This window comes from Jaculus jaculus, chromosome 4 (genome assembly GCF_020740685.1).
Source record: "Jaculus jaculus isolate mJacJac1 chromosome 4, mJacJac1.mat.Y.cur, whole genome shotgun sequence".
Lineage (NCBI taxonomy): Eukaryota > Metazoa > Chordata > Mammalia > Rodentia > Dipodidae > Jaculus > Jaculus jaculus.
The window spans coordinates 162,794,690-162,866,778 of record NC_059105.1 but is presented as its reverse complement, the minus strand read 5'-3'; the positions used below and the strand labels follow the sequence as shown (position 1 = coordinate 162,866,778).

The window sequence follows — 72,089 nt, the reverse complement described above, 5'->3', positions numbered from 1 at the left end:
TCATAGTTAACCCCAGGGTCTAACCTCGGTTACATCGAATTTTGGTTTTTTTTATTTATTTATAGATTGGCATACAAACTATTGGATTTCATCACGGGCTCTTCATACACATGTCATTATGCTTTCTTCTTACGTATCCCCCGCCCTGCTACCCTCTCTCATGCCTTCCTCCAACTGGTTTCCTTTCTTTCCCCGGGTAGCCCCGTCTTCTGATTTCCTATTACACGTATTACATGACTTTCTCTATTTCCTACCTCCCTTAAGATCTCTGCTTCCCCTCTCATGATCCCCTTTCTAGCTTCATGACCTACAAGCAGACATGTAAGTGCACACATGTATGCACATGTGAAATCTATTTACTTATTGACAATTCATACGTGTGTACAACATGTTTTAATCACATTCCTTTTTTTTTTTTTGTTCATTTTTTATTTATTTATTTGAGAGCGACAGACACAGAGAGAAAGACAGGTAGAGAGAGAGAGAGACAGAATGGGCGCGCCAGGACTTCCAGCCTCTGCAAACGAACTCCAGACGCGTGCGCCCCCTTGTGCATCTGGCTAATGTGGGACCTGGGGAACCGAGCCTCGAACCGGGGTCCTTAGGCTTCATAGGCAAGCGCTTAACCGCTGAGCCATCTCTCCAGCCCCTTAATCACATTCTTATCCTTCCACATTCTTTCATTCCCCTCCCATTGAACATGTCTTCTTCCCAACCATTCCCCCCCTCACTTTCATGGTGTGTGTGTGTGTGTGTGTGTGTGTGTGTGCATTTTATTAGGGTTGCTTATATGAGCATGGATGTAGGTGTTATTGGAGTTTGAGCGACTTACCAGTTGTTGCACCACGGAGAAGAATGAGTCCCCTCCTGTGTCAACCATGCACTGCCAGTAAAAGAAAATGGGGTCTTGGGCTGGAGAGATGGCTTAGCGGTTAAGCGCTTGCCTGTGAAGCCTAACGACCCCGGTTCGAGGCTCGGTTCCCCAGGTCCCACGTTAGCCAGATGCACAAGGGGGCGCACGCGTCTGGAGTTCGTTTGCAGAGGCTGGAAGCCCTGGCGCGCCCATTCTCTCTCTCTCCCTCTCTCTGTCCTTCTCTCTGTGTCTGTCGCTCTCAAATAAATAAATAAAAATTTAAAAAAAAAGAAAAACAAGAAAATGGGGTCTCGTGAGCAGAGCTCTCTCCCACTCATGACGAGAACATTACGGGTGTGATCTTGCGCAGGTGACTACAGCGTGTTCGTGAGCGGCAGCCGTGAAGAGAGCGCTTCACAGTCCTCCTCCCCATCCTGCAGCTCGTCCATGTTTTTCTGACCCAACCACCACCACACTGTTCCCCGAGCTTTGGAGTAGGCAGTATCGATGTTCTGGTTTGGACTTAGCCCTGAAGAGTCACCTTTTCTTGGCACTTTGATGAGTTATGAGTTTCCGTATTAAAACGTCCCACTAACAAAAAGAAGCTCCTCTAACGGCATGGCTGGAAGCCAGGAGAGAGTCAGTCCCCAGACAGTCAGCGTGTCTAGTGCCAGAAGGCGCTACATGGGCAACGGGGGGAAATGACCAATACCTGTCCAAGCAACTCATGGTCTAACCTACTTAGCAACAAATAACCTGGTGTGATGCCCACACAAGTGCAATAGTGGCACACAGCCATGGTGGGAAACCAACTGCTCTTGATTTGGCTAACTGATCCCCTCAGTGGCACGGGACCCATAGCTGGAGCTGAGAAACAAGTCAGAATCATACCCAAACATAAGTCCTCTCTCCAATATCAAGCTACCATCAATCATAAGAGGGCCTACAACTATTAAATTCTCTATAAAAAAAAAAGTAAGGGTTATTTCATTTGTCTTAGAGCTAACTTACTCTCCGTTGGAGAATCTGCTTCTCTTTTTCAGATAGATGCAGATCCTAAGGAGAGAGCCACCCCATCATACCTCAAAAGGGCTCCGGCTGAAACTAAGAACAATTGGTGAAACAAGCAAGGGTGCTGTTTTCCTGATGAACCAGATACCAGCACAAGGGTGAAGGAGACCAACACAGAGAAAAATCAACTCCTACCAAATCAGAGATCCAGAGCCCCAGAAGCCCCCAGCACCTCATCAGTGAAGCAGACCAAAAATGAACCCAACATGGCTCAGGGAAATTTTGTGGAAGAGGGGGCGGAAAGAATGTCAGAGCCACATGTTGGGTCATGATATGCAGAGACATTTATCGTACCAATAACTGTGGGCTAACTCCACAATGCATGACCCATATACCTCAACAAGGAGGGGCCAATGGGGAGGGGGTAGGTCATGGATGAGTCTAATAATGGTACAAACTGCCTGTATTTGCTGAATAGAAAACGAATAAAAAGAGAGAGAGAGAGAGAGGAAAGAAGCTCCTCTGACCAAGGCCTAAAGCAGCACCCATTGATGGGGATAAACGAACATTTAGAGGTTATTCTGACAATTAAAAAATAAGCTGTATTTTTAGTTCACTTAAAAAATAACTTCTGAAGCCAAGCGTGGGTGGCACACGCCTTTAATCCCAGCACTGGGGAGGCAGAGGTAGGAGGATGACTGTGAGTTTGAGACCACCCTGAGACTCCATAGTGAATTCCAGGTCACCCTGGGCTAGAGCGAGACCCTACCTCAAAAAATCAAATAATAATAATAATAATAATAATAATAATAATAATAATAATAATTTCTGAATCCTTGAGTGGTGAGACACACCTCTAACCCCAGCACTAGGGAGGCAAAGGTAGAAGGATTTCCATGAGTTCAAGACCAGCCTGGACATAGTAAATTCCAGGTCAGCCTGAGCTAGAACAAGACCTTACCTCCAAAAAAAAAAAAAAAATTAAAATTAAAAAAAAAAGGTTTATATGTGACGTTTCATGGAGAACCAAAATCCATCAGTATGACAAGAAACTATGGCCAACTGCCAAGCTAAGACAAGCCACCTCTGCCACATCCTGCAGGGCTCAGGAGACATCAGAAAGTGGCAATTTAAACATGAGCGCTGCTCTCACTGCTAGCCTGACAGCCTGCTCCAGGGAGATGGTGATTGACACTGAGGACACTCAGAACTCATCAAAGCAGAAGTTCCAAGGTTGCAGAGAGCTCAACACAAGATTACAATGTACCTGCCAAGGCTCAGGGACCATTGCAGAAGAGAGAGAAGAAAGACAAAGAACCACAGCATGGGAAGGAGTACGATGAGTCATTGTCTTTCCCCCACCCCCGCAGCCCACACAGAGACTAACTGATACATTCATAACCCCGTGATGAATGCCAGTAACCCCGCTGAGGAGAGCCTTCAGTGGAATTGGGGCATGGAAGAGGAAGATATGAGAGGATAACACACAATTTGTCTGTACAGCAAAGTTCCTAATTAATAAAGAAAATAAAAAGAAAGAAAGAAAGAAGCAATTTAGTTATTGGGCTGGAGACATGGCTTAGTGGTTAAAGAATTTAATTATGATTTTTCTCGATAAAAATTATTTCAAAAATAAAAGGAAAATAACTATGGAAAGCAATATGGAGGCTCCTAAAAAAGGTTGACTATAGAGTTACCAACAGATCCAATTATTCCCTTACTGGGCATTTACCCTAAAAGCTACATGCCTCAGCTCAGAAATAATTGCTCAGCCATGTTTATAGCTGCTCAATTCATAATAGCTAAGAGCTGGAGTCAACCCAGATGTCCACCATTAGAAGAATGGATAACCAAAATGTGGTATATCTACACGACAGAATTCTACATGGCAGGAAGGAAAAGTAACACAATGAAATTTGAAGAAAAACAGTCAAACTTGGAACAGATCATTCTCAGTGAACTCACCCCATCACAGAAAGACAATCTTCACATGGTCTCACTCACCTGTGGCTCCTAACCTGGATCTTCCCGAGACGCTGACAGACCTAATAGGCATTGCGAGGACCTGACAATGGGTCAGGGGGAGGCCAGGAGGGTAAGGGTGGGGAGGGGACACAAAACTGGAATCATAAAATCCTATATCCTGAAAGACAGACTAAAAGGTTGAACCTTCATCAGGTCCTTAGAGGCAACACCTGAATCAAAGGGCCCTGGAGAGGGTAAGGTGAAGACTAACCTTAATCTTCTCCTGTTTCTTTCTCTCTCTCTCCCTCTGTCTCTCTTTCTCTTTGATATTGCCTATCTTTCTCTTCCTTATTTTCCCTTAGCACTGGCCTCTAACTCCCAGTACCAGCATAGTTAACATCCACAGTGAGCTGTTGACCAGAGATACCTACAAGTTTTACCAAAAGAAAACAGACTTCTGTCAGAGCATTTGATGACCCACCAAAGATTAGTGGTAAGACCCTACTGCCAAAGACACCATATGCTGTCAGTATGGAACATGGAGTGACCTGGCTGGAATCTGGAAGAGAGTCAGTCCCCAGACAGTTAGCTTGTCTAGTGCCAGAAGGTGCTACATGAGCTACTGGGGGGAAATGGCCAACATCTGTCCAAGTAACTCACGGTCTAAGCTACTCAGCAGCAAACAACCTGGCATGATGCTCACCCAAGTGCAATAGTGGCACACAGCCATGGTAGGTAACCAACTGCTCTTGAATTGGCTAATGGATCTTCTCAGTGGAATGGAACCCATAGCTGGGACTGGGAAACAAGTCAGAATCATGTCCAAAAAAATGAGTTTGCTCTCCACTATCAAGCTTCCACCAATTGTGGGCTACAAGATTAAATTCTCTCTACACTAATAATGGTTATCCCTTTTATCTGGTGCTGACTTCACTCTCCATTGGAGAATCTGCTTCTCTTTTTCAGATGGATGCAGAACCTGAGGAAAGATTCAGCCCATCGCATCTCACCAGGGCTCCAGCTGAAACCAAGAGAAATTGGGGAAATGAGCAAGAGGGCTGCTTTCTTGGTGAACCTGGTATCAGCACTCCCATTCTCTCTCTCTCTCTCTCTCTCTCTCTCTCTCTCTCTCTCTCTCTCTCTCTGCCTCTTTCCCTCTCTCAAATAAAGAAAGAAAGAAAAATAAAATATTTTTTAAAAATGAAGAGTCTCTGGGGTTTTGGTCTGAACAGCTGGAAAGATGTTGATGCCAATGGTACAGTTTACAGAGATGGAGGAACCTTAGCACTCATGTCCTGTGGTGCCTATTTACCACGTGTTGTTAAAGGACACAGTCACTTTAGCTTCCAAAGATTAAAAATGTTAAGTTATCATTTAGATGAAGGAAGAGGAAAATGAAAAGTATGGAACTTGAGGCCGGAGAGATGATAGATTAGCAGTTAAGGCCCTTGCATGCAAAGCCTAAGGACCCATGTTCAGCTCCTCAAATCCCATGTAAGCTAGACACACAAGGTGATGCATGCACAAGGTGATGCACGCACACAAGGTGGCACACACATCTGGAGTTTGATCACGGTGGCTGGAGGCCCTAGCGTACCAATTCTCTCTCCCTCCCTCCCTCTCTCCCTCTCTCCCTCTCTCCCTCTCTCCCTCTCTCTCTCTCTCTCTCTCTCTCTCTCTCATAATAAAAAAAAAGGCCAGTTGGTTGGGTTTGCCTCAAAAAAAAAAAATGTACCTTCATACTCTAATGCATTTAAATTTATAACGAAAATCTAAAAGTCACAGCTGGACTGTAAGTTTCTTTTATTTATTTAGGTTTTTTTTTTTTTTTTTTTTTTTTTGGTTTTTCAAGGTATGGTCTCACTCTGGTCCAGGCTGACCTGGAATTAACTCTGTAGTCTCAGGGTGGCCTTGAACTCACGGTGATCCTCCTACCTCTGCCTCCCGAGTGCTGGGATTAAAGGTGTGTACCACCATGCCCAGCTAAATGTTCAAATGGACTGTAAGTTTCTAATTCCAGTTTTATTTATTTATTGTTTTAAACTGTCAATAATCTGGGGTTGGAGGGTGGCTGAGCAGTTAAAAGTACTTGCTTACAAAGTCAGCCAGCCCAAATTCAATTTCCCAGCCACCCACATAAAGCTGGTTGGGTGTTCATTGGCAGCAGCAAAAGACCATCATGCACCTACACACACACACACACACACACACACACACACACACAGGCATACCAATAAATAATTTCTTAAATCCCACTAATAATAAGTTAAATTAACAAAAATATACGGGGTACAATGTGATGTTTCCATACACACAAACCGTTTGTAAGGATGAAATCAGGTTAACTCCCATGTTATTTCCATCTTAATCTCACATTTAGTCACAGCAGTGCCTTGTTACTGCTCTGTTGGCCATAATTTCCCCATCCATCTGGTTCTTAACAGTTTACATCTGCTATCAGGATTCATGGCTGTTACTTTCCCTGGGTTTTTGAATGTTCAAAGACGTCTGTTGCCCTTATACTAGAAGGTTGATTTGGCTTGGAATACGTTTTCTGAATCTACACTTCAGTACTTGAGGAATTCAAGCACTGTTCTGCTGATCTCTAGTATAATATTCTCCATTTTTCTGCAAGTCTCATAATTTCATTTTTCTTCATGACCGAGTAAAATTCGGCTGTGTGCATGGGCCCTATTTTCATTGTCCGCTGCATGGCGGGAGCAGAATGCCTGAGGCACACTGTCACATCCGCAGAGCAGAAGCAGGGAGCGCAAACAGCATGCTGGGCTAGTCTGTGATACCTCAAGGCCCACCCCAGTGACACGCTTTCTCCAGCAAGGCTCCACAACCTTCCCAAGAGCACTTCGCTGAGGCCCAAACGGGGAGTTTGCTGTGGTCACCACGGTCTCTGTGTCTTGGGGTCCATTGCTGTGGTCCTGTTGTCTTACCGCCGCATTCCACATTCATCCCCCTGGGGTTCCAAAGGTTCCCTTGTTCTATGGGGCAATTGCAGCGGCTGGGCTGGGGTAAAATGTGCATTGCAGTGAGCATTCCCCCTGGTTTTAGGTCCTCACCCTTTCTCTGGAACTCTGGTGGAAATTCTTTGGATTGTTTTCTGGAGGGCTGCATTCAGATCTTCATGATCTCTGAAGACTACTATTTTTAAAATATATTTTTATTTTTATTTATTTATTTGACAGAGAAAGAGGGAGAGAGAGAGAATGGGCGCACCAGGGCCTCCAGCGCCCCCCCTTTTTTATTATTTTATTATTTTATTTTTAAAAATAAATACATTTTTAACAATGTTTTTAAAAAAAAAAGTAGGGCTGGAGGGATGGCTTAGCATTTAAGGCACTTGCCTGAGAAGCCTAAGGACCCCGGTTCAATTCTCCAGGTCCCACGTAAGCCAGATGCACATGGTGGCACATGCATCTGGAATTCCTTTGCAGTAGATGGAGGCTCTGTCGTGCCCATTCTCTATCTATCTATCTCTTTACCCCCCTCTCTCTAATAAATACAAATAAAATAAAATAAATATTTATTTTGATATTCTATCATAACTCAGCAGAGGTTCTACTTTGCCAAGAGGTGCACTAGAAAAGCCCAGTGCCATCCAGCTGATGACCAGCAGAACGCTGTCCCATCTTTTATTCATCTGCGTCACATGCCATCCATGATGAATTGTTTCCAAATACAGATGACCAAACAGCCCCTTATTCCCCAAGGTAGGCTTAGAACTGTGGGTTCAGGCATTCCAGGATCTGCACCCCTTGTAACTCCCAGGTAAATCACATGGGGAACAAAACTTCAGCAATGGCAAACTGGCCACCCTTGAAGAGCTGTCACAAGCTCTACTAGGCCTGTGCTCAGCCTCCCCCTGCTGACTGCCAGACAGCCCCCCGAGAAGTCTCCACAGCAAGGGTCGTGTCAGGAGGCCCTCTGAGGACTTCTCCACGTCTGGTCAGTTCCTAGAATCTCAAGGTCACATCACCTGCTTCAGAATGGCACGGGGGAAGAAATTGTGGAGACTGGAAATCTCCCAGGTTCAGATTTCTGTCACCCTCATCCTGGGGTTCGATGGGCACCCCATTCCTCTTCTGGGGAAGAGCTTCATCTCTTGCGGGGTTCACAGGATGAAGTGTCTCTCTGTGGCTCTGCTAGTACTCTTTGTTTCCCTATTTCCAGACTTTCTTTCCTTCCTTCCTTCCTTCTTTCTTTCTTTCTTTCTTTCTTTCTTTCTTTCTTTCTTTCTTTCTTTCTTTCTTTCTTTCTTTTTTCCGAGGAAGGGTCTCGCTCTAGCCCAGGTTGACCTGGAATTCACTATGTAGTTGCAGATTGTCCTTCAACTCACAGCGATCCTCCTACCTCTGCCTCCCAAGTGCTGGGATTAAAGGCTTCAGTTCAGTTTTCAAACTGCAAGAACGACCTACAAATTCATGTTTTATCATTCATCTGATGACAGCATACTCAGAGCGGAAGCCAAGTAAATCTCATCTCTGGGCATCGAACCGTCTACCTTTCCTGCTCCTCTGTGAGTGAGCATCCCTTTTATAATCCCTGTTGCAGCACACCGAACTTCTGTCAGTCATCCAGACTCCTCCTGGCCTGTTCGACCTCCAAGCATTCTAACTATGCTTCTATGCCCAGAATATTCTTCTCCTGACAATGAATACCCCCTTCACATTTTAAGTATCTTTTTATTTCAATTTTTATTTATTTGCAAATAGAGAGGAGACAGACAGAGAGAGAGAGAATGGGTGTACCAGGGCCAGTAGCCACTGCAAACGAACTCGAGATGCATGCACCCCCTTGTGCATCTGGCTTATGTGGGTACTGGGGAATCGAACCTGGGTCCTCTGGCTTGGCAGGCAAGTGCCTTAACTGTTAAGCCATCTCTCCAGCTCCCCCCTTCACATTTTAGCTATTAATAACTCTTTAGCTCTGCATAATAACAAGATACCATTATTGTTTAGCAAAGCATAGTGCTAAGATATTCATATGCGTTAACGCTCATTCTCACAACTCATCCATGAGGCAAATACTGTTATTGTCTGCATGTTAAATATGAGGAGACTGAAACTTAAAGGGCTAAGAAACTCGCCAAGGCAACAGAGTAGTAGAAATAGAAGCTGCAGCTAGACTCCAGTTCTCCACAGACCCTCACTAAGCATTCCGTTAATTTATGCTACTTCTCCTCATGGCTTCAGCTTTGGATCAAGGGCTTTTACTTACATATGCACGAATCACTAATAGCTGTTTGTACCTGTTCCATCATATCCCTGCTTCCCCCTCCCGCCCCCCCCCCGTGGCAGGGATTGAACCCAGAATCTCATGCTTATTAGGCAAGCGCTGTATCACTGAGCTACGTTCCTAACCCTCCCATCATCTCTTAACACAGTATGATATAATTGCCTATTTTCTTATCAAATACCATTCTAGAATATGAACTTTTTGAGGTTAAGAACTATGTCTATCCTGTTTCCTCTTGAATGCACATTACCTGACACAAGGCAAGTGTTCATTTTTTAATTTAAATTAACTTTTAGTTGAACTGTGTGTTAGAATTAGTATTATGAGAACAGAGATAATTAGGTAAAACATCACCTTTTGTACACTAGACCCTCCTTCTTCCCCTGCAGATCAAAGTACAGAGTTATATTATTAGAAATATAAGCATTAGGGGCTGGAGAGATGTCTTATCAGCTGAGACATCTTCCTGCACAGCCTAAAGACCCAGGTCCGATTCCCCAGAACCCACATAAGCCAGAGGCACAAGGTGACACATGCATCTGGAATCCATTTTCAGTGACTGGAAGTCTTGGTTCACCCATTCTCTCTCTCTCTCTCTCTCTCTCTCTCTCTCTTCCTCTCTTCTGTATCTGGATCTCTCTCTCTCAAATAAATAAAACAAAATAAGTAGTAATATTAACTAAATCAACTCCGTTCAAGGAACATTATATCCTCTTTCCAGTGAGGATTGACAGTTGTTTGCTCCTCCTATTCCCTTTTACTTCTGAAACCTACATATTTCCATTAACACTTCATTTTAACTGATATATAAAAATTGCAAGCATATGAACCAGGCATGGTGGCACACTCCTTTAATCCCAGCAGCCTGGAGGCAGGAGGTAAGAGGATTGCTGTGAGTTGGAGGCCAGCCTAGGACTACATGTACAGAGGATGCCAGGTCAGCCTAGGCTAGAGCGAGACCCCACCTTGGAAAAAAACAACAATAAAAAAATACACACACACACACATATAATACATATATATGTGGTACCTTGTAATGTTTAACATAGTATATATTACATAATGTTTAAGTAAATTATGCAAATGTATCTGATTTATCATTTCTTGGTGGTAAAAACAAAATCCTTTTCTCTCGCTTTTTGAAATACACCATGTATTAATGTTGTCTACAGTTCCCTAGTGTGCAAAAGCACATCACAACTGCCTGCTTCTAACGACATCATCCATGTTGTTGCAAATGACTTTCTTTTTATGGCTAAATAATATCCCACTGTTCCTAGGCTTTACCTTTTCTTTACCAGTTAGTGGGCACTCAGGCGGTTTCCATTTCTTTAGTGCTGTGATTACTGCTGCATTAACCACGGAAGTGTAGATGTGTTTTCAACGTACTGATTTCCTCTCCTATGGATGTGGGTTGCAGTGTAAAAGGGAAATGTTCTTCATAAGCTCCTTATTTGAACAATTGGTCCCAAATTGGTGGTGCTATGTAAGAAGGTTGTGGAGCCTTCAGGAGGCAAGCCTTGCTGGAAGAAGTGGGTCACTGGGCAGTCTTTGAGGTGTCATAGTCTGAGCATGCTTCCTGTTCATCCTTGGCCTCCTGCCTGCGGGTGCAGTGTGACCAGCCAGCCTCCAGCTTCTGCAGCTATGTGATACAAGGTGTCCCCCTCAAAACTGTAAGCCAGAATAGGCCCCTTCCTTCCCTAAGCTGCTTCTCACGTGGTACTTGGTCACAGCAATGAGTAAAAGAACTGATACAGACATATGCTCCGTAGTAGTATTGTGGGCCCATGTGGTGGCTCCATTTTTAGTCTTTGGTGAATCCTCGTATGATTTTCATAATGGCCACACTAACCTACATTTGTATCAACAGTATATAAGTGTTCTCTTTTCTCCAGAGGTCACTACGACTTTTTTTTTTCCTTTGTGATTGGCCATCCTCACTCTAAATAGGTGATATGTTCTTTATTAATATTTTTGTTTATTTGCGAGCAAGAGACAAAGACAGAGAGAGATTGAGAGAGGCAAAGTGTGTATGGGCCTCCTGTCACCGCAAATGAACTTGACACGTGTGTGGCTTCATGCATCTGGCTTTATGTGGCTGCTGGGGGACGGAACATGCATCTCTCCAGCCTGAGATGATATAATTTGTGCAGCTTTAATTTGCATTTCTCTAATTACTGGTCATATTTTGGGTCAGGACTTCTCAACAGAATGAGACTCAGAGACATTTGGACAGAGGAGAGGAAGATTGATGCACACAAATGGGCTGACGTCTGCAGTGGCGTCAGCCCCCAGCTTAGGCAAGAGGGGATTTTTACAGCTTTCTTCTTACAAGCAGGCAAGGTGACAGAAGGGCACACTGGCATGGGCAGGCAGCTACATAGTTTAAATTTCTTGCCCAAAACTATCAGTAACTCACAGCGTGGGCAGGAAACTTACCTTCATTCCCTGGTTGTTCCTTGTGGGCAAGATGTTCCTTGTGGGCAAGAAACTTATCTCTCTGTGCTCTGGCCTCCCCCTGTGAAGGCTTGTGGGCAAGCAGGAGTTTATCTCTCTATTCTCTGTGGGCAACTTCTGGCCTGTTGGTTGGGGGGTGCTCTGTAACCCAGGACAAATTTCTTTCAATATTACTATTTTCTGCTAGAATATTAAAACTCTTGGGCTGGAGAGATGGCTTAGCGGTTAAGCGCTTGCCTGTGAAGCCTAAGGACCCCGGTTCGAGGCTCGGTTCCCCAGGTCCCACATTAGCCAGATGCACAAGGGGGCGCAAGCGTCTGGAGTTCGTTTGCAGAGGCTGGAAGCCCTGGCGTGCCCATTCTCTCTCTCTCCCTCTATCTGTCTTTCTCTCTGTGTCTGTCGCTCTCAAATAAATAAATTTTTTTAAAAAAATTTTTTAACTCTTTTTTTTTTTTTAATTAAACCCTTAAGCTATTTTTCTGTCTTCTTTAAAGAAGTGTCTGTTTACATGTACCATCCATTTTTAAAACCAGGCTGGGTTGTTGGCTATTGTGATTTGAATGTAACATGTTCCCAGGTAGACTCAAGGATCTGAACACTCGGACCCCAGCTGGTGGTACTTTTTGGAAAGATTGCGGAACCTTTAGGAAGTAGAGCTTTACTGGAGGAAGTGGGTCTTGGATCCACTTCCTGTTGGCTCTCTGCTTCCTGATTGTAGATGCAATGGGACCAGCTGATCTCCTGCACCTGCGGCCAAGCCTTCCCGGCCATGATCCCTGAACTGTATAAATCAAAATAAACTCTTTCGTTCCTTAATTTGTTTTTTTTTGCTGTTGTTGTTTTTTTTTTTTGGTTTGGTCACAGCATTAAGAAAGTAATAACACAACTATTGGGTTTAATTCTTTTTTTTTTTTTTTATAAATTTTTATTTATTTATTTATTTATTTGAGAGCGTCAGACACAGAGAGAAAGACAGGTAGAGGGAGAGAGAGAGAATGGGCGCGCCAGGGCTTCCAGCCTCTGCAAACGAACTCCAGACGCGTGCGCCCCCTTGTGCAACTGGCTAACGTGGGACCTGGGGAACCGAGCCTCGAACCAGGGTCCTTAGGCTTCACAGGCAAGCACTTAACCGCTAAGCCGTCTCTCCAGCCCTGGGTTTAATTCTTATATGTACTGGATATAAAATTTCCAAATATTTTCTCCATTCTCTATGTTGTAACTTCACTGCGTTGATTGTTTTCCTGGCTTTTACTTTGATACAATCACATTTGTCTAGTTGTACTTTTGCTTTCTATGCTTTTGGAGGGGTGTTGTCAAAAAATAAAAATAAATTAGACCTTGCACACCCCTATGCCCTAAGGCATTTCCCTAGGTTTTCTTCTAACAGTTTCAGAGTTGCAGGTCCTGCTTTTAAACCTTAATCCACTTTGGGTTGAGCTAGTGAGAGACATGGGCCTACTTTCACTTTCTTGCTCACAAGTATCCAGTTTTCCTAGAAGCAGCTCGTGACCACGCCGTCCTTCACCCACTGCTGTTCTCAGCACCTTTGTCGAGATCACTGGACAAGGTAAACGTCAGCTCTAAGAGGCTGAGGCAAGAGGACTGCAGTTAAGTTAGTTCACGACCAGCCTGGGAACTGGGTGAGAACCTAACTCAAAAAAAAAAAAAAAAAAAAGTAATCACTTGGCTATAGAAGCATTGTTTATTTCTTGGCTCTCTAGTCTGTCCCATTGGCCCGTGTGTCTGTTTTGGTGCTGAGACAATGTCTTTTTATTACTAAAATTTCATTATGCCATATTAAGAACTCAAGTAGAGCCAGGCGTGGTGGCGCATGTCTTTAATCCCAGCACTCAGGAGGCAGAGGTAGGAGGATCGCCATGAGTTCAAGGCCACCCTGAGACTGCACAGTGAATTCCAGGTCAGCCTGGGATAGAATGAGACCCTACCTTGAAAAACCAAAACAGGAAAAAAAAAAACACAACAACAAAATAGTCAAGTGATATAATTTTTGATACTTTTGCTCAAGATTGCTTTGGCTATTGTCGGGGGAGAGTGGCTGCTTCCATACAAATTTTAAGATTGTTTCTACTGATTATGTGAAGCATGTCGTTAGTATTTTGGTAAGAATTGCATTGAATATGTACATTGCTTTGTGCAGTTCAGACACTTTACCAGTATGATTCCCTCATAAATGCTGACGGTCTTTCCATTTTATGCATGTGTCACCTTCACTGCCCTTCATGAGTCTGGTAGAGCATGCACTGTAGAGAGCTTTCACTTATTTGATTGAATGTATTTTTTGTAGCCATTGGAGATGGGATAACGTTCTTGGTTCTTGGTTCAGATTATTAGCTGTTGGTACTATAGTGATTTGATTCAGGGGTCCCCCCCAAACTTATATGATTTGAATGCTAGGTCCCCAGCTGGTGGCAATTTGGGAATTGGATCCTCCTTGAGGAAGTGTATTGATGGGGGCGGGCTTATAGGTGTTATAGCCAGCTCCCCCTTGCCAGTTTCGGGCACACTCTCTTGTTGCTCTACTCCACCTGATGTTGGCCAGGAGGTGATGTCCACCCTCTGCTCATGCCATCATTTTCCCCTGCCATCGTGGAGCTTCCCCTTGGGTCTGCAAGCCAAAATGACCCCTTTTTTCTACCCCCCGCAAGCGGCTCTTGATCTGGTGTTTCCTGCTGCCAATACAAACCTGACTGCAACAGGCATATGACAATGTTACTGAATGCTGTGTCAATAGTAATGTCAATGGAACATGATTTGTTTTTCTCAAGATTAAGAAACAGAAGAGTTTTTTCATATTAAGCGAATGTGAGTGGAACTGAGTATCACCAATAGTTATTAGCTCACCTAGGCCACCAGAGATAATAACTATACGCAGTGCTAACAAAGACTGAGGTCAAAGCGCCCCCCAGATCTGGAATAGCCATCCCCCCAGAGCAAAAGCCCTACCGGCGACATATCCTCTTCTTACCCAAAAGTAGTTAGGAAGGGCTTCTTTATGTTGTGATGACACAATATATGAATTTCATATATCGCTATAGAGATACCCGCTTGGCCATGATTGTTGCTGCTCTATTTACAATAGCCAGGGATATGGAAGTGGGATAGCTGGCCATGAAGTGATGAGTCAATAATGTAAGACAGATACACCATGGAATTCTACTCAGCAATAAAGGAACGTGAAATCTTCGGGAAAGTGAATAGAGTTGGAACAAAGAATGCTAAGTGAGGTCACACGGGCTGAGAAAGCGAAATGCCACACGTTCTCTTTCACGTGTGGTTCCTACTGTGGAGCAGCTTGATTGGTCTGAAAGTTGTAATGTCAGTAGTGCTGGCAAGGAATTGGAATGAGGCTGGGAGATAATGGAGACATGGAGGGATGGGAGGAGAAGGCACTTGATAGGCAAGTAAGGGGACAGAAAACAAAGGGTGGAAAGGAAGACAGGATGGGGAGATGACACGCAATTAGTAACAGTCCTGTCCCCACCCTGTCCCACTTCTCTGAGGGCTCTCCTCAGTAGGGTTATCGGTGTTTGCTGTTGGGTAAACAAAGTCTCAGTCAGTCTTTGGGGGTGGCGTGGAGACTATGCTTCAAGATATTTCTATCACCCTGCAGCTTTTACAATCTTCCAGGACCCTCTTCTGCAACGGTGGTTCCCTGAGCTTTGGTGGGTCTGTTGGCAGTCTGGTTTAGTGTTGAGTTCTCTCTAGTCTCCAGGTTTCTGATTCATTGTATCCTGATCAGTCACAGTGTGTGTTGTCTTTCCCTGGAGCTGGTTGTCAGGCTAACAGTGGGAGCAAGGCTTCTGTTGCCAGTTCCTCTGCAATTTCTCTCGGATCCCAGCAGATGTAGACATAGAGGTGGCATGTCTTGTGGTAAGCAGTTGGCTGTCTTTTCTCATTGTGTTGATGGATCTTGAGTCTCCGGAATCTTTTCTGCTATCTGTAAAATAAAAAGAGTCTCTCCAACAAAGAGTGAGAGCAGCTTGAATTAAAGGGGATATGCTGGGCTGGAGAGATGGCTTAGCGGTTAAGCACTTGACTGTGAAGCCTAAGGACCCCGGTTCAAGGCTCGGTTCCCCAGGTCCCACGTTAGCCAGATGCACAAGGGGGCGCACGTGTCTGGAGTTCGTTTGCAGAGGCTGGAAGCCCTGGCGCGCCCATTCTCTCTCTCTCCCTCTATCTGTCTTTCTCTCTGTGTCTGTCGCTCTCAAATAAATAAATAAATAATTTTTAAAAAAAGGGGATATGCATAGTTATTTGAGAGTTTTTGGTGTGTATGCCCACTCTTGTTTTTTGTTTGTTTGTTTGTTTAAATTTTTCTGTTTTATTTATTTACTTGAGAGCAACAGACAGAGAATGAGGTAGATAGAGAGAGAATGGGAGTACCAGGGCCTCTAGCCATTGATGCCCACTCTTATTCACAGAGTAGTGGAGGCTTCTCTCTGGAGTCTATGGATTTTCTGGCCACGGGATTCTGACTTTGTTTCCACTACGATATATCAGTTCTCCTCCACTGAGCAGGCCTCACATCCAGTCAGAGAATAGCTGCCACAAAGGCTGTAGGCCACTATTGCACAAGTGTGTACTTTTTGCCAGGATGGTTATTTCAGAGCTTGCAGGGTACCCCGTTTACTCACGTTACTGGTAAGCATTATCCCTCCACAATTCTCAGAGCGTTTTCCAACACCATGAGAGCAAGCCGGGAGGGAAGTGGCTTTCCTCTCCGTTGCAGCATGGCATCTGGATGACCCACAACTGCAGTCTGGGATGTCTTTGGCAATAGGGTCTTACCTTTTGGCTCTGGCAGGTAATCAAGTGTGATGGCGAGAGAGCCTGCATTATGGTGGGTTCCGCATGGTCTCCCTGGCCAACAGCTTGCTGTGGGGCCTCACTCAATTCTGGGCCTGGGTTTGCTCAGTCTGAGCTGATGGTTTTAGGCTTGAGTTGGTTTTCTACTTTATACAGGGTGCCTCTTTCTGGACTTTCCCTCCTCCCCTTTATTGGTGGTTGTATCTTGTACGATGGTTTCTAGAAGGAGGGTCTCTATGGAACCGACACATGTTGTAAGTTATGTGTGATTCCCTTTCCCACCTACCCATACAAGACCCTCCCACCCCTCTCTTACGCCCCCTCACCTAGTCTAAGGAATATTCTAGCCTTTCCTCCTTCCATGTTTCTTCTTTCTCCTGGTCTCATTCTAGCCTCGTGTCTATATTCCTGACGCTTGCGACCATTGACATTATCTCCAGGTAATGAGACCTACTGGAGCTTGTCTTTCTGTGCCTCACTGACTTGACCTTGCTTAGAATGATTGTTTTCCTTTCCTGCAAATTTCGTTATTTCATCTTGTTTTTCTTACTGCTGTTCAGAATTCCACTGTGTACATGTGCCACATCTTCATTATCCATTCATCAGTTGATGGACATCTGGGCTGGTTCCAAATCCTAGCTACTGTGAATGGAGCAGCTGCAACAAGCATGGTTGACCGCCTGTCTCTGTGGTAAAGAAAGAGTGGAGTCTTTGGGGTGTAGGCCCAGGAGTGGGATCGCTGTGTCACATGGTAGATCTACCTTTATCTTTTTCAGGAGTCTCCATACTGATTTCCATAGTAGTTGTGAAGGAGGATATGGGAAAGTAACCTCATTTAGGCAGTTTCAGTTAGAAATTGACGCCCATAGAGAACCAGGAAATGCCACCCCACACCCCACCTCACCCAGGCGCAAGAACAGAACTCTTGGCAGAAAGGGAACTCATATAGGATTGAGACTCATCTACAACGGCCCCTGCTGCCCACAAGCTAGCATGCTACCTAGATAGACGGCCCAGGTGGACTGGCCCTGGGGTCCACCCTCCAAATCTATAAACCACTTGGGTCTTCCCCCTAGCATAGAAAGGCTCTCATCTTCTTCCCATCTTGCCTTTTCCTCTTTGTGAGCTCTCTCTGGATTCCCTCACATCTCTGCTTGGCTACACATTGAGTCTAGCTTCTTACCCAGCATAACACTATTTCATTGTCTGGGGAACTTTTCTGCTTGCCTCTGCTTTAAAGTTTGGGGTAACTTCTCACTCTGATTACATGTGTGATTTTCCTCTGGTCTCTGAATCTACCGCGTGCTCTAGCTCTCATTAATTCCAAGCCTGCTACCTGTGTAATTTCCTTAAACCTAAGGTAACAATTAGTGCAAACTCTTCATTACTCATGTCTCCTATGCTTTGATATTTTCTCTCTGCTATTCTTCCTTAAGTCAGTATCGTTTGCTCTTATAACTTTCTTCCATGGGGAAAGCACGTTCTGAATCTCCCTACCCAAGCTCCTAAATTCTATCTTCCACGTGCTTCTGGCTCGACTCCATATTTTCTTTGAAAGTCTCCATTTCTCTTTGAAGAGCTGTATAAACTATCTTCCATCTGCTTGTGGTTCTTCTCCAGTCCTTCCTTAAAAAAAAAAAAAATAAAAATAAAAAAAAAAAAACCTCAATTTCTCTTAAATGAACATGATGAACTATACTGTGCTTTCTGCCTAAGCATGTGTTTCCTACTTCCCGCCTATTCCTGTCTCTGCTCCAACCTTCCTTCCTAGATCCCAATCTCCCTTCAACTAAACCCCACGATTTGTAATTTCTCCCTAAATAAACTTAATAATTCATGATTTATCCTTCTTGAGTCCATCCTTATCGATGTTTTTGTTAAAGGTAGGACAGAACCCAAACTTAGGGTTCATCAATTTTGGGGACCCCTCCTGGATCCCCAAATAATGCATCAGCTGAGCATATTCACAGTCCCACCAGCAGTGGATGAGGGTCTCTCCCCACAGCCTCACCAGCCCTTACTTTCACCTTTGTGATGAATGCCATACTGACTGTCGTAAGGTGGAATCTCAAAGTTTTGATCTGAATTTCTCTGATGACTAAAAGGTACTGAACATCTCTTTAAGTGTGTATTTGCCATTTGAATTTCTTCCTTTGAGAATGCTCTGTTTAGTTCTCTATCCCCCACACACACACACATTTTTTTTTTTTTTTTTTTTGAGGTAGGGTTTCACTCTAGCTCAGGTTGACCTGGAATTCACTATTACTCTCAGGGTGGCCTTGAACTCATGGTGATCCTCCTACCACTGCCTCCCAAATGCTGGGATTAAAGGCGTGCATCACCACACCCAACTCTATTGCATTTTTTATTGAATGGTTTGCTTCTTTTAAAAAATATTCTTTATTTATTTGAAAGAGAGGAAGAGGCAGAGAGAGAAAGAGAGAATGGGTGTGCCAGGGCCTCCAGCCACTGCAAACAACTCCAGATACATACACCCTCTTGTGCATCTGGCTTATGTGGGTCCTGGAGAATCAAACCTAGGTCCTTTGGCTTTGCAGGCAAACGCCTTAACTGCTAAGCCATCTCTCCAGCCCAATTATTTGCTTTTTTATTGTTTAGTTTTTTCAGTTCTTTATAGACTCTGGATATTAAACCTCTGTCTGAGGTATAACTGTCAAAGATTTTCTTACATTCTATGTGTTGTCTATTGACTTGGTTGAAATTCTGCATGTTTGTACAGCAGCTATGGAGTCTTATGAGGTCCCAGTGTGTGGTGATTTGATTCCGGTGTCTCCAATAAACTTAGATGTTTGGAATGCTAGCTGGAGATTTGGGAATTAATGCCTCCTGGAGGCAGTATGTTGTTGGGAGTGGGCTTATGGGGATTATAACCAATTTCTTGCCAATGTTTGGCACACTCTCCTGTTGCTATTGTCTACCTTATGTTGGCCAGGGGGTGATGTCCACCCTCTACTCATGCCATAATTTCCCTCCAGCTTCCCCTTGAGTCTGTAAGCCAAAATAAACCCTTTTTTGTCCCCAAAATATGCTCTTGCTCAGGAGATTTCTGCCAGCAATGTGAACCTGACTGCAACACGGTGGTTGAGTTTTTGTCTGATTCCCGATGCTACTGGGAAGTCTTTGCCTATGCCTATACCGTGGAGAGTTATTTTTATTTGTTATACTTTTAGTCACTTTAGAGTTTCAGATGTTATGTTGCAGTCCTTAATCCAGTAAGGGTTGAGTTCTGTGCAGGGCGAGAGAAGGGGTTCTAGACTCAGTTTTCTACGTGCGGTCATCCAATTTATCCAGCACCATTTGGTGAAGATGCTTTCTCCAGTGAGCATTTCTGGCTCCTTTACCAAAGATTAGGTAGCTGTAGTTGCTTGAATTGAGAGTTGGGTCTGTTCTATTCCATTGATCTGTGTGTCTCTCTTTGTGCCAGTACCCCATGTTTATTACTGTGTCTTTGTAGTATGTCTTGAAGTATGGTGACTCCACCTGAAGTACTGCTTCTGCTAAGGATATTTCTGGTTATCCAAGGCCATATTAATTTTAGTACTTTTTTTTTCTAACTCTGTAAAGAATGTTGCTGGGATTTTTATTGAAATTGCATTGACTTTGTGTATTGCTAGGTAGAATGGCTATTTTCACAATATTAATTCTTTCACTCCCAGAGCATGAAAGGTCATTCAATCTTCCTATGTACTCCTCAATTCCATTTTTCAGTGCTTTTATGTTTTCGTTGCATAAGTCTTTTACTTCCTTGGTTAGTGAGATTTCCAGATATTTGATTTTTTTTTTTTTAAGGTAGCATCTCACTCAAGGCCAGGCTGACCTGGCACTCACTCTGAACTCCCGGACTAGTCTTGAATTCACAGCAATCCTACTCGGGAATGCTGGTATTAAAGGGCACCATCATGCCTAGCAAAAATATTTTATTTTTGGGGGGTGGGGGGCTGTTGTAAGCAAGACAACATCTTATTTCTTTCTTCACATGTTTGTCTTTGATATAGAAAGACTATGGATTTTTGCATGCTGAATTTTTATCCTGCCACTTGGCTGAAAAAATTTATTACCTTTAGGAGTTTTTTGGTGAGTTTTTTCAGGTCACTTATATATTGAATTATGTCATCTGCAAAAATGGCTTATTCCTTTGTAATATGTATCATATTAATTATCTTACCCCCTCCCTTTGGCCCCTCCTTGTTGAGGTATATGGGTCATGCATTGTGGAGTTAGCCTTCAGTTATGGGTAGGATAAATGTCTCTGCAATCATGACCCAACATGTGGCTCTGACATTCTTTCTGCCCCCTCTTCCGCAAAATTTCCCTGAGCCATGTTGGGTTCATTTTTGGTCTGCTTCACTGATGAGGTGTTGGGGGCCTCTGGGTCTCTGGATCTCTGATTTGGTAGAAGTTGATTTTTCTCTGTGTTGATCTCCTTCACCCTTGTGCTGGTATCCAGTTCACCAGGAAAACAGCATCCTTGCTTGTTTCACCAATTTTCCTTAGTTTCAGCTGGGGCCCTTTTGAGGTATGATGGGGTGGCTCTCTCCTTAGGATCTGCATCTATCTGAAAAAGAGAAGCAGATTCTCCAACACAGAGTAAGTTAGCACCAGAACAAATGAGATAACCCTTACTTTTGTATAGAGAATTTAATAGGTGTAGGCCCTCTTGTAGCCCATGATTGATGGTAGCTTGATAATGGAGAGTGGGCTTATGTTTGGATATGGTTCTGACTTATTTCCCAGCTCCAGCTATGGGTCCCGTACCACTGTGTAGATTGCTTTGGTAAGATAGACATTTTCAAAATATTGATTTTTCCAATCCAAGAACATGGGATGTCTTTCCATTTCCTTGTGTCTTCTGCAATTTCTCACTTGAGTGTTTTAAAGTTCTCATTGTAGAGATCCTTCATTTCCTTGGTTAAGTTTATCCCAAGGTACTTTTTTTGAGGCAATTGTGAATGGCAGAGATTCCTGATTTCATCCTCTGCATGTTTCTTGTCAGTATACAGGAAAGCTATTGATTTCTGTGCATTTATTTTTTATCCTGCTATGTTGCTAAAAGTGTTTATCAGCTATAACAGTTTGCTTGTAGAGTTTTTAGGGTCTTTTATTTATAGAATCATATCATCTGTAAAAAGTGATAATATGATAATATGATCTCTTCCTTTCCAATTTGTATCTCTTTTAAGAGCATATCTTGCCTTATTGCTATAGCAAAGACTTCCAGAATTATATTAAATAAGAATGGAGAGCTAGGCGTGGTGGCACATGCCTTTAATCCCAGCACTCGGGAGGCAGAGGTAGGAGGATCGCCATGAGTTCAAGGCTACCCTGAGACTCCATAGTGAATTCCAAGTCAGCCTGGGCTAGAGTGAGACCCTACCTCAGGAAAAAAAAAAAAAAAAAGAATGGAGACAGTGGACACCTTGTTTTATGCCTGAATTTAGTGGAAAAGCTTCAAACTTTTCACCATTTAGTATTATGTTGGCTGTAGGTTTGTCATAAATAGCTTTTATTATGCTGAGATATGTTCCTTCTATTCCCAGTTTCTGTAATACTTTTACTGTGAAAGGATGTTGGATTTTGTCAAATGCCTTTTCTGCATCTATTGAGATGATCATGTGATTTTTGTCCTTCATACCATTTATATGATATATTACATTTATTGATTTGTGTATGTTGAACCATCCCTGCATCCCTGGGATAAAGCCAACTTGGTCAAGGTGAATAATCTTTTTGATATATTCTTGTATTGTTTGCCAATATTTTGTTGAGAATTTTTGCATCTATGTTCATAAGGGAAATTGGTCTCTAATTTTTCTTCCTTCCTTCCATCCTTCCTTCCTTCCTTCCTTCCTTCCTTCCTTCCTTTCTTTTTTGTTCTGTCTTTGTCTGGTTTTGGTATAAGGGTGATTCTGGCTTCATAGATGGAGTTTGGTAGAATTCCTTCTTTTTCTATTTTATGGGAAAGTTTGAGAAGCAGTGGTGTTAGTTCTTCCATGAAAGTCTGGTAAAATTCACCAGTGAATACATCAAAGCCTGGGCTTTCTTTAGTTGGGAGACTTTTTATAGCTGCTTGGTTTTCTGTATTTGTTATAGGTCTATTTAAATGGTTTATCTCATCATGATTGAATTTTCGTAGGTCATATGAATCAAGGAAATCATCCATTTCTTTCAGATTTTCAAACTTAGAGGCATATATATTCTTAAAGTATGTCCTTATAATTGTCTGAATATCTGTTGTAATGGTGCCTTTTTCATCTCTAATTTTACTAGTTTTTGTCTCTTCTCTCTTACTTCTGGTCAGATTTGCTAAGGGTTTATCAATCTTGTTTATCCTTTCAAAGAACCAACTCTGTTTCATTAATTCTCTGGATTGTTTTTTTGGTTTCTATTTCATTAATTTCTGCTCTAATCTTTATTATTTCTTCTTGCCTACTGATTTTTGCTTTGCCTTGTTCTTTTTCCAAGGCCTTAAGGTGAAGCATCAAATTGTTTATTTGTGAACTCTCTAATTTCTTAATATAGACACTTAGGAGCTATAGATTTCCCTCTTAGGACTGCCTTCATTGTGTCCCAAAGGTTTTGGTATGTTGTATTATCATCATCATTTGATTCTATGAATTTATTGATTTCCTTTTTTATTTCCTCAATGACCTATTGATTATTCAATAGTGTACTGCTTAGTCTCCATGAATTTCTGTATTCTCTGTAGCTTTTCTTGTTGCTGATTTGTACTTTAATCCCATTGTGGTCAGATAGAGTACAAGGGATTATATCAATTTTCCTGTATTTGTGGAGATTTGCTTTGTGTCCTAATATATGGTCTGTTTTAGAGAATGTTCCATGTGCTGCTGAGAAAAATGTATATTCTGCAGCATTTGGATGGAATGTTCTGTAGATATCTGTTAGGTCCATTTGTTCCATGACATCATTTAATTCGGATGTCTTTCTTTTTCTTTTTTTTTTTTTTTTTTTTTCGGGATGACCTGTCAAGTAATAAGAGTGAGGTATTGAAGTCTCCCACTACAATTGTGTTTGATGTTATCTGTGAACTTAAGTCTAATAGTGTTTGTTTGATGAAAGTGGGAGCCCCCATGTTAGGTGCATATATGTTTAGGATTGTAATTTCCTCCTGCTAGAGTGTTCCTTTAATCAGTATAAAATGACCTTCTTTGTCTTTCCTCACTAATGTTGGTTTGAAGTCTATCCTGTCAGATATTAGGATAGCAACCCCTGCTTGTTTCCTAGGCCCATTTGCTTGAAATACCATTTTCCATCCTTTCACTCGAAGGCAGTGTCTATCTTCTATTGTGAGATGAGTTTCCTGGAGGCAACAAATGGCAGGATCCTGCCTTTGAATCCAGTCTGCAAGCCTGTGTCTTTTGGTTGGGGCATTGAGGCCATTTATATTAAGAGTTATTATTGAAAGGTATGTATTTATTCTCCATTCTTCTTATTTTGGAGTGTTTTCTGTTTTCCCTTTATTCATTTAACTGTTATTTGAGTGTGGTTTATTTTTTCTATTTCTTCCTGTGTATATTTTGCTTTCTCTTCAGCATGAAGAATTCCTTCAAGCATTTTCTGTAGAACTGGTTTAGTTGTCATAAATTCCTTTAGTCTGTTTTTGTTTTGGAATGTCCTTATTTCTCCATCAATTTGGATAGGTAAATTTGCAAGATAAAGTAATCTTGCTTGGCAGTTATTATCTTTCAGAACTCAGAATACATCATTCCAAGCCCTTCTGGCTTTTAATGTTTGTGTTGAGTGATCTGCAGTTATTCTGATGGGCTTGCCTTTGTAGTGATTTGCTTTTTCTCTCTAACTGCTTTCAATATATTTTCTTTTTTCTTTAATTTTTTTTTATTTACTTATTTGAGAACAACAGACACAGAGAGAAAGACAGATAAAGGGAGAGAGAGAGAGAGAATGGGCGCGCCAGGGCTTCCAGCCTCTGCAAACGAACTCCAGATGCGTGCGCCCCCTTGTGCATCTGGCTAACGTGGGTCCTGGGGAACCGAGCCTCGAACCGGGGTCCTTAGGCTTCACAGGCAAGTGCTTAACCGCTAAGCCATCTCTCCAGCCCCAATATATTTTCTTTTGTTTGTGTGTTTAGTAGTTTAATTATAACATGGTGAGGAGAGGTTCTTTTCAGGTTTTGTCTGTTTGGTGTTCTAAAAGCTTCTTGTATCTGCATTGCCATTTCTTTCCCAACTTAGGGGAAGCTTAAAACACCTACTAAGCATCTGGATTGAAATTCTTCTCCTTCTGTTGTACCCTGAATTCTTATGTTTGATCTTTTCATAATGTCCTGGATATCTTGAAATTCCCATTCATACCTTGCTTCTAGCTTGTCTTTCTCTTTGTTGGACTGTATTAAATCTGCCACCTGGTCTTCTAGTTTAGATATTCTGTTCTCTCCTTCATCCATTCTACTGGTGAGACTTTCCACAGGGTTTTTTATTTCACTGACTGTATTCTTCAGAGGCAGGATTTCAGCCTGGTTTTTCTGTTTCCTTACTCATGTCTTGTAATGAATGACCTCTTTATTTCATTAAGCTGGTTTCCTGTGTTCTCTTCAAAAATTCGTTTTCTCCTTTAATTCCTTTTTCTTCTTTGATTCCCTTCATTTCTTCTCTGATTTCTTTGAGCACAGATACCATCATTTTCTTGAAATCTCTGTCAGGCATTTCATCTAGAACAGTCTCATTGGTGATCATTTCTTATTGATTTATAGTTTTGGGGGGGACTGTATTGTCTTGATTCTTTGAGTTCCTTGTATTATATTGTAGCAACTTTTGCATCCTGAATTGATTTGATGCTTGTGTTTTTTACTTATCTGCAGTGTTCCCAGACATGGCAATCCACCTCTATATACCCTCAGGATATGAGGTCAAGGTGCCAGATGTAGCTCTTGTCCCTCAATCAAGCCACTGAAGTAATCTTAGGTGTTGAGTTTGCTTGTTAAGCAAGTATTCTAGTGGACTGGATGGAATAATTTACTGGAAAATTCTAAACTTCAACCAAGTAGCATACACGACCAATAAAAACCAGCACAAAGTATGCAACTGTGGCGATTAAAACAAACAGTCTCATAAAGCCAAAATCCCTAAGGGTATGTGTTGTTCTACACCCTTAATCTTGCCAGCTGGAAGGTAGAGATTTCTGTTCTGAATTGGATTCCAGGTCAACCTGGATCTGGATCAGACCCTGCCCCCAACCCCATAACCTGCCCTGGCAAGGAAAGAGAGATTAGCTCTTCCAATGCAGATCTGCGTAACTGTCCTCTTGTTCTCTCTCTCTCTCTCTCTCTCTCTCTCTCTCTCTCTCTCTCTCTCTCTCTCTGTGTGTGTGTGTGTGTGTGTGTGTGTGTGTGTGTGTGTGTGTGTGTCAGTCAGCTTCATGACCTTTTGGGGTGGCTTCCAGTGCCACCAATGCTGAGTGCCACCTCGATCCCTCCGTGTTGTGCTGGGCAGCTGTACCTCTGATCCGCTCCGCTGGCCGCACCACCACTGGGGGCTGAATGCTGGAGGTTTAGGATCTGATGTTGGGGGATGGAAGAGTTCAGACTTCTGGAGTTGCTCGCACTTTCAGTAGCTCTTTAATTGATCTCAGCTGTCTTTCCTTCAGATTTCTTTCTTTTTTTTTTAATATTTTTTGTCCCCTTTTTAAATTTATTTATTTGAGAGCGACAGACACAGAAAGAAAGACAGATAGAGGGAGAGAGAGAGAATGTGCGTCCCAGGGCTTCCAGCCACTGCAAACAAACTCCAGACGCGTGCGCCCCCTTGTGCATCTGGCTAACGTGGGACCTGGGGAACCAAGCCTCGAACCGGGGTCCTTAGGCTTCACAGGCAAGCGCTTAACCGCTAAGCCATCTCTCCAGCCCTCCTTCAGATTTCTTAACTTTGCAAGGAGGCTGATGAAGTTGAAAAGTCTGTTTGGTCTCTGCTGCTGCTGTGTGCCTGGCAGGGTGGCACGGGGCAGGTACACAGAGAGTGGATTGCAGGCCACAAGCACCTCAGTGGGACTCTGGCCCTTTTCCTCCTTTCTGGGGATCTTGGTCTCTCCGGCTTCTCTGCTGTGTCTAAAAATAACCTATACTCCTTCACTTTCCAGAAGAAGAGTGTATTTTGCTTAAATCACTCCCAAGGCTGGTTTGGCATGGCCAATTTATTTATTTTTGAATGAGAGGAAAGGAGGTTGAGAGAGAGAGAGAGTAAGAGGCAGATAGAGAGAGAATGAGCATGCCAGAGCTACCAGCCACTGAAAAAGAACTCCTAGCACTTTGGAGGCAGAGGCAGGAGGATTGCCATGAGTTCAAGGCCATCCTGAGACTACATAGTGAATTCCTGAGCTAGAACAAGACCCTACCTCAAAAAAAAAAAAAAACAACCAGATACTACCTTATGCATCTGGCTTATGTGGGTACTGAGGAATTGAATCTGGGTCCTTAGGCTTCACAGGCAAGTGCCTTATCCACTAAGCCATCTCTCCATCACTAGCCTGATTTATCTCTTTTTTTATTTCTCTTATTGCTTGAGCTAAAACTTCTAGTACTATGTTGAAAAGCAGTGGTGAGAGTGGACATCCCTGTCTTGTTCCAGGCCTTAGTGAGGATACATCAATTTTTGCCCATTAAAATCTAGGTGTCAGGTGCCTTGTATATAGCCCTTATTATGTTCATATATGATCCCTCCATCCCAAGTCTCTCCAGTTTTTTAATCATGAAAATATATTGTATTTTGTTGAAGGCCTTTTCTTCATCTATTGAAATGATCATATGGTTCCTGTGTTTAAGTTTGTTTATGTGGTATATTACATACGCCGATTTCCACATGTTGAACCATCCGTGCATCCCTGGGATGAAGCCTACTTGATCAAGGTGGATGATGCTTCTGATATGTTTCTAGAGTCAGTTTGTGGGGATTTTATTGAGCATTTTTGCATCTAGCTTCATCAGAAATATTGATCTATAATGTCAATATCTGTTTTTCTGATTCACTTATTTTGCATAATGTGATAGGCCTGTAGTTCCACTGATCACCCTGGAAGTCATATGATTTCATTATTATTATTTTTTAATTTACAACTTCCATGATTATAACAATATCCCATGGTAATGCCCTCTCCCCCCACACACACTTTCCCCTTTGAAACTCCACTCTCCATCATACCCCCTCCCCCTCTCTATCATTTTGATGTCATCATCTTTTCCTCCCAAATTTCACTGTTAATAACAAAACTGAACAAAACTCCATTGTGTACGCATGTCACGCTGTCTTTATACTTTTGCCTGTTGATTGACTTCTAGGCTAGTTAGATAATTTGACTGTTGTGAATAGTACAGCCAAAACATGCATGTACAGCTATTTCTATTGTAGAATGACTCTTCGACAAAATTCCCTGAGTCTCTGAGGCTCTGGCTCTCTGATTTGTTGGGTCATGATATGCAGAGACATTTATCCTACCAAGAACTGTTGGCTAACTCCACAATGCATGACCCATATACGTCAACAAGGAGGGGCCAATGGGGAGGGGGTAGGTCACAGATGAGCCTAAAAATGGTACCAAACTGCCTTTATTTGCTGAATACAAAACTAATAAAAAAAATTTTTTAATTCCCTGAGTCATGCTGGGAGCATTTTAAGTCTACTTCAGTGATGGGCACTTAGGATCCTCTGGTTCTCTGGTTTGGTAGGTGTTGAGAGTCCTTAGTGTCTGTCTCCATCACCCTTGTGCTGATACCAGATTCACTAAGAAAGGAGCTCTCTTGCTCATTTCCCCAATTCCTCTGTGGCTTCAGCAGGGGCTGGGGTCAAGTGCACTGGGTTGTTTATCTCCTTAGGTCCAGCACCTTCTGAAAAAGAGAGGCAGATTCTCCAACAGAGAGTGAAGTCAGTGCCTGTTAAATAGGATAACCATTATTAATTTAGACAAAATTAAAAGGGTGTTGACCCTCTTATAGTCTAAGGTTAGTGGGAACTTGACAATGGAAAGCAGAATCATTATCTAGATATGATTCTGACTTGTTTCCCAGTTCCAGATATGGTTTCTTTTCCACTGACATCTGTTAGCCAATCCAAGAGCAGTTTGTTACCCACCATGGCTGTGTGCCACTATTGCACTTGTGTGAGCATCACATCAGGTTATTTGCTTCTGAGTCGCTTAGACTTTGAATTGCTTGGACAGATGTTGGCCACTTCCCCCCTCTAGTTCATGCAGTGCCTCCCAGCACTAGATGGGCTAATTGTCTGGGAGCTGGATCTCCTCCGGATTCCAACCAGGTCTCTCCATGGTCCGTGCCAACAGCATATGGTGTCTTCAGCAGTAGGGTCTTACCGTTAACCTCTGGTGGGTCATCAAGTGCTCTGAGAGAAGTCTGCCTTGTTTGTTTTGGGAGATCTAGTAGGTCTCTCTGATCAACAGCTCATTGTGGATATAGACCACATCCTGGTACAGGGAATTGCAGGTCAACACCAAGAGAAAAGAAGAAAGAAAAAGACAGAGAAGAAAGAGAAATAGGAGAAATTTGAGGTTAGGTTTTATCTCACACTGTCCAGGGCCTTTCGATTCAAGTGTTTCCCCATTTGGTCGGACTTCCAGGATATAGGATTCTGTGGTACAAGTCCAATTTAGTTTCAGTTTTGTGTCTCCCCCACCCCCGTACTTTCTCTTCCTCCAAACCCTACTCCCCCTAATGTATCATGTCTATCTCTGTTTTGAGGTATGATTTCAATTCAAGTTCTGATTTTCTTGATGCTTCATGTAGTTCATTCTTGCATTTTTTTTTTTTTTGATCAAGTCTTCATTAAGCGTAATCAACCGGTTGTTGAAATCGTCCATTTATTGACTTACCTTCAACTTATTAATATCTCTTTGGAGGATTTTATCACTTTCATAAATCAATTTAAGCCTACTGTCAAAGCTGAACACCCTAGGAGATGATTCTGTTCAATTTCAATAATACTATTGTTGGTTCTTTGACAGTTTGCTTCAAGTTCAGCAATTTTTTTTTTTTAATCAGGGTCTCATTGGTGGTTGTATCTTCATTTTGGGAATGAATTTCTGTTGATTTCTCTATGATGTCATTGGAGACTTCCACTGTAGGACTAGGCATCCTCAGTTTTCTCAGATCTCTCAGTTTTCTGACTTTCTTTCATTTTTTTTTTTGCATTGTTGTCTATCCATTTTAGGAAGACTTTTTATTTTATTGAAAAGGAAGCAAGTTTTTGTCCTTTGGCCTGTTTACCCTCTGAATCAGGTGAACAAGGATGTTGGTACCTAGTGGCCAGTCAGGATACCAGAGCAAAAGGTCTGATTCCACAGCTCACATAGGGGACAGGCCTCCCCCAAGCAAGACACAATGGGCCCACCAGGGCTAGGAGACTGGAAGGAGCAAAGGAACGGGAATCTGGCCTACTTAGTGCCATGCCCTCCAGCACAAAGACCAGAGCAGGCAACCCAGACTGGGGAACTGGGAGGAGCTTGGAAACATGGGTCTGGCCTACTCACTCCCAACCACTGCAACCGCCCACACACTGTCCATGCAAGTGACTCAGACCAGGGAGCAAGAAAAAATTTTAACAGAAATAGGAAAGCCATTAAGCAAATAGTCCCGGGGAAGTGAAGACCATTTCCAGAGTTGGTTTATTATAATGTACATACTGTGCAGTTTTCAGCTTTGGTTTTTATATGAATCATTCAAATAAACAAGAAACTATGACCCGTTCTTAGAAGAAATGGACAAAAATTATTAAGAAAGGACAAGTATTATACTTACTAGAAAAACCAATTAAATAAAACAGTCTTAAATATCTTCCAAGACCTGAAGTTAATTGTAGGCAAAAAGGTAATCAATAATAGATTAATGACAACAAAGAGAATAACAGCACAGTGATAAAATGAACCAGATGGAAATGCCAGAGCTGAAAGCTATGACTAAAACGTAAAATTCATTAGATGACCATAACAGTTTGAGTAGATAGGAAAAAAGGAACAAGAATATATAAGGATAAGATGATTAAAATTATCCAGCCTGAGGAATTGAAAATAAAAATAAAAAAACTCAGGGCTGGAGAGATGACTTAGCAGTTAAGGCATTTGCCTGCAAAGCCAAAGGACCCTGGTTCGATTCCCCAGGACCCACCTTAGCCAGATGCACAAGGGGGTGCACGCGTCTGGAGTTTGTTTGCAGTGGCTGGTGGCCATGGCATACCCATTCTCTCTCTCTCTCTCTCTCTCTCTCTCTCTCTCTCTCTCTGCCTCTTTCTCTGTCTGTCTCTCTCTCTCTCAAAAAGAGAGAGAGAGACAGAGAGAGAAAGAAAGAAAAAAAGAAAGAAAGAAAGAAAGAAGGAAAGAAAGAAAGAAAGAACGAACGAACGAACGAACGAACAAAAGAAAGAAAGAAAGAAAGAAAGAAAGAAAGAAAGAAAGAAAGAAGTAACAACCAAAAAAAAACTGTGTCATTTGCAGGAAAATGGATGAAATTGGAAATCATCATGTTAAGTTTAACAAGCCACATAGATAAGTACAGATATTGTATATTTTCTCTCATTTTCAGACTCTAGATTTAAATATGATAAACATATGTATGATATTTCATACCATTCACATATTAAAGTAGAAAAAAGATACTGGAGAGATGGCTTAGAAGTAGGCATTTTCCTGCAAGGCCAAAGGACTGTGGTTCAATTCCTCAGTCCAAATGCACAAGGTAGCGCATGCATCTGGAGTTCATTTGCAGTGGCTAAAGACCCTGGTGTGCCCATTCTCTCTCTGTCTGTCTCTTTCTCTCTCTCTCTCAAATAAATAAATAAAATATTTTTTTAAAAGAATAAAGTAGAAAAGGGACTATGAGTGGGAGGAAGGGGTCTGGAGTCTAGAGAGAGTAGGAAATAGGGATGAGAGGTGGCAATAGTTAGGGTAGAGTAAGAAGGGGAAAGTGAGGGAAGGGTAGTAAGGTGTTAAATATATGCAAGGCACAATTATGTCTGTTTGAGAATGTCATAATCATACCAATTATTTTAGATACTAAGTAAAATGTTTATTTAAGAAAAAGAAATACGCTGGGCGTGGTGGTGCATGCCTTTAATCCTAGCACTCAGGAGGAAAAGGTAGGAGGGTCACTATGAGTTCGAGGTCAGCCTGAGCTAGAATGAGATCTTATCAAGAAAATTTTAAAAATAAAAAAAAAGAGAAATACAATGATATTACTAAAAATCACTAGGCAATAATTTTAGCAGGAGGGAAATGCTAAAAATATACTTCTGGGCCAGGCATTGTGGTGCACACCTTTAACCACAGCACTCAGAAGGCAGAGGTAGGAGGATTGCTGTGAGTTCAAGGCCATCCTGAAACTAATTTTCCAGGTCAGCCTGGGCTAGAGTGAAACCCTACCTCAGAAAACCAAAAAAAAAAAAAAAAAAAAATAATTCTGGGATAGCCAGCAACATTCTATCTCCTCGTAGCTAGAAGTGTTCACTTTATAATTCATTTATATACTAACTAGTATTTGTGAATATTTAATAACATAAAAGACTGTAGAAGATAAAATGCTGTTTTAAAGGATTCTTAAGGTAAAATGAAAAAGTGCTCACAATGTAAAATTCAATGAAATAAGGGATTCATTTTTTTTTTAATGAGAAGAACAAAGCTGGATTTTGTAACAGAATTTTGTAAGCTATTGAATCTAAGCTGGCTTTAATTCAAAATAGTCATTATTCCTGAGACTACAGAGTGAATTCCAGGTCAGCCTGAGCTAGAGTGAGACCCTACCTTGAAAAAAATAAATAAATAACAAATAGTCATTATAAGCTTAAGAAATTAATTGTCATCCTCTGATAACCACTCATAAAATAATCAAGATTATATTCATAGAAATAATGAGAGTCAACATGGTACACCACAAAAAACTCAATTAAATACAAAGAAAGGCAGTAATAGAGGAATGAAGGAATAAAGAAGATATAAATATAGAAAACCAATAGCAAACTGACATAAGGTGTCTATCTTCATCAATAATCTAAATATAAATGGATTAAACTCTCCAAATTAAAAAAAAAAATTGGTAGAATGAACTTTAGAGAAACATAATCCAACTGTGTGCTGCCCACAAGACAGTCTTCTCAGCTCCAAAGTTGAAAATCAAAGGATGGCAAAAGATATTCCATGCAAATAGTGAACAGAAATACCTGGATGGCTACATAAATATCAGACACAATAGACTTGCAGACAAAAACTTATGAGACAAAGAAGCATACTATATACTGATAAAAACTAAACTTTGGGGCTGGAAAGATGGCTTAGCAGTTAAGCGCTTGCCTGTGAAGCCTAAGGACCCCGGTTCAAGGCTCGATTCCCCAGGTCCCACATCAGCCAGATGCACAAGGGGGCGCACGCGTCTGGAGTTCGTTTGCAGTGGCTGGAAGCCCTGACGCACCCATTCTGTCTCTCTCTCTCTCTCTTTCTCGATCTGCTTCTCTCTCTCTCTCTGTCTGTAGCTCTCAAATAAATAATTAATTAAAAAAATAAAAAATAAAGCAAAATAAAAACTAAATTCTGGTTTGGCCTCCTTGTTCCAACAATCTTTTCTGCATGATATTCAAACCCTATCTTACCAAATCTTGTCACCTTCCTCGGGTGACCCAGCCACAGAAAGTGTGTAAAATTTATCAAGAAGACACCTAACACTAACACACTACTCAGTGCAACTGTGATAAGACAAAAGTCAGAACTGACCGCGATGTGGATCAGACTTGATAAACCTCTGTCCGAGTGTTTTTCGGGGTGTGGAAGTCAGAGGAATGGTACCTGAAAGTTCAATACCACTGGAACTTGCTCTGTGAAAAAATGAGGTGCACTAGGGCATCAATGCCGAGCCTGAAGGCCTTGTTGCTAGACTGAAATGGAGGTCCCTGGGTTGCCTGCCTTTGGGACTCACCTCTTTTTATGAACATTTTTACTTAAAACACTAATATATGTACATAAGTAATTTGATGATATTCCTGTACCACTGTCCTCTTTTTGTGTGTGTGTGTGGTTTTTTTTCGAGGTAGGGTCTCACTCTAGCCCAGGCTGACCTGGAATTCACTATGGAGTCTCAGGGTGGCCGCAAACTCGCAGCGATCCTCCTACCCCTGCCTCCCGAGTGCTGGGATTAAAGGCGTGCGCCACCACGTCCAGCTCACCATGATCCTCTTTTGTCCCCTAGCCCCCATTCTCTGAAGACCCTCCCCTTGTAAGGTAGCCCCTTCCTCTGTTTTTTGTTGTTGTTTTTTTTTTTTTGTCTCATTCATTTTTAATTCCCCTGTTCCCCAAGTCAAAATATTTCTGGGGCTTAGAACCAGGCTGGTGTTTTGGGGGTATTGCTAACCACAGGGGGACTCACTCTTCCCGGGACAAGGTGTCAAGGCTCTTGCTCCCACAGCAGAATCAACACCTATGTGGTCCTTCTCCTCATAGTGGCTGTTACCAAGCTGGCAGCTAGCCACCTGAACCTTCACAGAGGTAGAACAAAGCCCATCAGAATCTTGAACTCCTGAAAGGATGCCTAGACAACCAAACCCAACCCCACCCAGCACCACCTGGCAACCGCTGCCAGACAGGGGCTGGGCAGAGGATGGACGAGCCTGTCGAAGAGGCTGCAGCCGGCTCCTTGGAAGCTGAAAATACAGTCTCCTCCCCACCTGCTGATCAAATTCATAAACGGGAAAATGACAAGCAGGAGAAGCAGGAAGAAGAGGATGATCAGGCTAGTGACAGAATAGCTGGCCAATCCGATCAAAATGAGTCTGGCCAGGATGAAGCCTTCACAGTTAGTGAAGATGATCCCAAAATACCTGAACACGCCGTGCCGGAAACATATGACCAGGCTGATCTACAATCATCTGAGCAGACTGACAACAACATGTCCAGCCAAGCGGACAGTTCAGGGCACGGACAGACAGACCAGATAATTTATGAAGAGACTGAACAAAACTTGTCCAGCCCAGATGAGAGAAGAGCCTCTCAGAATGTCAACCACAGATTGTCTGGCCAGGTGGACAGGAGAACTTCTCAGCAAACAGACCGCCGATCATCTGGCCTTGTAGACAGGAGAACTTCTCAGCAAAGAGACCGCCGATCATCTGGCCAGGTGGACAGAAGAACTTCTCAGCAAACAGACCGCCGATCATCTGGCCAGGTGGACAGAAGAACTTCTGAGTCCCCTGACTTCCAGTTGCCCAGCCTAACTGAGACAATCTCTTCTGGGAAGATAGATGAGGTACCATCTGATGGAAGAGGCTCTGGGCAAATTGATCAAGGCGCACCCACCCCAGCTGAAAAGATAGCCAGTCAGACTGACAACAAACTTCCTGTCCTGTCTGACCAAGGGACTTCTCAACAGAGTGAAGAGCAAGCTACGTACCAGGACAGGATCTATGACCATGAGGATGAAAATCAGGCTCACCTCTTAGGAAGCAGAGAGATTGACCAAAAGGACTTCCGATCATACTACAAAACCCTTCGCCAGGCTGAAGATCGACTTATTCCCGACAGAAAGGACGACATAGGAGATGATGACAGAATAGAGCCTTGCACATTTTCTGATAGCCAAACAGACCTCAAACCCAAGCTTTCAGCACAGGAAACTGAAAGTTCACCCACTATCCAACTCTACAACACAGGTGATATCAAACCCACCAATAATGTCCAAGCAAAGGAACGACCTTCTTATGAAAAATTGCCCACTATCTCAACCAAAGTGTACTATACCTCCAGCATGGAAAAAATCCACGTCCCAGAAATCATTCCTGTAGGTGAAAGGGAAATCTGATAGCTACCTGGAAGGGGGGTTGGAAGCCAAGTTGGGACCTGTGAGGGGTAGCAGTAGGATCAAAGACAAGAAGAGGGCTGGAGAGATGGCTTAGCGGTTGAGCACTTGCCTGTGAAGCCTAAGGACCCCGGTTCGAGGCTCGGTTCCCCAGGTCCTACGTTAGGCAGATGCACAAGGGGGTGCACGCATCTGGAGTTCGTTTGCAGAGGCTGGAAGCCCTGGCGCGCCCATTCTCTCTCTCTCTCCTTCTATCTGTCTTTCTCTCTGTGTCTGTCGCTCTCAAATAAATAAATAAATAAATAAATAAATAAATAAATAAATAAATAAATAAATAAAAGACAAGAAGAAATAAGCCCACATGTCATCTTGCATGCAACCCATGGTTTCAAGAAGATTGTAAAATAATGCCTGTGTAGCCTTCTCTTCTACCTCAGGCTGTTTAGGAAGGGTCAGTGAACTAGGGTTTAGTAAAACCAGGCTTTCAAGGCCTGGTTCTGCTACTAACTCTATGACACTAAGTCATTTCCTCCTCTAGTTTTCTACAAAGGCAAGGCTCCCCCCTCTAGGTTTCTACCAAAGACTTGACTGGCGATCACTGTGAAGGAGACAGTGTTCAAAGGAAAGGAGTGATATCTCAGGTACCTCTCAAGTCATGAGGTGCTTCACATTGCCAGAGGATGACCTGTAACCACTCACAAATACATATATCGGGGTTGGGGAGATGGCTCAGGCAGTAAAACTGTTTGCTGTGCAAGCATGAGGATCTGAGTTTGGATCCCTAACACCCACATAAATGGTGGACGTGGCATTGCTTGCCTATAATACCTATACTCAGGAGACAGACAGAAACAGTGGGCTCCCTGGGGCAATCTGAGCTGGCTAGACTTGCTGAATTGTTGAGCTCTAGATTCAATGGGAGACCTTGCCTCAGTAAAATAAGGTGGAGGGTGATAAAGATAAGACACCCAGTTTCAGCCTCTGGCTTCTACATGCACGTGTACACACACACTCTGTATACCCATATACATGCATGCATTCAAAACACATAAAAAAACAAATCTTGGGCTGGTGAAATGGCTTAGCAGTTAAGGTGTTTGCCTGTGAACCCTAAGGACCCCGATTCAATTCCCCAGGACCCGTGTAAGCCAGATGCACAAGGGGGTGCATGCATCTGGAGTTTTCAGTTGCTAAAAGGCCCTGGTGCACCCATTCTCTCTTTCTCTCTATCTGCCTCTCTCTCTCTCTCTCTCTCGCAAATAAATAAAATTAAAAAGAAAATATACCTTACCCCCACATCCTGGTGTTAAGAGCCCATTGATGGTGATATGAATGTATGGGCCCCATTGACTCAGGTGTTTTGGTAAGACTGAGCTTACAACTTTCATCTTCCATAGGCAGAGCCCTGTGGGGGAAGAGAGGCATATCACTAGGAGTGGGCTTTGCAGCCCAGCTCTACCAGGTGTGTAGAGAGCAGCTTCATGCTCTGGGCATTGGTGCTTGTGGCCTGTTTGGTGGTGACTCTCCGCTATGCAACCATGGAAATTAGTCGTCTTCTTCCACCATGGTGGGTGTTTCCCCTTGACTCCGTAAGCCTGAAATCAACCCTTTCCTCCCATGAGTTGCTTGTGGTCAGATGTTTCTCCAGCAGTGAGAAGGTAAGCGCAATAGTAGATTTGGTACAGAGAAGAGAGGCTGTTTCTGTGATAAATCTGTCCATGTGTGTTTTGTTCCTTTGTGTGCTGGAGGAATTGGAAGGATTTGGTACTTTGGATTGGAAAAGCTTTGCAGCATTGTCGGGAGAACTTAATAAACGATTCTGGTGAGAGTTTGAGAATGCTAAGTGCAGAGAGAATTGTGGACTATAAAGATGTGGCTTATGAATTGTTAAAGGTACAGGAGAGAACCTTGTTGGAACTTGGATATTGGCCAATAAAAAAGAAAGAAAGAAAGAAAAGGCTGGCTATGTCCTGCTGCCCATACCCAAAGTGTTTGATCAAGGTTGACTTTAAAGATAACGGACCGGTGTGCTTGGCAGAAGGCATAGAACAGAAGATATAAACAATGTTTGGTTTGTCACAGGAAAAATTCAAACAAGTTTAAAGTTACAGACACAGAGACTGGTGTTAGCTTAAGGAAGCTGAAATTATTAAACAGATTACCACCACTAAGGGTGGGCCAATGGCTTTGCACTGAAACAATGGACATGATGCTTGAGTGTCAGCTGTGAGTAGCTTAAATGAGTAAGAATACAAATTCTTTGAAAAGGAGGTGGTTGAAGGAAGACTGATGAAACAGTACGCTGCTCTTCAAGGTCAAGATTTATTCTGACCCCCCTTCCTCCTGGGTTTACAAATTTGGATAATCTGCTTACCTGGTATTGGTTTTGGAAGCATGAAAAAAAAAAAAATGCGGGGAAGCAGGTCATGCAGTGCACACAGTTCCAGAAGCCACTGCTGATATATGGCATATGAATCAGGGTACAGATCCCAGTATTGGAAGCCAAGTAAGCCCATCGTATGGAGTTAAGCTGGTTCCAGGAGCTGCTGCTGAGATGAAGAACAGGAAACAGGGTTGAAATCTCTGTACTGGAGACCAAGTTAAGGCCACCACATGGAATCATGAAGATGAACCGTGGTTTGCAGTATGAACCGGAAGCTTTGACTGTGCCATGGCTATAGAATGGCTGCCAGCTGGAGGGGGCAGAATTGAAATCCAGACCCTTTCATCGCTGGTTATGGATGTTGGCCTGCATCTGCTTCATTACCTGCTGTTACCCGCTGGTAATTATTTGCATTGGTCCAGTCTCTCCTTGTCACGACTTTTACAAGGGAAAATGTTTACTCTGTGCCATTACGTACGGCAAGTATGTAACTGGTGTTTGATTTACATGAGGCTCAAAAATTAACAGACAGTCTTAAATCTCAGATGTGACTTAGAGCTTTTGAACAATGTTAAAGTTGACAAAAACTATGGGGACCTTTGAAGTTGGTCTGAATGCAATTTGTATTGTGAGATGGTCATGAGTCTACGGGGTGGGGGGAGGGCTAGGGCTGGAATGGGGTAATGTGACCCCATAGACTCAGGTGTTGTTTTGTTTGTTTGTTTGTTTGTTTGTTGTTTTTTCTTTTTAATACTGAACTTACAGCATGAGTTTCCAGTAAGCAGAGCCTTGCCGGGGAAGAGAGGTACGTCACTGGGGATGGATCTTATAGCCTAGCCTTACTGGGTGTGTAGAGAGCAGTTTTGAGCTTTGGTCATTGGTGCTTGCAGGCTGTTTGATAGTGTCTCTCTGCTAGGAATCTCTGGAAGTTAGCCAGTTTCTTTTGCCACTGATGGTGTTTCCCCTTGACTCTCTAAGCCTGCAATAAACCTTGCCCTCCCATAAGCTGCTTCTGGTCAGGTGTTTGTCCAGCAACAAGAAGGTAAGTACATCACCATCCAGTCTAGATTCCACTGATGATGAGAACAGCAAAAATCACCAGGGCTTTCAGTTTTATTAAAAAACTTTTTGGGAGCCGGGCGTGGTGGTGCACGCCTTTAATCCCAGCACTGGGGACGCAGAAGTAGGAAGATCGCCATGAGTTCGAGGCCACCCTGAGACTACAGAGTGAATTTCAGGTCAGTCTGGGCTAGAGTGAGACCCTACCTCAAAACACCAAAAAAAAAAAAAAAAAAAAAAAAATCAAACTTTTTGGGAAACATTTCAATTTCAGGATGACATTTTTGAAGCCGAAGAAGGAATGTCTTCGAAAAGATACAGTCTGACTTACAGGAAGAGGTTCCCTTCTATCGTGTATGAAGATCCTTACCAAGTCGCGCTCAAGTACATGGAGGAACACAACATCCTTCAGATATTCCAGGTAAGCTGCTCAGTCCTTCCTTTAACTAGGAACATTCTCAGAGGGCCAGGGTCACTGCGGTAAATAGGGAAATATCTTCTAGAGAAGTTCGTGAGTGCATTCAGTTGTACTTTCCAAAATGAGTGAATGATGAAGCCAAGAGGATGACACTATCACATGTTAAGCCCTTCAGGGACATGATAGAGCTGGCAGAAGAGTTGATGGTGGGGTGGGGGGGGGAACTTAGTTGATAATGTTTTGCCTTTGGGGAATGACAAACTATTGGCAATGGGAAAAGATTTTAAAAAGGCTCTGTAGACGGAAGGCTACTACCTCAAACTATGGCCACTTTCATGACCATGTAGTCCGTAGTCCTCCAAAGGAAAAAGATGCAGATTAAAAATTGCCCCATGGGCCTGGAGAGATGGCTTAGTGGTTAAGCGCTTGCCCATGAAGCCTAAGGACCCCAGTTCAAGGCTCAATTTCCCAGGACCCATGTAAGCCAGATGCATAAGGGTGCATGCGTCTGGAGTTCGTTTGTAGTGGCTGGAAGTTTTGGCACACCCTTTTTCTCTCTCTGTCTCTCTGTCTCTCTCCCTCTTTCTCTGTCTGTCACTCTCAAGTAAATAAATAAAAATAAACAAAAAATTAATTAATTTTAAAAAATTGCCTCTATGTCCTTGAATCTTAAATTTCATTGATCTTAAGGTACAGTGTTGAAACTTCATTCAATGTGTAATATTTCTTGACCAACACAGAATTCCAAGAGATGATCCCAGCTATAATTTAGTATGGAGATAGTGACTTTTGTTTGCCTGCCGTAAGCACTGTTGGTTTTATTTTGTTTTTGTTGCCCAGGCTAAGCCAGACTGATCTAGAACTCACTCTGTAGCCCAGGCTGGCCTTGAGCTCACTGTGACCCTCCCACCTTAGCCTGCCGAGTGCTGGGATTAAGAGTGTGAACAGCCCCCAGCTACATTTAGTTTTATGTTAGTAGTAGTATTTGACCATGCGTACATGAAGTGCACTGTGGTGAGAAGGGTATAAAATTAGAAGTGCTTACTTCCAGTGAAAACACCTAAGCTTGTCAGCCTTACTTGCATATGGGTATGGAAGAAAGAGCATAGATATTGCCCACCGCTCAGATGCTAGGCTTGTGACTGCTTTGAAACAATTACTTGGCTTTTAATTCCTCGTATAACATGAGCATAACTTATCTCTATTCCGTTATCTTGGAAATGACATAAAAACATCCATTGCTACTTACTACTATTTTTTTTTTTTAATTTTCAAGGTAGAATCTTGCTCTATCCCAGGCTGACCTAGAATTCACTATGTAGTCTCAGAGTGGCCTTGAACTCACAATAATCCTCCTGCCTCTGACTTCTGAGTACTAGAATTAAAGGCGTGTGCCACCACACTCCGCCTTATTACTAAATTTTTATTCCTCCAAATTTTATCTTAATTTGCCTGGAATAAATTAAGACATTACTTTGTAAGATATACATGAATGCTTTCAAAATGAAGTGGTATGTATTAGGTTAGTGGAAAAGATCAATCAGTAATAAACTGACTGTAAAACATACTCTCTGCACCAAAATGTGATGCCATATGCTTTCTCTCAGCAGATCACTGAAAACCTAGTCTATGAGCAGCCACGGGACCCCCTGAGTTCTATGCTACGTCAGGTATGGAACAGTAGGGCATGAGCCTCCATTTCACTCCTGTTATTAGAAAACGTAGCATGTCAGCAGCAAGCTGTATGAAGCAAAGCATGCAGATGATTGTGAATTAGCTAAACATGTAGCTAACATCCAAGTTTTTATTAAAACAAAATCAGAATGTTTCCGTGATCACATAAGCTGCTGCTGCAGTCAGGAGCCTCGTTGCTGGACAAACATCCAACCAGAAGCATCTTATAGGAGGAAAGGGTTTATTTCAGGATTACAAATTCCAGGGGCATACTGTCAATGGCCGAATAGCTGGCTCACTTCCACAGATCCAAGCAGAGAGACAACACCAAATATCCAGCAAGCATCAATACCAGCAAGCACCAAACTTGAACAGCCAGAGCCCCAAACTGCTCTATACTCACCTTAGGACTGGACTCCAAGACCTACTCCCATTGATATACCCCCCATAGCAAGGATCTTCCGGCTAGGGACTCAAGGGCAAGCTCAATTTGTTTTTGAGGTAGGGTCTCACCGTAGCCCAGGCTCACTTGGCATTCACTATATAGTCTCAGGAGGGCCTTGAACTTACAGTAATTCCCCTACCTCTGCCTCCCAAGTGTTGGAATTAAAGGCATACTCCACCACACCCAGCACAGAGAAAGAGGGAGAGGAGAGAGAATGGGCACCACCAGGTCTCTAGCTGCTAAAAATGAACGTCAGACACATATTCCACTTTGTACATTTTGCTTTATGTGGCACTGGGAAGTCAAACTCAGGTTGTTAGGCTTTGCAGGCAAGCACTTTAACTGCTGAGCCATCTCTCCAGCCAATCAAGCTCAATTTTAATAAAACAGGTGAGTCAATGGAGCCATACATTCAGATGATACTGAATCCTGGGGTTCAGGGTGGTGTGGCTGTAAACAGGGCCAAACATTCAAATTACCACAGTTCCCCCCCCCCCTCCTTCCTTTCTCCATTATTACCCCACAAAGGGATTGGTATTCTAGCCATAACTTTTCTTTAAAATTTTACTGTTGAATATGAATCATGAAACACTGACTTTTGATTTGTTAGCTCTTTGAACTTTATATAAAAGGACCTATATACAGTAGACACTCATTTACATCTTGTTTCTTTTGCTCAAAAGTATGTGTGTGAGATTGAACCATCCATCTTGTGTAGCTGGACTTCGGGTTCATTGTCACATGGTATACATTGGGTAGTAACTCTGACAGCCATTCTTTATGAATAATTTTATTATGAGACTTCTTGTGTGTTTAACTTTCAGTGAGACATTTCTCTTGAGCACATACCTTGAAGAGTAATCTCTAGATTGTGGGGCCTGAGTTGACTTAGCTTTAAAATGGTTACTTGAGGGCTGGAGAGATGGCTTAGCGGTTAAGCGCTTGCCTGTGAAGCCTAAGGACCCTGGTTCAAGGCTCAATTCCCCAGGACCCACGTTAGCCAGATGCACAAGTGGGCGCACACGTCTGGAGTTCGTTTGCAGTGACTGAGGCCCTGGAGTGCCCATTCTTTCTCTCTCTCTGCCTCTTTCTCTCTGTGTTGCTCTCAAATAAATAAGCAAAAAATAAACAAAAAAATATCTAAAATGGTTACTTGAGAGTTTTCCAAAACGAACGTGCCAATGGGAATCCCACCAGCAGCCTGGATCCCACACCCTCACCAGTGCTTACTGTGGTCAGTGCTCTTAGCATTAGCCGTGTTGAGAAACAAGCAGAAAGAAGAGCGTTATTTCAGCCTTTGCCTAGTTACTAGGCACTTGCAAATCTTTTCCTTTGTTCACGGACCATTTGGAAATACTTATTTTTCTACTGTGTTGTTTAATCTTCTTCTTACTGGCTGATAGTTTTCTATACATTTTGGATTTGTTCCTTTTAACTAAGTTTGTTTCAAGTTGTCTTTCCACTCTCTGTCTCTCCCTTCTAGCTCTGAAATCTCTCTTTAAAAAAAAAAAAAAATATATATATATATATATATATATATATATATATATATATATAATTTATTTATTTACTTGAAAGGAAAAGATAGGAGTGTGGTGTGCCAGGGCCTCTTGCCACTGCAAATGGACACCTCCTCATTTTAATATAATCAAATGTAATCATCTTTCTCTTATGATCAGTTCTGTCAAAGTCATATATTAGAAGTCTTCCCCACATGCTATGGTTTCCTGTGTTATTTTGTAGAAATTTAGTTGCATGCGCGTGTACATTTCATAGAGTGCAGGGTTGGCTTTGCTTGTTTGTTACCTTTCACATTTACAATGCAATCTATCTGAAATTGATGTTTTTAAATAGTTCTTTTTTTCAAAATAATATTTTATATTTATTTGAGGTAGGAGAAGAGAGAAAGAATGAGCATTCCAGAGCCTCTTATCACTGCAAATGAACTCCAGATGCATGCGCCACTTTGTGCATCCGGCTTTACATGGGTATTGGAGAATCGAACCCACTGCCAGCAGACTTTGCAAGCAAGCCCTTTAACTGCTGAGCCATTTCTCCAGCCCTAGAATGGATTTTGTATAGAGTATGTAGAGGGAGAAAGTTTCTTTCTTCCTTTTTTTTTTTTTTGGAAGCAGACATTCAATATGTGATCAAGCAATTTCAGCAAAAGGCCATAGCTTCCACAGTGCTCTCTATTTGAATCATTTAATGTGTTTTTTTTAAATTATCCTTGTTTCAAAATGAGACTATTTTAATTAGGGTGCACTGGAATAAATGAACACCTGGTAGAGTACTTATTTCTTCTTTAAACATAAGGATACTTGATCCTTCTCAGTTACTTAAGCCTCATTTTGCTTCTTTCTGTACACTTACTATTTGCATAAACATTTACATCTATTTTAATAGTCTTATTCATATACATTTAATAGTTTGATGCTACTGTAATTTTAAAACATTAAATTTTCAGTTTTCAACTGCTGCTATGAATAAATACAATTTTTTGATAATTTCTATCCAGCAACTTTACTGAGCTCAATTCATTGATTCTAGTGCTATATTTGTTCAGTCTTTGGATGTTTCCACATAGTCATGTCATTTACAAATGGTAACAGTTTTATTTTGACCTTTCTAACCTTTGTCCTCTCTGTTACTTTGTCATATTATATTGTGTATCTTCTCTCTAACCTTCGATATCCATTGTCCACTCTTCTTACCCAACAAAAGGAGTGACCTATAGGGACCAAATCAACAGACTCTTGTCCCCCTGATTTGCCCCTGGATGAAGCCAGTAGGGAACCCTCGAGGAAGACTAGGAGGGAAAAGAAAGATATGTTCAAGTTTGTTCCTGTGGTCTTCTCTCTCAAGAGGTCACCTTCATCTGGTCTGTCTTAAGCTGTCTCAGGGCATCTTAGTTGACATGACTGTTTCTTCTGAACTCCAGTCAAGTTCCCTCTCTCGTGTACACAAACTTCAGCCCTGTTTCCAGCATTAAGATCGTCCAGCGTAACCCCACCTGCCCGCTTCTTTGTTGACGTAGCCCATCCTCTGAATAAGTCCTCATGAAATTATGCTTCAAGTGGGCTGTGTGGTGTGTTTTCTTTTGGGGGGGGGGACACTGAAGAGTTTAGTGCATAGCTAAAGAGCTCTGGAGAATTTATGCTGAATAGGAATGGCTATATAGCGTCATCTAACTTGATCTTAAAAAAGAAATTACTAAGCTGGGCGTGGTGGTGCACGCTTTTAATCCCAGCACTCGGGAGGCAGAGGTAGCAGGATCGCCATGAGTTTGAGGCCACCCTGAGACTACGTAGTGAATTCCAGGTCAGCCTGGGCTAGAGTGAGACCCTCCCTAAAATATATATATATATATATATATATATATATATATATATATATATATATATATATATATACATATATATATATATGTATATGTATATGTATATGTATATATATTGCTTCACCATTAAGTATAGTGTTTATTGTTTGAAGGTATCTGCATTAGTTGGTTTCTTGTTGTGGTGGCCAAATATTGACAAGAAGAAACCTAAGGAAGGAAGTGTACATTTGGCTCACGGGTCAAAGGAGAGACTCCATCACAGCAGAGGAGGCGGGGTGACGGGGCTCAGAGCAGCGGGTCACCTCGGTCAGGAAGGATAAGGCGGGGGCTCAGGCGGCTCTCCCCTTTTTTACCAGCCCGGGGAATGGTGCTGCCTACCATTCATGTGGGCTTACCACCAAAAAAACCTAATGAAGATAATCCCTCATAGACTCATAGACATATTCAGAGGCTAACTAAGTCTAGGTAATCCCTCACGGGCATGTGCCAAGGCTGCTTTCCTGGGTCCTGACAAATCGGCAATCAAAATAAAACAGCACAGTGGCATCGAGTAAATTGAGTTCCCTTTCATGCATTTTCTAAGATTTTTTTTAATAGGTTCTTTTTTTTTTTTTTTTTTTGGCCTGTGTGAATCCTCTCACGAGCTTTCAGGTTGGCTTTGTGGAGGAAGGACTTGTCACATGTGGTGCAGGTGAAAGGCTCTCCCCCAGTGCGGATGCTCAGATGAGCCAGGCGTACAAGGTGGCACACGCGTCTAGAGTTCATGTGCAGTGGCTGGAGGCCCTGGCACGCCCATTCATTCTATCTACCTATCTGTCTATCTACCTACCTACCTACCTGCCTCTCTCACACAAATAAATTAAATATTTTTTTTAAGGTCACTTGAAAATGGTTCACAATGTAAGGATTTTCTGAGGTCGAAAATGATTCTTAGCAAGAACCCTCAGAAAGATTCAACATTGGTGATCCAGCCTCTGCATCTCGTGTCTCTGGGATCTGTTGAAACAAGTAGGGGATGCATCAGAGCCATTTCAGGAAGCACACTGAGCTCATGAGTGCCTGGGCTTTTGGTGCGGAGTGGGTCTCTGTTCTCTTTCCTTGAAAATGGTTGTAAGGCTTTTCACATTATTTGGGAAACGTGTTGAAATGTTTCTCTCCCGTCGTCTCTCTCTCCCCCTCTCTCTCTCTCTCCCTCCCTCCCCCCCCTCTCTCATTTTCACACTTTTAAAGTACACATGTAGAAAACTGCCCAGATCATAATTACACAACTTGATTGGTCAATGCTAAGCGATCAGATTCACGCAGCCATCAATCATGTGATAACACAGCGCTAGACCCATTGAGCGCCCCCCTTGTGCACTTCCAAAGTCTATCCTTTCTCCTGCGCAAAATAACCATGATTCGGGCCTGTAGGTAATTCTTGCTTTCTGAAGGAATTCAACGTCTGCCTCTTTGCTCGGGAACATGCTCACGAGATTGGGCCACGCTGTGCATACTGCTCATCCCTTCTCACTCTGGCGTCCTCTGCCCTGCGTCGCTCACTGGTGACCTCTGGTTCGTGTTGGTAACGCGTACAGTGGTAACATATGCACATGTTCTTCCACTGGGCCCATATCAAGAAATGGAAATGCTGAGATGTAGGATATCGCCACAAATTCAGCCAGAGAGGCAGCATAGTGGTTAAGGCTCTTGCCTGCGAAACCAAAAGACCCAGGTTCGATTCCCCAGGACCCACATAAGCCAAATGCACATAGTGGTGCCTGTGTGCATCTGGAGTTCGTTTGCAGCAGCCGGAGGCCCTGGTGCACCCATACTTATCCTCTCTCTCTCTCTCTCTCATAAATAAGTAAAATTCTTCCAACAAGTTCCCCAAAGTTTACACTCCTGTATAAAGTAGAATTGCAGTTTTACTCAAGGTTCTTGTGCTGTGGTGCTTTGAATTTCTTGGCATTAAAAGCTTACAGTTCTTTTATGGAATTTATCCATCATTATTTCTTTATTTTTCAGTCCCAGACCCCATCACTGGAAATTTACATAGATTTTGGGCAACTTGAAACTGCCCCCACTACTTACTTGGCGTTTGTTTGTGAAAATTTTCTCTCTGTCTCTCTCTCTCTCTCTCTTTCCCTCTCTCTCTCTCTCTCTCTCTCTCAATCTCCCTCTTTCTCTGTCTGTCACTCTCAAATAAATAAATAAAAGTAACAAAAAAAATTTTTTTTTTAATCTGGACCCTCTGCCCCACACATATGATATAATCTTGGCCTCTAGCTCTTGATACTTTTCCCGATCCCCTGACATGATGTCCTCCCAGAATTTCATGAGCCCAGCCCATGTTTCTCCTCTGCCATTATCACACACCCAAGTGGGTGTTATTTCCCTACTTCCCAGACCAGCTTGAGTACAGAAGAAGTAACACGGCCAAGGTCACCCAGCATGGGCATACCTGTCCAAGACACAAACCCACACTGTCTGACTCAGTAGCTTCCAGTCCTTACAGATGTCCCTGACAGCCCATCCAAACACATGCATGACTGGTTGCTAGATGAATTAGATAATTGAGTAAGGGAGCACAGGTTAACAACAAAAACAGTTTACTCAGTTACTTAGCAGTGGGTTTTATGTTCATAGTATGTGCCACACACTGGGCCAAGCTCCAAGGAGACAGCGGCAGAACAGATAACCATGATCCTTATAGCCTTGATGTTCAGTGTTCACAGAACAAGGTCACAAACAGCTTGAGAAGACGCAAGTTTTCCAGTGCCTGAAACAAGTCACCTAAACAAATTGTTCAGAAGATGCTAAACATGTCTTACTCTTCCACACGTCTTCTTTTTTTTTTTTTTAATTTTTAATTTATTTATTTGAGAGCGACAGACACAGAGAGAAAGACAGGTAGAGGGAGAGAGAGAGAATGGGCGCGCCAGGGCTTCCAGCCTCTGCAAACGAACTCCAGGCGCATGCGCCCCCTTGTGCATCTGGCTAACGTGGGACCTAGGGAACCAAGCCTTGAACCGGGGTCCTTAGGCTTCACAGGCAAGTGCTTAACCGCTAAGCCATCTCTCCTGCCCTTCCACACGTCTTCTGTCATCTGTCCTTTACTTGCATCCCCTTCTGAACTGTGCTCTTTGAACTCATACAAATTGCCCACCGGCCAACTGAGAAAACTTCTCCCTGGCTTCTTTTTTTGTCTGTTTGTTTGTTTATTTTTATTTATTTATTTGAGAGCAACAGACAGAGAGGCAAGGAGGCAGACAGATACAGAATGGGTGCGCCAGGGCCTCCAGCTGCTGCTAACGAACTCAAGATGCGTGCGCCCCCTTGTGCATCTGGCTTATGTGGGTCCTGGGAAACTGAGCCTCGAACCAGGATCCTTAGGCTTCACAGGCAAGCGCTTAACCGCTAAGCCATCTCTCCAGCCCCCATTGTTCTTTTCTATTGCCATCCCTGATACCTTTGGGTTAACCCTTCGCACTTTGAACCCTTATTACTCCCTTTTCTTCTGGCTAGAGAGGTGTTCGTCCTTTGTAATATTCTGCAAGATGTGGTTCTTATCTCTAGAGTTTATTCTGCCCATATTAATCTTGGGTTTGTTTTTTTTTTTCCTCCTGTTTCAAGCTGTCAACATTGTTTATTGAATTGTCAAGTCCACACTTCCCACAGTTATCACTCAGGGGTTGAAATATATCATTCTGTGCTTGCCTGGCTTTTAGGATTTCTGTTGGGAGATCTGATATAATTCTGAAGAGTTTGCTTTTATAAGTAAGTTGGTATCTTTCTCTTGCAATTTTCAATACTTGCTTTGTTCTTGAGCCTTAAATTTTAAGTACTATGTCATGTGGACAGACTGTTTTCTGGTCCTATTTTGAATTGAGATGCTTCCTATGTTCGAATGTTCATATCTTTTCATTGACTGGGGAAATTTTTGCCAAAATTTGGTTTGAACAGGTTTTCCGTGGGGCAGTTTTTATATCAGCAACTTTCACTCAACGGATTTCCAGGTTGATAATATCCCAGAGTTCTGGAAAGTTGAAGTCATATTATTTTCTTACTTCATGTTTGAAGATAGTGTTGTCTCAATCTTGTCTTCAGTGACTGGCATTCTTTTTCTGCTAGATGTAGTTGATTGGTAACTTCCTGGGCTTGTCTACTGGCCTGCTCTGTGGCTGAGATGGAATAGAACTTAATATCAGGACTGCCACACAGTGATCTTTACTATGGACAAGAGCAGTCTTGCTGGACTGGGGAAATATGAACACATATTCTGCCAGTTTGCTGATGCCACTACTGGAAATCTCCCTGGCGATCTTTGATGCAGGATATTGTTTCATCTTGGTGATATGACAATGTTGTCATAATTTTCTTTAAAATTGTGTGTGTGTGTGTGTGTGTGTGTGTGCATGTGGAGAGCATACACACATATGAGGTTAAAGAACAACTTCAGAGCTGGAGGGATGGCTTAGTGGTTAAAGTGTTTGCCTGCAAAGCCAAAGGACCCAGGTTCAATTCCCCAGGACCCACATTAGCCTGATGCACAAGGGGGCGCACGTGTCTGGAATTCGTCTGCAGTGGCTGGAGGCCCTGGTGCCTTTCTCTGTCAAATAAATAAATAATTTTTTTAAAGAACAACTTCAGAGTGTTTGTCCGCTCCTTCTGCCTTCTTTTCTTTTTAATTTTTTTTGTTTATTTTATTTATTTGAGAGTGACAGAGAGAGAAAGAGGCAGAGAGAGAGAGAGAGAGAGAGAGAATGGGCGTACCAGGGCCTCCAGCCTCTGCAAACGAACTCCAGACTCATGCGCCCCCTAGTGCATCTGGCTAACGTGGGACCTGGGGAACCGAGCCTCGAACCAGGGTCCTTAGGCTTCACAGGCAAGCACTTAACCGCTAAGCCATCTCTCCAGCCCTCTTTCTGCCTTCTTAATGAGATAGGACACCCCTTGTTTCCGCAGCTTCTTGTGCACCATCTTACTGGCCTGTGAGCTTCCCGATTCAACCTGGCTCTGCCTCTAACTGTCATAGGTGCAACAAGATCACAGATGTGTGGACCACTTGGGACCTTGTTTTACATGGGTACTGGGCTATCACATTCAAGTTGGAAGGCTTGCAAGCAAGCACTTTTAAATGCTGACCCTGAGCTGGAGAGATGGTTTAGCGGTTAAGGCACTTGCCTGGGAAGCCTAAGGTCCCATGTTCTACTCTTCAGATCCCACATTAGCCAGATGCACAAAGGTGAGGCAAGAGCATGATTGCACAAGCCCACTGGATGGTGCAAGCATCTGTAGTTTGATTTTAGTGTCTAAGGTCCTGGCATGCCATTCTCATTCTCATTCTCTCTCTCTCTCTCTCTCTCTCTCTCTCTCTCTCTCTCTCTCTCTTTCTAAAATTAAAAAAAATATATTAACTACTAACCCATCTCCATCCCTGTTTTCACATTGTAAATATTCTTGGGTTAGTATTCTTGAATTCACTTGATTTACTTAGAAGCAGTTTTGTCTTGGTCGTTTGTACTATTATAACAGAATAGGTGATTTATAATGAACAGAAATTCCTCTTTCCCAATTCTAGAAGCTGAAAAGTCCAAGGTCAAGGTGCAAGTAGGTTTGATGGCTTGAACTCTGCTTCCCAAAGTGCCTTGAATCCTGCCTGTCCTGGAGAAACACTTTTGCTCACATGGCAAGAAGTGTGAACCAATTTAATCCACTCTTTTTTTTTTTTTTTTTTTTTCAAGGTAGGGTCTCACTCTAGCCCAGGCTGTCTTGGAATTCACTCTATGTACTCAGTGTGGCCTCGAACTCACGGCGATCCTCCCACCTCGGCCTCCCGAGTTCTGGGATTAAAGGCGTGCGCCACCATGCCCAGCAGGCTTAATCCACTCGAGTCCTCCCATGAGGTTTACCAACACTGTTGTGTTGATGACGATGTTCAGCACGTGAAATCTGGGAAACACGTCTGAAGCTGTCAAGTTTCTGCTTTAAGATCTTTTGTAGAGAAGAACAGGGAAGTGTTCATTCAAAGGAGAGTTACTGAGGTGGTTTGAATGTAAACCGCATCCCTCCCGCCCAGGCTCGTGTGCTTGAATATTCAATCGTCCGCAGATGGGGCGACTCCAGAAGGTTGTAGAACTTAGGAGAACATGTATCACTGGGCTCGGGCCTTGAGGTGACATCTCTGTCTCCACATCCCGTCCTTTTCCTCTGCTTACTGCACTGGGTGTGACCATGCTCACTTCCCACCCGGATGGGCTCTGGAACTATAAGCTGAATTCAACCATTTTCTTCTCTAAAACCACTTCTGCTTGGGCATTTTGTCCCAGAAATGAGAACGCGACTGGTGATTCAGAAACGTCGGTCACAGAAGTGGAGTCATGCTGCAGTACAACCGACGACAGGGTTTGTAGGTGATTGGAATGAGTTTGTGGGAGGATTGTGTAAGATTTTCAGCTTTTGGCCAGAGGAACCTTGTAAGCCTGCACACAGAGATAAACGGTCATTCTGATGCGAGTTTGGAGAACTAGAAGGTAGAAACACGGGCAGTTGGGGGGGGGGGGTGTCTCAGAGAGGAACAAGGAAGTCTATCAGGACCTGGGCTGCAGGCAGTTAGTGTGATATTCTGGAAAAGAAACTGGCTGCCTTCCATCCGTGTGCTCAGCACTTGAATGAAGCTGAGTGTGAAAGGAATGGACTAGCCAAGTGTGGTGGCGCACACCTTTCACCCCAGCACTCAGGAAAGAGAGGTGGGAAGAGCCCCATTAGTTATTTGGAGGCCACCCTGAGACTACATAGTGAATTCCAGGTCAGCGTGGACTAGAGCGAGACCATACTTCAAAGAATAAAATAAAATAAAAAGGCAATGGATTAATGCATGTCTCAAGGCAGAGTGGTGCTGAGTCTGCGCCCTGGATGCTTTTAGCTGCTCCTATTCAGATATACAATTAAAGACAGAAAAATGCAAAGCAAAAAGAGAAGAAATATGTGAAGTTTGACAGGGAAAGAAAGGGAAGCAAGTTTTAAAGTCCCAGGCCCGAGACTTTAGCCACTTCAGCTGCAATTGTTAAGGATGTGACCATCAGTGAAGGAAAACCTACTGCTCTGCACTGATGATAAGAAAGAAGTCCTGGGGCTGGAGAGAAGGCTTAGCAGTTAGGCGCTTGCCTGTGAAGCCTAAGGACCTGGGTTCGAGGCTCGGTTCCCCAGGTCCCACGTTAGCCAGATGCACAAGGGGACGCACGCGTCTGGAGTTTGTTTGCAGTGGCTGGAAGCCCTGGCACGCCCATTCTCTCTCTCTATCTGCCTCTTTCTCTCTCTGTCTGTCGCTCTCAAATAAATAAATAAATAATACACAAAAATAAAATAAAAAAGAAAGAAATAAGTCCGGGTGACTCAACCCACTGGAGGCTCAAGATAGTAAAAATATAAACTATCTTGAAAGAAGAAGACCTGAAGACAGAATACAGGTGCTCCCTGCTTTCCAAGGTCAGCAAACAAGGGCAACTACAACTGTGGCCCAGGGCTTTATCCCAAGCTGGCAGCAGAACTTGGCAGCCTCGCCCACATGTTACTAGTTTTAGAGGCATGAAAACTGCAGGATGGGGATGCAGAAATGGCTTAGTGGTTAAGGCACTTGCCTGCAAAGCCAAAGGACCCAGTTCAATTCCCCAGGACCCTCATAAGCCAGATGCACAAGGTGGTGCATGTGTCTGGAGTTTGTTTGCAACAGCTGGAGACCTTGGCACATCCATTCTTTTTTTCTTTCTCTCTCTCTTCTCTCTCTCTCAAATAAATAAATAAAAATAATTTTTAAAAACTACAAGATGTGGTGGCGCAGGCCTTTAATCCCAGCACTCGGGAGGCAGAGGTAGGAGGATCGCCGTGAGTTCGAGGCCACCCTGAGACTCCATAGTGAATTCCAGGTTATTAGCCTGAGCTAGAGTGAGACCCCCACCTCGAAAAAAAGAAAACAACTTCAAGCTGCAGAGTGCCATGGAAGTATTGCACCGTGGTTTCAGAGAGCTGCTGAGGCTGAGCGATGTGAATCAGGACCAGAGTCGCTGCCCAGAGGCCAATGTGTGAAACTGTGAAGGTGAACAGGAAATAGCAAAGGAGACCCCCCCCACACCAGAAGGTTGGAGAGGTCAAAACCATTGGATGTCTGCCAAGGAAAGCTGAAGGCTTAGGGACCCTCCCCAGGGGAGAGCCTACAGGCAGCGCAGCTACCAAAGCCTTGTGGAGCCTAGGCAATTAATTACCAATGCTACATGGAGCTACAGGATTTGGTGTTTGCCCAGCTGGGTTTTAGTCTTGCTTTGGTACAATCTTTCCTTGATATGCCCTCATTATTCCTTTTCAGAATGGCCACACTAATCTCTGCCATTATATACTAGAAGTATGCAATGTGTGTGTGTGTTTGCTTTTTTTTTTTTTTTTGTGGGGGAGGTGGTTGAAGTAGGGTTCTCGCTCTCGCTCAGGCTGATCTGGAATTTACTATGTAGTCTCAGTGTGGCCTCAAACACAATTTCTGCTTCCTGAGTGCTGGGATTAAAGGCGTGTGCCACCACACCCGGCTTAACGTGTGTTTTTATTTTACAGGGCTCACAATTAAGAGACTGCCTTTGAGTCTCAGAGGTGACTTTGGACTTTTGAGCAATGTCAGGATGGATAGGCTGTGGGGACTTTTAAAAGTTGACTGAATGCATTTTGCACCATGAGCTAGTCCAGTCATAGAACCTAGGTCAGGGGTAGAGTGTGTGGTTTGAATATAAAACATCTCCCATGAGTTCGTGTGTTGAATACCTGATCCCTAGCTCGTAGTGTTATTCTGGAAGGTTATGGAATCTTAAGGAGAAGGATCCTTGCTGGAAGAGGTGTGTCACTGGGACATAGGGCCTGGTGCGTTACAGCTGGCTCAGCATCCTGTGGTCTCTCTGTTTCCAGTCTCCTGCCACACCTTCCTTTCCTCTCTATCTATCTCTGCTGGCAGATAAATTTTAAAAAGAAAGAAAAGAAGGAGGGAAGGGAAGGGAAGAGAAGGAGGGAGAGAGAGAGGGAGGAAGGAAGGAAGGACACAATAAAGAAATTTTGAACATTTTTCATGTATTTGTCCATCATTTGCATATCATCTTTGTGACTTGTTGGGTGAATATCTCTGTGTTTAATTAGGTTTGTTTTGACTACTTTCTCATCGCTGTGACAAAATGCCCAAGGATAACTTAAGGAAGGAGAGATTTATTTTGACTTGAAGTTTCAGCCCCTCCATGCTTGGGCAGAACACACTAGCAGCAGGACATGGGGTGACAGCTGGATTTTACTTCTTGGCAGATAAGAAATAGAGACAGGAGCTGGAGAGATGGCTTAGCAGTTAAGCGCTTGCCTGTGAAGCCTAAGGACCCCGGTTCAAGGCTCGATTCTCCAGGACCCACGTTAGCCAGATGCACAAGGGGGCGCACGCATCTGGAGTTCGTTTGAAGAGGCTGGAGGCCCTGGCGCACCCATTCTCTCTCTCTCTCTCTCTCTCTCTCTGCCTCTCTCTCTCTCTGTGTCACTTTCAAATAAATAAATAAAAATTTAAAAAACAAAAAAAAACTTAAAAAACAAAAAGAAATAGAGACAGGGTTCAGGAAGCAGGCAGGGCAAGACATGGCCCTTGGTGACACACCTTCCCAGTTTCCTGTCTCCTCTAACTTGACCATACTTCCTATCTTTCACCACAGTAATGACAACAGGTGGAGCCATCAAGTGGTTAATTCATTCACTAGAGCAAAACCCTTAATCATCCGCAGAAACACCATCACAGACACACCCAGAGGTATACTTTTCCCTACAATTGTACCTATGTGTCACTTGAGCCAGTCAAGCTGACGATGGTGATTACTCATCAGAGTTGTTTTGTTATTATTAAGTAGAAGTTTTGACTTCCTTTGATTTTTCATGACATTCTCAAATGCCATGCATTTTTAAAAATATTTTATTTTTATTTATTTATTTATTTAACAGAGAAATAGGGAGAGAGAGAGAGAGAATGGGCAAGGCAGGGCCTCCAGCCACTGCAAACGAACTACAGATGCATGTGGAATAGAACCTGGGTCCTTTGGCTTTGCAGGCAAATGTCTTAACCACTAAACCATCCCTCCCACCCAAATGCCATGCATTTTTACTGCTGATAAAGTATGATTCTTGTTGTTTTGAGACACGGTCTCTCTTTCTCTCTACCCCAGGCTGTCTTGGGTTCATTCTCTAGTAACTAACTTTTTATCCATGACCATGCAAGCAACTAGAATTTAATTCCAGTTATATATGAAATTAGGGAAAAAAAATATATATATATATTTAAATATATATATATATTTATATTTATATATATATATTTTAACCACTGAATTAAATTCCAGTTGCTTGCATGGTCATGGATAAAAAGTTCAGTCATATATATTTCATATATATATGTGTATATATATATGAAATTAGGGTGGAGATTCCATAGAAAGAATGAATTAGTTGGAGGGGAAGTGAAGAGAGAGGGTAATTGGGGATAAGTGAAATCAAAATGATTGTATATTGTATCCACGTATGAAAGTGTCAAATGTATACATATATGGTAGACTTTCAAGTACATTTTGTTAGTTTTTAAGGTAGAATACAAGAAAATGAGCCCATAACAAGCTGTGTTCCTCTAATCAATATTGCTTGAAGGCTCACTAATTTTGTTAACCTTTTCCTATAAGTAGCTTTTGGCTTTGTTGACTTATCTGTTCTAAAACTTTTTAAAATTTTATTACATTTTTGCTTTATTTTCTCCTCCCTAATTTGAGCTTACAATAATTTTAGGATTTTAGATTTAAATGATTTAAATTTTTTATTATTTATTATTTATTTGAGAGATATATAGAGAGAGAAAAAGACAGGTAGAGAGAGAGAATGGGTGTGTCAGGGCCTCTAGCCACTGCAAACAAATTCCAGACACATACGCCACCTTGTACATCTGGCTTACATGGGTCCTGGAGATTCAAACCTGGGTCCTTTGGCTTTGCAGGCAAGCACCTTAACCACTAAGCCATGTCTCCAGCCCTTGAGTGATTTTAGAAGTTTCTTCCTTGCCAATACAAATATTTAAGAATATTTTCCCTCTAGTTACTGCTTCAATAGCACCCCCACAAGTTTTGATGTTTTATATGTTCATTACTAGTCAATTTAGAATAGATTTTATTCCTCTGTAGATTTCTTCTGACCAATTATTTATGTGGGCATGTATTGTTTTATTTCCAAATACTTGGTTGTTTTCTAGATGTATTCCTGTTATTGATTCCCAGTTTAATTTTATTTTGCTCTGTGTACCATAAATCTTTTTAAGTTTATTGATATTTTTTAATAGCCTTGCATAGAGTCCATGTTGGCTAATATATTTTATAGAGTTGCAGAGGATGTCTACCCTGCTGTTATGGATGTTCTGACCTGTCAATTTCACTTAGATCAAGGAGATTGATAATGTTGTTCAAACCTATTTCTTGTTTATTTGTGTAGTTCTATTGAAAGCTAAAAATTGGTACTTAAATCTTCTATGGTAATTATGGAACTGGCCATTCTCCCATGAATTTCTTCCTTCTATTATTTTTCCTTTCATGTAGTCTAAGGCTCCATTATGATACACACTAACAAGCAGTTTTCTCCCCAATCTCAGACCATTCCATTATTCCAAGTCCTTCATTATCTTTGGTTCCATTATTTGTCTATAAGCCTTTTCCCTCTCATATGGAGACAGTTGGCCCACCATTCATTCACAGCCAATATTTTACTTTGCATATTGTGGTAGTTTGAATGAATGTCCCCCCAAAAGATTTAAGAGTTTTATTAAAGCTTATAACTTGGTGCTGTGGGCAGATCCCAGGGTCCAGCCCTAAGGTGTGAAGGCAGACCTGGGATTCCAGTCTAAAGACAGGCAAAGTGCCTGAGTTCTGCCCAGGGTTCCTGAAGTGTGTTCGCTTGTGCTGGTGATGGTGATGGTGTGGATCTTGAAGGCAGGCCAGCTTCTTCTGCCAAAATTATGGGACTTCCCCTGGATCTGTAAGCTTCAAATAAACACCATTCCTCCCATAGCTTGTGCCTGGTTTAGAACTTCATCCCAGTAAGATAAAGCTGACTGCTATGTAATTGTTACCAGAACTGGCTTAGAGTTGATGAGATATATCTAACTATGTGGATTTTGCTCTTTTGGAACTTTTGGTTTATGGGAATTGGCATGGACTTGGTACTTGCAATTGAAGATGCCTTCCAGAGTAGTAAACCAAGTTGTATGGGCCATTCTTGTGAGAGTTTAAAAATACTAAGTGCAGAGAGAATTGCATTTGGAAGCTTTGCTTATGAACTTTCTATGGGGAAGGAAAGACTGCAGAGAACTTAATAGAACTGGGCTACTGGCGTAAAGGTTAGCTGTGTTCTGATGCCCAGGCCCAGAGAGTTTGATCGAGGTTAAACTTGTAATTAACTGATGTGCTTGGCTAAAGATACCCACCTGAAAATATTAAGCTCTAAAGTTGGAAAAACTCACTTTTAAAATTACCAAGACAGAAACCGGTTGCTGAAGCTGCTATGGTCAAATACGTTAGCATTTGGAAGGAAGATGGCCCAAATACTTTACATTGAAACAATGGAAAGGATGCCTGAGGAAAGACTATGATAGACATGCAAACTCTCTTCAAAGAAGTTGACTGGAGAAGGACCCTGACCTTCAAGGTTATGATTTATTTCATCCCTCGATTAAGAACATGGTTATGTCTTGAACACCTGGTATTGGTTTGGAAAGCATGAAAAATGTGTGGAGCGGGTCATGAAGTGCGCACATGGTTCCAGGAGCCACTGCTGAGAAGCAGCATGAGGCAGGGTGAGATGACCCATAGGCTGGCAAAGCCACTGGAAGATGGACTGTGGTTTGCAGTGGAGACCCAGAGATGTTTAGATATATCAGTACTGTGCAGGGGCCATGGAGTGCTATTGGCTCAGGATGAAAGTTTTCCCTGGTGGTTCAGCTCAGCGGGAGGGACAGAATTGAAAAATCCTGAGACCGTCAGTCACTGTTTACGATATCGAACTTGAACTGCAGATGTCTGATGTCTGCTCGATGTTTTTTTTTTTTTAATTTTTTTTTTAATTTATTTGAGAGCGACAGACACAGAGAGAAAGACAGATAGAGGGAGAGAGAGGGAATGGGCGCACCAGGGCTTCCAGCCTCTGCAAATGAACTCCAGATGCGTGCGCCCCCTTGTGCATCTGGCTAACGTGGGACCAGGGGAACCAAGCCTCGAACCGGGGTCCTTAGGCTTCACAGGCAAGCACTTAACCGCTAAGCCATCTCTCCAGCCCTGCTCGATGGTTTTGGAGCTTGCATTTTTCCAGTCTCTCCTTGTTATGCTTTATAGCAGTTGGAAATGTTTACTTTGTGCTTTTATATGTTGAAAGTAGATAGCTTGTTTTTGATTTTTACATGACTTGCAGCTAAGAAGCAATCGTAAATCTCAGATGAGATTTGGGATTTTGGAGCTATCTTAAGGTGGTAAAGACTATGGGGATCTCTGAATTTGGACTAAATGCAAAACGCAATACGAGGTAGTTATAAATTGATTTGGGGCCAGGTGCAGAATGTCCTGGTTGCAATGGATGTCCCCCATTAGATGCAGGAGTTTTAAGAAAGATTGTAACTTGGTGTCACTGTGAGCTGATCCGAGAGTGCAGACCTAAGCTATGGGGACGGACCTGGAATTCCAGCCTAAAGGTATGCAAAGTACCTAAGTTCTCCCCAGAGTGCCTGAAGTGTGCTTGCTTTTGCTGATGGTGTCTCTCTCTCTCTCTCTCTCTCTCCCTCCCTCTCTCTCTCTCTCTCTCTCTCTCTCTCTCTCTCTCTCTCTCTCTCTCTCTCTCTCCATGAATCTGTGAAAGGGGGCCAGCTGCTTCTGCCATCATGGAACGTCTGCTGCATCTGTAAGCTCCAATAAGTACCTCCCTCCTGGTGTCTCGTAACTTGTGCCTGGTTTGGAAGTGCATCCTACCGACATGAAGCTGACTGCTACACAAATCTCTTCCCATGTGTCTATTTCAACCTGTTTGTGCTTCACCTTTAAATTCTGTGCTTTGCTTGTTGTGGTGCCTCAACGAGACACCAGTAGGGAATTGCTAAAGAGGAGGAGGTGGGAACGTGAAGAGTTCCTGGCCAGCCTGAGCTACGGCTTTTTTTTTTTTTAAGTGTTTTTAAATTTACTTACTTATTTATTTATTTATGACAGAGAGAAAGAGGCAGACAAGAAAAACATGGGCATGTCAGGGCCTCCTGTGCCATAAGTAAATTCTAGCCAAATGTGCCACTTTGTGCACCTGGCTTTGCATAGTTGCTGCGGGATGGAACCTGGATAGTGAGCTTTGTGAGCAAGTGCCTGTAACCACTGAGCAATCCCTCCAGCCAAATGATGTACATTAAAAAAATTGTATTTATTTATTAGAGACAGGGAGAGAGAGAGAGAGAGAAGATAGTGGGCACACCAGGGCCTCCGGGCACTGCAAACGAACTCCAGACGCGTGCGCCCCCTTGTGCATCTGGCTAACGTGGGACCTGGGGAACCGAGCCTCGAACCGGGGTCCTTAGGCTTCACAGGCAAGCGCTTAACCGCTAAGCCATCTCTCCAGCCCATGATGTACTTTTTGGACAAGCACATCATTGGGTCTAATGTTGTGATTTATTCTGACCGTCTTTGTGTATTAGTTACTTTCTCATTACTATGAACAAATCCCTGACCAGAAGCAGCTTAAGGAAGGAAAAGTTGAATCCACTTGCAGTTCCAGGGGGCTGCATTCCATCACAGCAGGGTCGGCATGGTGGCAAGAGTGGGAAGCCAGACCACCACATGCCGATCAGGAAGTAGAGCCAGTCACATTATGTTCATGATCAGCAATTAGAAGGCAAACAGGAAGTGGGTCTGAACACAATACTTTGAGGCTCAGGGCCTCGTGAATGTAGGCAAGTAAACACTCTTATCACTTACCTATAGCTCCAGTATATTTTTATTTTATTTTGAGACAAGATCTTGCTAAATTGCCTAGGCTGGCCTCAAACTTCTAATCCTCCTGCCTCATCTCCCATCCAGGTATGAACCACCATGCTGGACCCTATCTGCTTTTTAGTTGAACTTTTTTTTATTCCCTTCAACCATCCTCTTATGTTAAAGTTGTTGTATGCATCATTCTCTGCATATAGGAAAATGCTAACAAGGCAATGATATGATTTCGGTTTTAAATAATCACATTTTAAAATGCTTGAGGAAAAAGTAGGATTTTCAACCTTTATCTAGAAACTTTGCATTTTCATTGCTCTCCATTCATTTACTGACCTTCCACAGTTCTCACTGTCATTTTCCTCCATCTTGAAATTCTTCTTTTTTTAATGAAAGAGTGAAAAAATTGGCATGCCAGGGCCTCAAGCCACTGAAATCGAGCTCCAGACACATGTGCCACCTTGTATGCATATGCAACCTGGAGCTTGCATCACCTTGTGTGTCTGGCTTATGTGGAATCTGGAGAGTCAAACACAGGCTTCGCAGGCAATCACCTTTACCACTAAGCCATCTCTCCATCCTGAAATCCTTCTTTTACTTAGAGAGAGTTCTGTAATATTACTAGCAATGACCATTCAGCTTTCCTTCATCTGAAGGTTTATATTACTTTAGTTATAGTAGGATATTTTCACTGTACATAGAATTCATTTTTACCCCTCCAACTCTTTAAAACTGCATTTTCCCTATCTGACCTCTGTCATTTCTAAAAAGTCAAATTTATGTTTTCCTGAACATAATGTGCTGGTTTCTTTTTCTACCTTCATCATCTTTTTGATCTTTAGTTTCCAGGGAGATTATCACAATATTTGTTGGAATTTACTTTGATGGGAGGATTAACTAAGAGTCTTGAATATATGCACTCATCTCTTTCACCAAATTTTGGAAATTTCCTGCAATAAATTTTTTCAGCTATTTCCCTGCCCTGTTCCGTCACTTTCTCTCTTTCTAAAATTCACACGATTTTCATGTTAGGCCATCTTATGTTCTCCTACAGATATTTGAAGGTATTTTTATGTTTTGTTTACAAGATTTTCTTTAGACAAAATAATTACCTCTATTTTAAGTATCCCCACTCCTCTGTCATTACACTCTGCTATTTGGCTTGCTCAGTGAGTTTTATTTATTTATTTTTAATTTATTTGAGGGAGACAGAAAGAGGCAGAGAAGGAGAGGGAGGGAGAGAGAGAATGGGCACACCAGGGCCTTCAGCCGCTGCAAACAAACTCCAGGCACATGTGCCATTTTGTGTATCTGGCTTATGTTGGTTCTGGGGAATCAAACCTAGGTCCTTTGGCTTTGCAGGCAAGCATCTTAACCTCTAATCCATTTCTCCATCCCTTCAGTGATTTTTTTTAAAAAAAGATTGTGTTTATTTATTATTTATGAGAGAGAGAGAAAGAGAAAATGTGCACTCCAGGACCTCCAGTCACTGCAAACAAACTCCAGATGCATGCGCTACTATGTGCATTTGACTTTACATGGGTACTGGTAAATCAAACCTGGGTCCTTAAGCTTGGCAGGCAAGTGCCTTAACTGCTGAGCTATCTCTCCAGCACCTTTAGTGATTTTTTTAAAAAATTATTTTTCAGTGGTAAAATTTCCATTTGGTCATTTTCTATATTTTCTGTTTCTCATCTCATATTTATATTCTTTTGTTCTTGCATGTCCTCTCCCTTACTTTACAAAGCAAAATTATCCTAAGTGCTTCGAAGGCCCTGTCTCATGATCTGAACACTAGGACCATCTCTTTCCATTGAGAGCGGGCTGCATTTGCTAGGTTTTCTGTAAGTTAGATCATTTTAGACAGTATATAGACTGAGTGTTGCTGTGCTCCTCTGATCAACGCCGGCAGTTTTGTCTAGCTTGCTGTTAACATTGCTAGACTCAACGACCAGCTTTGTCTGGCAGTCCGTGGTTGCTAGGTCGAATCTCAGGTCAGTTCCTCAAATGTTTGCTGTTCTACTTCGAAGCTGTTCTGTGAGCACATGTTTCAAGGGTCACACTGAGGTTTGCACAGGGTTCATATACACGATTAAGGAACCCTCTCTCAGATGATTTCCCTTACCCTTCAGCATCTGGTCATATCTGATGAGCCTATGTCTCAGATTATTCCATCCAGTAAGACAGAAATTCCAAACTATTTTAGGCATTCCTTCGCTACTCTGGCTAGCTCTGTGGCTGCCATTAGTTCAAAGTTAAAAAAAAAAAAAAACAGTAAGAACTAATTCCATGTGTCGCTTGCTTGTCTTTGTTTAGTCTCCAGAACCTTCAGGTAGTCGTGATCACCTTGCTTTGGTTTGTTTAGAAAATAGGGGTTGTAGATTGTCTGTAATAGACAGATGTTATTTGCATTTAAGTGTCTCTCCCTGTATATAAAATCAGCATAATATCCTTTTGTAAAAAAAAAAAAATAGGTGCATTTGATCAGCATGTTGGGGGTGCATACCTTTAATCCCAGGACTTGAGAAGCAGAGATAGGAAAATCATGAATCAGAGGCCAGCCTGGGACTGTAGAGTGAATTCCAGATCAGCCTTAGATAGAGAGAGACCATACCTCAAAAAACAAGCAAGCAAAACAACAAAAAAAAGCTACATGCATTTAAAGCTTTATCACATAAATTTAAATGCATGGTGTTTTTTATTTAGTTCAGAATAGCTTCTAATTTTTCTTATGATTTCTTCAGCTCATGGTTTTTTAGACATTAGGTTATTTTTATAAAGTGTTAGTCATTGGGTTTTGTAGTTGTCTCTTGGCTTCTAAACCAGCTACATGTTGCTAATGGATATGGGGGATGAAGTCAAATCTTTTTTTTTTTTTCTTTTTTTGGAGGTAGGGTCTCACTCTAGCCCAGGCTGACCTGGAATTCACTATGGAGTCTCAGGCTGGCCTCGAACTCACAGCAATCCTCCTGCCTCTGCCTCCCAAGTGCTGGGATTAAAGGTGTGCGCCACCACGCCCGGGTTGAAGTCAAATCTTTTAAATGTGCTGACTTGCTTGATAACACAGCACATGATTAATTATTATTAATGAATTATTTGGAGTTGGAAAACTATTTCTTTTGACATCACCGAGAAGGGGCCTAAATCTACACACTGAAGCAAATTTATTGCACAAGACCTTCAAGACTTCCAACATGTTCCTGAAATTGGCTGTCGCCTCTAGTGTCTCTGTGCACATGTGACTCCAGTGATGCCGTGAGGTGTGAATTTAGGACTCTTACACCTCTCTGGTAAGTTGAACTTCTCATCCTAAGAAGCATACCGTGAACTGGGATACTTTGTGCGACATTATTCTAACTGTATCAAGTTTATTTTAGTTAGTATCTAAATGATGTGCCTTTACCATCTACATTATTTTGAAACCTTCTTAGTCCTTAGCTGCATTTTCTATAAACAAGATTTGACTGAGTTTTGCTTTTGATTGGCATTATTCAAATACAAGTTTGTGACTCCTTCAGCTGTAATGAAAGAGGAGTTGGGTTTAGATCTCATCTTCTTTTTTTTTTAATATTTTGTTCATTTATTTATTTATTTTGAGAGTGACAGAGAGAAAGACAGATAGAGGGAGAGAGAGAGAATGGGCACACCAGGGCTTCCAGCCACTGCAAACGAACTCCAGATGCGTGCGCCCCCTTGTGCATCTGGCTAACGTGGGACCTGGGGAACCGAGCCTCGAACCGGGGTCCTTAGGCTTCACAGGCAAGCGCTTAACCGCTAAGCCATCTCTCCAGCCCTAGATCTCATTTTCTATGTGCTGCCTGCACCACTTGGTCTGTTTCTCTCGCTCTATCCCTTGGCCACTGCATTTCCCCTGCATTAGCTTCACCGCGACATTCTTTTATATTTTTTGGTTTCTCAGCGGCATTTTTTTAAACTAATGGACTTCTTAGGACTCTTTGTAGACTAGTAGAAAATGAACAGAAAGTATAATGAGTTCTATCGGCCTACTTACCTTTCCCCCAGACCTACCCCTAACTTCCACTATTACTAACATTTTGCATTAGTGATATGTTCGTTTCAATCGATAAAGCAATACTAATACATTAGCTGACGTCTATAACTTACATCAGGATTCTCTGATTATATTGTACAGAGAGACAGTACGAGTCTAGTCAAATACGGGTTTTGACAAATATATATGACACACACCTACTATTAATAGTCACTGTCCTGATAATCCTACCAGTGTTTTGTAATGGTTCCCCTTGAGATTACGACGCGTATCTTTCACTGATCAAAGTCTAAATCATGTGTACTTTCTCAGTACAAGGACTCCTGTATTTCAAATCTCTACTTATTTAAACCCCACAACATGCAGTCCTTCCAGATAAATTAAGATCAAAAGTAGAAAATTGGTTTCTCATTCTCCGTAGGTACAGGAAATGATTAGAAAAAGAGATGAAATGTGATAGCCACAAAGAACGGATCTCTCCGCTGCTGTTCACAGCCGTCAGTGTCAACTCCGTCTCTGTCGCCTCAGACAACCGCTGCTGTTCACAGCCGTCAGCATCAACTCCGTCTCTGCCGCCTCAGAAAACCAGCGTTGTTCACAGCTCAGTGTCAACTCCGTCTCTGCCGCCTCAGGAAAAAATGGTTTTAGAGTAAGCATCAGTGGTGACTCTACTTAAATGTGGTCTTAGCTTTAAGTAAACATACATAGGGAACCTTCGTGAAATCCACATGGCAGTGACAGATACCTCTAGATAATCACACAGAAAGAACACACATATCACGACTACCCACAGCATCTGTACTTTCACACCTACTCCCCTGAAGCCCTGAGCAAGAACAAGTTCACAAATCCCAAAGGGGATTAAAAAAAAAACTATTAGTCACTGACCCTTAGCAACTTCTCATAAGGCGTAAGACGGTCACATCTCCAAGCTGCTCACAAAGTTTCAATCAGAAAACGTGGAAAAGAACTTATGGTGGCACTTTTTATCCTTCTAGCAAAAGATTATGATTATTATTATTGGAGTATCTCTTTCATATTTTTTTTATTTAATTTTTATTTATTTATTAGAGAGGAGAGGGCGTGCCAGGGCCTCCAGCCATTGCAAACGAACACCAGACACATGCACCACAATGTGCATCTTGCTTTCTTGGGACCTGGAGAATAGAACCTGGGTCCTTGGGCTTCTTACCACTTCTTCACCACTAAGCTATCTCTCCAGCTCCTCTTTCATATTTCTTAGTAACACCATGTAGTTTTACCATTCTCCTATTACCACCTGTTCTGCCACCAGTGAATAGGATTTAACCTTCTCTTGATTTTTTTGTGTTTAAAATTTATTTTGTATTTTATTTTTACTTATATTTGAGGCAGAAAGAGAGAGAGAGAATGGGTGCACCAGGACCTTCAGCTGCTGCAAACAAACTCCAGAAGCATGCACCCCTTGTGCATCTGGTTTTACATGGGTCCTGGGGAGTTGAACCTGGGTCCTTTAGCTTTGCAGGCTAGTGCCTTAACTGCTAAGCCATCTCTGCAGCCTTTTTATTTTATTGAAGGTAGGGTCTCACTCTAGCCCAGGCTAGACCTGGATCTCACTCTATAGTTACACGTTGGCCTCAAACTCACAGTGATCCTCCTACCTCTGCCGCCTGGATACTGGGATTTCTCTTGATTTTTAACTTACAACAAAATTCAGATACTCTGAACTCAAATACTCTGTACATACCAGTGGGTGTGGTAAATATCACTTCCTCATTACCTTTACCACCTAAAGAAATCTACATTGTGTGGAATGCATAACCAGTCCAACTGGTATTTAATAGCAAAAAGCTTTAACCTTTCTGTCTGGCATGAGCATTATCTGCCCAGAAATCTAAGTGCGAAGATCATTTGCTACTACTTTGGGGTGCTGAACCTTGTTTTAAAATCTGTGTTTAACCATTGAACCACATTTGATGCTTTATATTGTTAGCTGGTAACATAGTATGATTGTGGTTGCATTACCAATGAATTAAATGTGTTTGCACTTTCACACACAAACCCTATTTTAAGCTTCAGATATTCATTTCTTATTATTCCCCCAAAGCCCTTTATAGTTCAAGGTTGAGTTAGCTTTTTCATTAAGCTGTCCATAAGGCGGGCATGGGCTCAGAATCAATAAATGCTCTCCACTCTGATAATGCGCCTATCTGTTGACTGGGGGGCCACAAGACCCGTGAAGGCTGATAGACTTGCAGTGACTATGGAAGAAGCTGCGGTGACAGCTAAAGGTTTTAACTAATCTACTGGATGAAAGAAATAACCCAAAGATTGATGTATTAGTCGGGGTTCTCTAGAGGAACACAACAAATAGAATGAAATGCGTCGAAAGGGGAATTTAAGCCAGGAATGATAGCTCACGCCTTTAGTTCCCAGCACTCGGGAGGCAGAGGTAGGAGGATCGCTTTGAATTCGAGGCCAACCTCAGACGACACAATGAATGAAGTCCAGGTCAGCCTGGGCTAGTGAGACACTACCTCCAAAAAAAAAAAAAAAAAAAAAAAGGCAGTGGATTATGGGTATTCAGCCCTAATACTAGACAGTTTTATAACATCTCAGATGCAACTGCACCAGCTGCTGCTCTAGTCCTGCCCTTAAGCTGCCTGTGGCGCTTTTCACAACTGTCACTTGTGACCTCTCATAATGATGCAGAGGACCAAGCGAATACGGGCTTGCTACGACCGGCTGACTCAAGCTGAAAGCATTTGTACGAGAAGGAAGAGAATGCCAAGGCGTCACGTGCAGTGACTCAGGCTCTCCAGAACTGTCCAGGGCAGATGACCGATCGGCTGATGTTGCCAAGCGACGGGAAGCACCTAGTCCCAGGCCTCCACTACAGCATGCGTGGACTTGGCTGTCAAACAGAACAAGAGGGGTCTTTGTAAAAATGAGGAATGACAGTTTCAATGTCACAGCACACAGAGATCAAAGCCATGTCTCCCCCGAAGGCCGCGCACAAGGGCGCGTGGAAGGAGTCACTGTAGATAGGAGAAGTGTACCACGTGGAGGATTTTGTTTTTATTTTATTTATTTGCTTATTTTATTTTGCATTTTTTGGTTTTTCGAGGTAGGGTCTCACTCTAGCCCAGGCTGACCTGGAATTCACTATGGAGTCTCAGTTGGCCTCGAACTCACGGCTATCCTCCTACCTCTGCCTCCCGAGTGCTGGGAATAAAGGCGTGCGCCACCACGCCTGGCTTTAAAATTTGTTTTTTATTTATTGATATTTATAAGCAGATAGAGAGAATGGGCGCACCAGGGCCTCTTACTACTGCAACGGAATTCCAGATGCATGCTTCACTTTGCGCATCTGGCTTTATGTGGGTACTGGGAAATCAAACCCAGGACAGCAGGCTTTGCAAGCAAGTGTTCTTAACTAATGAGCCATCTCCCAGCCCCTTTTTACATGCTTTCTTAAAATATTTTATTTGCTTATTGGAGGTGTGTGTGTGTGTGTGTGTGTGTGTGTGTGTGTGTGTAGAGAGAGAGTGGGGGGAGAGAATGGGTGCCCCAGGGCCTCTAGCCACAGCAACTCCAGACACATGTAACACCTTGAGCATCTGTCTTTTGTAGGTACTGGAGAATCAAACCTGGGTCCTTAGGCTTCACAGGCAAACACCTTAACTGCTAAGCCATCTCTCCAGCCCTTATATGCTTTTTACCATAAGCTTGTTAAAAAAAAAATGCATAACTAAAGAGTGATCTGTGCACACAGTGGGGTATCATTCAGCAATAAAAATGAATGTAATGCACATATATGTGACCGTGACAAGGATGAGCCCAGGTAAAAGAAGTCGGAAACCAAAGACCACACGTTACACAACTTCTGTGACAGAAAGTGTCCAGAACAGGAAACCACATAAGCACAAGCAGAGTATTACACAGGTAAGGCTTCCATGGGACTAGGGAATGGCTGCTAACAGGCATGAGATTTCTCTAGACGATGATAAAAAATGTTCTAGAACTAGGGGCAATGGTTATACTCTGAATATTCTAAAAATTACAGAATTGTTCACCTCAAAAAATGAACTTCATGGTATATGAATTATATGCAAAAAAAAAAAAAAACCAAAAAACTATTTTTACCAAGCTGGGCATAGTGGCACACACCTTTAATCTCAGCACTTGGAAGGCAGAGGTAAGAGGATCACTGTGAATTCAAGACCACCCTGAAACTACATAATGAATTCAAGGTCAGCCTGGGCTACAGCAAAACCTTACCTTGAAAAACTAAAAGAGAGAGAGAGAAAAAAGCTATTTTTATTTAAAAAGAATTGTTAATAGTTTTAAGTTTACCACATGACAGAAGAGGGAAAAAAATAATTGCTAAGCCGAACATGATGGCGCACACCTTTAATCCCAGCACTAGGGAGGCAGAGGTAGGAGGATCGCCATGAGTTCCAGGCCACCCTGAGACTACAGAGTGAATTCCAGGTCAGGTCTGAGCTACAGCGAGACCCTACTTCAGAAACCAAAATAAATTAATAAGTAAATTAATTAATTATGAAACTTGGAAGCAGAAATACCAAAGCCTTACAGAAGAATGTTTCCTATTTCCCTCATTCTTTTTAAAAAAAAAAAATTATTTATTTATTTATTTGAGAGAGAGAGAGAAGAGGCAGAAAGAAAGAGAATGGGTGTGCCAGGGCCTCCAGCCACTGTAAACAAACTAGATGCACATGCCATTTTGTGCATATGGCTTACATGGGTCCTAGAGAATTGAACCTAGGTCCTTAGGCTTCACAGGCAAGTGCCTTAACCTCTAAGATATCTCTCCAGCCCCTCATTCTTTACAGAGTCCATTATTTACTTTTTGGTCTCTTATACACGCTCTTTTTAAGGAAAAAAAAAAAAAACTTCCTATCACTAGTCATTCTTTTCACCTATTTTTGTTTGTTTGGTTGGTTTTTTGAGACAGGGTCTCACTTTAGCCCAGCTGACCTGGAATTCACTATGCAGTCTCAGGGTGGCCTCAAACTCCTGGAGATCCTCCTACCTCTGCCTCCCATGTGCTGGGATTAAAGGCGTGCACCACCATCCCTGGATTTTTTCACCTATTTTCTTATGCTCTTCTATTACTGACGTCTGTTGTTAGCTGTATGCAAACCCAACTACTGTTGTATTTAAGATATAGGTGTGGTGTATTGTTTTTGTGTTCATCTCAGCCTATCTGTGTGGATATAGGTGCAGACAAGAATGGCTCCAGAAGATATGTTTTCACCATCACATCAGTTACTATGAGCCTGAAGGTGCAGCTCCGTAATAGAACACTTCCCTAGCATGCATGAGGCTCTGGCTTCAGCCTTCAGTTCTGAGTCTAAAATAAAGATATTTGATTGGGGGCTGGAGAAATGGCTTAGTGGTTAAGGCACTTGCCTACAAAGTCAAAGGACCCAGGTTCGATTCCCCAGGACCCAGGTAAGCCAGATGCACAAGGAGGCACATGCATCTGGAGTTCGTTTGCAATGGCTGGAGGCCCTGGCGTGCCCATTCTCTCTCCCCCATTCTCCCTCTCTCTCTCTCTCTCTTCCCCCCCCCCCCAGCCACCTAGTTCTCTCTCACACATAAATAAAGAAAATTTTAAATATATATATATATATATATATTTGATTGGGAACATTTTAAGGATAAAACTCACAAAAAAAAACATGATTTTATGAGTAGCTATTAGTCACTAAGAGACTTCTCTTTTCTGATGACCTTTACAATTGTTTTAGTCACCTACTACCGTAGCCACACCTGGTCATCACCAAAACTACCCCACCTTGAAAACAACTCATGTAGATCAGTTACACCTATAGAAATGAAACGGAGTCAAGGGAGTTTTATAGGGAATATTTGTCTGAACATTTTATCAAAAAGAAAATGGGGATAACTATCCAAGCATGAAACTATCCACTTGCACATTAGTCAAATTACAGTGCTTCCATCCAATGAAATCATATACACCCAGTAAACATTACTGTTGCTATTAGTTAGGTATGTGTATGAGCATATGTTCTGCCCCTCATCACAGAATAATATTTATCTATATGAGTAATAAACAGACACATTAAAGAGTAAAGTGGGCTGGCTTAAAGAATAAAAGAATAAAAAACAGGATATTAAATCTTGAGTTATAAAGCCTTCATGGAGCATAGTACCAAATATAGAAACCTTTAAAAACAAGATAGATTTGATTTAAAGAAACCAAAATTGGGGGGTGGGGAGACTGCTTTGTGGTTAAGGCATTTGCTTGGAAAGCCAAAAGGACCCAAGTTCAATTGCCCAGGAACCACATAAGCCAGATGCACAAAGTGGTGCATGCGCCTGGAGTTCATTTGCAGCAGTTGAAGGCCCTGGCGTGCGTGCCCATTCTCTCTATCTGCCTCTTTCTCCCCCACCCCCTCTCTCTTTCTGTCTCATAAATAAAATACATAAAAACAAAAATTTATGGCCGGGCATGGTGGTGCACACCTTTAATCCCAGCACTGGGGAGGCAGAGGTAGGAGGATCGCTGTGAGTTCAAGGCCACCCTGAGACAGCATAGTGAGTTCCAGGTCAGCCTAGACTAAAGTGAGACCCTACCTTGAAAAATCAAAAAAAAAAAACATGATGGAGAAAAGTCAAAATGTAAATGAAAAAGAATGAGTTGCAATATTCATGCTGCATCAACACCCTGAATATGAATGTTTTCATAAATCCATTTTAAATCTATACATACTGCCAATTAAAGACATGGGCCAAGAACATGAAAGGAAACTTATTGAATAATAAACCAGAAATAAGCAAGGAGAAATATAAAACAAAAAATAAATGCTAGTTAAATATCTTTTATTTTTTAAAAAACACTATGGTAGTTTGAATCAGATGACCCCATAAACTCATGTGTTCTCAGGGCTTGGTCCCCAGCCGGTGGCAATTCAAGAGATGGAGGTTTGCTAGAGGAGGTGTGTTGTTGGGGGGCAGGCTTTGGGGTGCTACAGTCAGCTTCCCCTGTGGCAGATATCAGCTCCTCCTCCTGCTGCTGCTTTCTACATGCTGTGTCTAACAGCGTGTCTAACCTCTGCTCATGCCGTGCTTTCTGCCGCCATCAGGAAGCTTCCCTTTGAGACTGTAAGCCAAAGCGAAAGCTTTCCTCCCAGCAGCTGCTTTTGGTCAGGTGCTTTGTCTCAGCAATGCTAAGGCAACTGCAACATACGTAAAAATGCAAAGAAACGGAAACTTGCTTACACCTCCTTAGGAAGTAGTCACTTTCACGACATTCACAAAATGCAACTTGAGCTCATGCATCGGAGCACTTTAAAATGCACATGAGGGCTGCAGAGATGGATCAGCAGTTAACGGTGCGTGCTTGTAAAACCTGATGGCTTGAGTTCGATTCCTCAGTGGCCATATAAAACCAGATACACAAGTAGTGCATGTGTCCTGAGTTTGTTTACAATGGCAGGAGGTCTTGGCATGCCCATTCTCCACCCTCTCACCCCCGCTGTCTCTTTCTCTCTCTCTCTCCACTTGCAAATAAAAATTAAAAAGTTGTAAGCAAGCCAGGCGTGGAGGTGCACGCCTTTAATCCCAGCACTCAGGAGGCAGAGGTAGAGTTCAAGGCCAACCTGGGACTACAGAGTGAGTTCCAGGTCAGCCCAGGCTAGAGTGAGAACCTACCTTGGACAAAAATAATAATAAAATAAAATAAACATGAACTTTACCCGGGAATTTTAACAAGGAAACAATGAATGTGTTTTAACTCTTAGATACATGTATATTTTCTATGGCATTATTACAATATTGAAACTGTTGTAAATGACCTGACTTTCAACCAGGAGATTCTGTCAAATTTATATAATAGGATACTATTCATGCGTTCACATCGTGATTTTAAGTAAAGGTAACTAGGAGAGTTTAAGTATGATTCCAATGGTGTGGGGTGAGGTGCAAGGAAGGAAGATAGGAAGGTCCGGAGAGCAAGAGTTTTCCCCTGTTTTATTCATATTCGAACTGGACTTGATATACAGTAGTCCTTCAGTAGTCTCTGAAGATGTGATTCCACCCCCAAAACATTCCCTGTGTTTACCACTGAGTAAAGAATATGGGTGATTATGGTTTTAAACAGTGTTAGTGGCAATGATGAATGTTATGGTTTTTTAATTTTATCTTATATATATTGTAACAGATTAAACTCTTTCTTCCCCTGGCCCCTGCTCCCACTACCCTGGGGGCCCTTCTCAGTGGGAATATGGTATTCACTGTGGGGTCATAAAGGCCTCTGTCAGTCCCTGTGGGGTGGCGGTGGGGGAAGCCATGTCTCAAGGTATTCCTGTACACTCCGTGGCTCTTAGAATCTCTCCACCCCATCTTCCACAATGTTCCCTGAGCCATGGCAGGCCTGTTGGAAGTCTGATTTAGTGTTGAGTTCTCTGTCGCTCTGGATTATGCTTTTATAGATTTTGATTGATCACTGTGTCTGTCACCACCACTCTGGAGCCGGTTGTCAAGCTAGCAGTAAGAGCAGTATTCAGGTCACA

At 42.5% G+C, this 72,089-nt stretch overlaps 1 protein-coding gene across 1 annotated transcript; it reads left to right on the top strand.

Moving 5' to 3' along the window:
* Positions 1 to 33,995: 33,995 nt before the first annotated feature.
* Positions 33,996 to 66,333, top strand: Tex55 (testis expressed 55). Its single transcript, XM_045148418.1, has 7 exons — positions 33,996 to 35,171; positions 38,906 to 39,052; positions 40,657 to 40,719; positions 45,942 to 46,062; positions 50,820 to 50,895; positions 64,075 to 64,195; positions 66,238 to 66,333. Exons 1-7 carry the CDS (start codon positions 33,996 to 33,998, stop codon positions 66,331 to 66,333), a joined length of 1,800 nt encoding a protein of 599 aa, XP_045004353.1.
* The last annotated feature ends 5,756 nt before the right edge of the window (positions 66,334 to 72,089 follow it).

What these genes read in the sequence shown, in the direction of transcription:
- Tex55 (XM_045148418.1), top strand. Translation starts at nt 33,996, where the DNA reads ATGGACGAGCCTGTCGAAGAGGCTGCAGCCGGCTCCTTGGAAGCTGAA. An exon ending in ACGTCCCAGAAATCATTCCT is followed by an intron (nt 35,172 to 38,905) that starts GTAGGTGAAAGG and finishes TTTCAATTTCAG; the next exon opens with GATGACATTTTTGAAGCCGA. An exon ending in CAGGAAAAAATGGTTTTAGA is followed by an intron (nt 64,196 to 66,237) that starts GTAAGCATCAGT and finishes ATAATGATGCAG; the next exon opens with AGGACCAAGCGAATACGGGC.